This window comes from Convolutriloba macropyga, chromosome 1 (assembly GCF_964194025.1).
Source record: "Convolutriloba macropyga chromosome 1, txConMacr16.3, whole genome shotgun sequence".
NCBI lineage: Eukaryota > Metazoa > Xenacoelomorpha > Acoela > Convolutidae > Convolutriloba > Convolutriloba macropyga.
Genome location: NC_134468.1, coordinates 68,409,854 through 68,479,756, shown reverse-complemented (window position 1 = coordinate 68,479,756; position 69,903 = coordinate 68,409,854). Strand labels below are relative to the sequence as shown.

The following is a 69,903-nucleotide window of genomic DNA, read 5'->3' as shown; positions in this document are numbered from 1 at the left end:
CCTGCAATTCATCCCTGCCTTCCCATATCAACGCCATCGTCACCCTCTGTGTGCGTCCCGTGCGGTTGCAGGCCGGCTGGAGTAACCTCCCCCCCTTGCCTGGGCCCATCCCAATGGCCAGGCGTCTTTATGTCCTGTAGAGAACTCTGACCCTGTACATATGCTGTGTTCAGGGAGAGCCGCCGCCGGTGCCCCTCATCAAAGACAAGTACGGCAGCGAGAGACGGAAGGCCAAGGTGCGTTTCGAATCACCTCCGGTTGGGCAAAGAGTGGAAGAGCAAGGGAGACAGGACGGGAGGGGAGGGGCGCAAAAATTAAGGGGCCCAGAGGACAGAGGGGAAGAGGGAATGGGGCAGGGGAACGGGGAACACACAAAAAAAAGGATGGCGAAGATGTGGTGGATGGGCATGGGAATGAGACTGCGACACGGGGAGTGTTGAGGAGACGTGGAGTTAACCTAGAGAGCAACAGCGATGGCCTGTCCGTTTTGAAGGAAGCGGATTGAAATTGAATCTGTGGAGCGCTCGCGTCTGAACACCTCGGCATGGTGAATCGCCGCTCTGTTGCTGCCTTCTCTCCCGTCCCCCAGTCTGGGCCCCCGCCCACTGCCACCGTCACCCAAGTGTTTCTACCGGCTTACCCTGCGCACCTCCCGGCCCTGCCTCACAGGTGCTCAACTTCAGCATTGCCTACGGGAAGACCGCTCACGGGCTGGCGAAGGACTTTGGGACCAACGTCACAGAGGCGGAGGCGACTGTCAGGCGGTGGTATGCAGACCGAGCGGAGGTGCGACACGTGGCCAAAACACTTTGAGCTCCGGGGCGGGCAGAGAAGGGACACAGGAAGGAATTCCCCCACGGGGAAAGGAGGGCGGGCAAGACACAAGGCTAAACCCCCAGGGAGGACGGAAGTTGCGGGGTCGGTGCCACAGGAGAGGGAACCAAGTAGAGTCTAACATTGAGATTGGCGAACAGTGGTAAGATATGTAGAGCTAAGATAGAGAGAGAACCGGCGAGAAGCGGACGGACGGCAGGATGAGCGGGGCGACGGGAGCTGAAGGGATGGAGAGGGAGCGATCAGACACGGCGGTTGAGGGAATGCCAAGAGGGAGATGGTTGGGCATCGGAAAGGGGAAGCGAGTGACAGGGAGCGCTGCGACAGAGAGAGGTGAAAGCGTTGATGGTTGCAGCTGGGCCTGAGCCTCGCCTCCAGACTGCAACTTGACCATACGACGGCCTGGACCGCCCATGCATCACGGATGCCCTCCCGAATACAGGTGGAAAGGTGGCAGGAGAAGCAGAGGGAGTTTGCTAGGCAACACGGGTACGTCACCACGCTGCTGGGGCGGCGCCGCAAGCTGCCTGGCATCAACGCTAAGAACCAGGGGCTGAAGGGGAGGGCAGAGCGGGCGGCCATCAACACGCCTATCCAGGGTTCGGCGGCCGATGTTGCCACAGCCGCGATGATATCCATCGACAGGTGCCAGAGGCTCAAGGAGCTCGGGTACACTCTCCTGTTACAGGTAAATGCAGTCACATCTTGAACCCTCCTGTCGGCTTTCCAGTCTGCCGGTCCACCCTCATCCACCGTTCCTTCCCAGCTCAGTCCATTCACCTGCGTGCTCCTGCTGTCTTTGCAGTCCCTGGTCCCACCCATAGCACCCTCCCCCTGATCCTCATCAGCACTGCAAAACGACGCTGTGTGGGGGTGCACGTACTGCAATGGCAGCAGGCCGGCCCTCCCGGATCCCCTTTCGCCCAGCACCTCATGTGCCATGCCTTGATTTGGTCAGGTCCACGACGAGGTGATGCTCGAAGGGCCGGAGGAGCACAAGGACGAGGCCCAGGCGCTGGTTGTGGAGTGCATGGAGAAACCGTTCGATGGCGAAAACCCGCTCCGGGTCCAGTTGCTGGTGGACTCTAAGGTTGCGCCGACGTGGTACGAGGCTAAGTGATGCCTCCTCCTCATCAGGTGAGACGCCACGGCTGCACTTTGCTCCTCAGCGGAGGGGGCGTTGCGCTTCGAGTGGGAGGGGCCGAGGTGCGGCGAGGGGAGGGGAGCAGAATCGGTGGGGAGGAGGGATGGAAGGCAGGAGGCAGGGCAGCCTGAGACAAAAGGGACGAGAAAGGGAGGGAGGGAGAGACGGGTGGCGAGGGAGAGACGGGAGACTGCGTTGATGGCCGAGGCGGAAGGGCCGGCGGTGAGGCTGAGGGAGATCAGGATCACCCAGTCACCGTTGCATGCAGCGGCTGAATCCCAACCCCAATCACTTGCCCGTTATGGTCCTGCAGGTTCACGGTCATGACCAACAGCACTTGCGCTCCGGCCGTCATGGATCGACCCTCCGCAATGCCTACCCAATCACCCCAGCACCCACCCACCATGTATGTTTGTCGACAAGCCCCTGATGCACCTCAGCCTAGTTGCCAGGTTCCGTGGTGGAACAAGCGGGGATTCAAGGCCTTGGCGGGAGCCTGGCAGGGTACACTTCATGGCGGAGGGCTACGCGGACGGTCACATGTGGTCATCAGTGGGGGAGCGTGCAGCGCTACCTGGACTGGGGTGGGGCGCCTCAATGCTGACCCACGACGCCCTCCCTCCGTTCCTCTGTGGTAGGGTCCGCTGGCTGGACGACGCTCGCGGGTATTGTTCGTCCATACCTACAGTGTCGGGTACCGAATCACTCTGATCGTGCATAGATGGCGGGTATCGTATAGTATATAGATAGCACTTGAACATAGCGCTAAGAATGGTGCGGGTGTGTGCCCATCTGTGACCCAGTCATGGCCTCCACTGCTGGCCCCGGCTCGGTAGGTGGGCTGTGGCCGCCTGCCAGGTGCATGCGGCGATTGGCTCACAAGTCGTCACAAGGCAGAGTTTATCGGTGTGTAGCATAGTATGCGGGCCCACAGATGTAAATTATGACAATAGTTTTAAGTCAAGGCTCAACAGATACTAGTTGTAAAAGAACCGATTAGAAAAAAATTTCACGTGCATCATAATACTATTGGGGATTGTGAGCGGGGGTGAAGTGAGGTATGGGGGGGCTTATGTGGGCGGGGGGGGTGGTTATGTTGGGTTTGGGGCTTAACCTCTAAGAATCGCCCTTGAAACCATAAGTATAAGTCTCCAAAACAGTTTCGCATACTTGGCAACTAGTGAGCTGAAAAGCTCTAAGAGTCTTTAATGCCCACTGGGTGCTACCTGTTTATCTCGTTTTTGAGGACGAAAACTCAAATGGGTCAGACGAAAAATTACATTAAAAAGACCTACTTCATTTGAGAGCAATTAAAAAGGCAGGTAGAAAGCAACTTTTTCTCAATGTTCACAATCATATCCAAAGTGTTGTCAATGGCCAATGAGTTTTAGCTGCCTAAGTTGCCAAAACTTTCTATGCCATCTTAAATTCATCTTGAAATTTGGTGGAGTAGTTTTCGCTGCCATTTTTGTTGCTTGAAGAAAAAATGGGAGCATCTGCTCATAAGTTTGAATTCAAGTTAAGAGCTGTGGGACTGATATATTTTTGGGATAAATATTGGGTATGTTGGCATTACTAAAATTTTTACAGAAACCGAAGATGTATGCAGCATATATGCTATTATACTTCATATGGAGATGGCTTGTAAAGTTATCATTGTTGGGGTCAAAATTTTGGTTGCCCCTAATAATAGTGAGCAGTTCCCCCTATACCATGTTTCTTTGACGTACTGTTGATTTATCATCAGCTTTAAATGGAGAATAGAGTTTAAATGCATATGGAAAATTTCAACGCTTAACATGACTTGTCTAGTTTAAAAAGATAGCCCATATTCCTCAGAAATCCAAACCGAAATTAATCAACCTTTCCTATTTTCACTCTTTTTGTGTTTCCTTTTTCCTTTTCCAGGATACATCCATTATTAGCTCCCATTTTGGGCACCGGACAAGAACAGGAAAAAGAAGGCGGGCAACGAAGAGAGAGAGAGAGAGAGAGAGAGAGAGAGAGAGAGTGTGTGTGAGTTGTGTGTGTGTGTGTGTGTGTGTGTGTGTGGGGGGTGGGGGGGGGGGGGGGTGGGTGGGATGAGAAGAGGGCTGCGACGAAGGATATACAAAAGTTGGCAAGTTTAAGAGTTGCATTTCATTAATTCCCTTTTACTAATCCCCCTTGAAAGATGTCATTGGATACTGGCCTCAGAAATTGGTTAAAAAAAAAGAAAATTGTTGGGCGTGAGAAAAGTAGATATTAGAAATTAAACCAGTTATGAGAGCTGCTTCTGATTAAAATGCGTTCAATTTCTCATTTTAAAAATCAGTGTCAACCAAAATTTCTAATTGATTAAACTTAGTTTCGGTAACACATGAAGTTTGGTTGCAATTAGGAAAATTCTTAACCGAATAAATGAAACTTTGACCTCAGGTTTCGTTCACAGATTATATCAATTTTGATGGAATTCGGCAGTAGTAACTATTTTTATTTTACATTCTAAGGATTAGTCACAATTCAGAGAAGAGTTGTTTCCTGAAAACTCAGGGACCCCCGAGCAAATTCATTGAGGCTCACTAAGCAATTTAATCCGTAGTTTTAGCTGTATTGGATTTTGAATTCAAAACGCTTGAATATATTATTTCATTTGCGAATGAGCTTAGAAGCATAGCTAAACTACGCAAACTTCGTTATTTCAAGAAAATAAAAGAAACATTAAGATCTAACTTTTCACTTCTACAAACCATGCAAACAAGTTTCTTATCATTCAAAATATTTTAATTTCACGATTATTATAGAGAAATTGGAAAAAAAGAATCGGAATAGAAAATCAAACTTGGGGGAAAAACAGGCTCTTTTACACACTGACCTTGGGAAATAGGCAAAACCTTTGTGGGTAAAAGTCAGAACTTCCCTATTTTGTGATGTCGCAACTAAATGGGAAGTTTGTTGTACAATTTTACAATTAAAAAATTTAATTTCGTAGTTTAGTGGAACCGCTAAAATTTTGTTTTCTTTCTTTATTTTGATTCCAAGAAAAATGTTTTACATATCTATGGATTGTGTATGAGAAGTAGCTTAAATGATCATTGACGGGCTACGTGACCTCACTCAATTTGTTATCTTGAATCGTCTCTACAATATTTTTCAAATAGTACCAGATGCTTAAATACTTTGTCAAAACCCTCTCTTCCCGCTCTCTCTACTTCTCTCCTTTCATCCGTTTTTGCATGAACTCGTCCGCTACTTTTACTGTCTGCTTCTTGCTGTTTTGCCGAGTTTTATCGTGCGTTCTGATATGTTCGACTGACATGTTCGACTAATATGGGTTGTTTACTTGGGATATCTTAATTTCTTCTGAACAAATTGTTAGCTTTTTGAAAGATTGGAAAATTTTTAGCTCAATAAATTGAAGACTATGTGAAAAGCGACAAAAGCATTGGATCCTTTTCATTAACGCTGTTTCAATGCTAAATGCTCAACGCAAAACATGAATGCGCGGACGCTTGATTTTGGACAAAGGCAAAAAAAAGTTTTCCACATGCTTCTCTTTCCAAATTTGGTGCGTTTATGGTGATACCAATTGTACACTTAAAATCCTGTCTTGTCTAGAGTTATCGTTGGTTCATGATCAATTAGTTCATCAGTTTACTGACTCGATATTTCGCACAATTGCAGTGATCTCTTATATATTCAGATTAAGTTTTCTATTTCTCTCTCTCTCCCCCCTCTCTTGTCTCCTTCTTCTTCTTCTTCTTCTTCTTCTTCTTCTTCTTCTTCTTCTTCTTCTTCTTCTTCTTCTTCTTCTTCTTCTCTCTCTTTCTCTCCCTCTCTCTCTCTCTCTCTCTCTCTCTCTCTCTCTCTCTCTCTCTCGCTAGCTTTTGCCCATTTCTTCGCAGTCGCTTGCTACTTTGACGGCACGTTGTTTTGTTTTTTCTGTGTTTGATGTTATAAGTTATGTTTAAACACGCGTGTTTTGTAAAAAAAACTGTAGCGTCTTAAACACTTAGATATTTTTGCTTGCTACGTTAAAAACTAAGCCAAAGCGAAAATCGGTTATCTATAACTTCCACATCTTTAACAAGCTGCTCATTCGATAAAATGTTTGTTAGAGTGGTCAATTCACTCTTTCTCTCTCTCTCTCTCTCTCACACACACACACACTATTTAGACTTGGTGCTTTTAATTCTTTGCTTTGTTTCACGTGTTTGTTATCATGTTGTGATCAAGTTGATTTTATGGACAATATGATTCAGTGTAAAAAAAATTTCAGACGATCAGATATTGCTATCTCGTATAACATTTTCTGCGTCTGGTGATTACATAAAAGCCTGGATGTGAACACGCGACTGATTGATGAGCGTACGAAAAGATTTTCGCTCAAGACCAGATATTTTTCCCGTTCATGTTCAGACTTTTGTACGTTGGTATTTGCTTGCATGCAATTTTAGAGGGTTGCAGATTTTGTAATTTTGAACCCACTACGAACAATCTGGCGTCCATATTCGCTCTGAACACTTCAGGTTTCCCCTTTATATAAAATATTTGTCCTCAAATTTTGCCCTGTCATGAACAAGCAATTTTTGAAGCGATACCTGAAAACTAATCTAAATTTGCGATCTTTCAAGAATTTTTCACAAGGATTTTTCTGTAGCCCAAGAAGCGAAATAGCTCAAGACAGGTTACCAAGTAGCACAAAATTTTGTATATGTTTAAAACAGATGGAAACTCAATTATTCATATTCTACGGAGATACTAGAACTATTTTTAAACTTCTCTTTGAAAGTAGTTATTGACCAGAATAGATAAGATGTCTTGATAATTTCTTCCAGATTAAAAATGAATTTTAATGCGGACAGAGAATATGAAAACCGAACTTGTGCATGAAAATGGGAAAATAAACTGAGGATAGAACATAGCAGTTAAATTGAATTGTCACTACCAGTTACTATTATCCTTCTCAAGTTTCGTCTCAGGGGTGATATTGCGACCGCAAGACCCAATTTTGGAAAAGCGCAGTTAGCATAATTCATTCCGTCAAGCTTCACTATATCTACACAGACCATGCTGCCGGGTTTAGACTGTTCTAATATTTTTTCCGTTGATCTATGTACGTTACCTTTCATTTCAGATTTTTTATTTACAATTAAATTTGTAAATTACATCAGGAATTAAAGTATTGCGGTACCATTGCATGTGAGGATCAAAATTAATGAAAATAACAAAATAAGTAAATAAGGACTAATGAAAATGGTGGGGGGGGGGGGGGGGGGGGGGGTGTTGAATTTTGGTCTAAAAGAAGAATAACAGAATAACATGACCAAATTTTTTTAATTTTAAAAATTACTATTTCTTAAGCACATTTAGTTTTGTGATGCAAAGCATTCACAACCATTTTCGGCTGACTGCCCAAACAATTTTTTATTGAACTGAATTCTATAAAAAGTGGTATTAATGGAGTTTTCAACATCAACTAACTTTTCTGCTTTCGTTCACGGCTCCAGACAAACTTGACTAATGTATTTATTGTTTTCCTTTCCGGCAGATTAATTTAATCTCTGAATTAACAAATGAAATAATAATGTTAAAGCTAAAAACACCGCGCTTTTGCATGTAATTTGTAGCTAGCTGTTAAGAGAACAAAAATGATAGAAAAAATTTAAAACGAGTTATTGAAGCGTTAAAAACACCTTGAATTGTATTATTAATAGTCGCCACGAATTTACATTACTAGTTGAAAGCAAAAAAGAATACACTGACAGCTTCTTGCAGATATGGAAGAATGTCACTCAGCTTCTGAATTCTCAAAAATTTTGACCAAACTTAATAAAAACTGAAGCTTTTTTCCGGATTTTTTGTTTGCAATAAAGGGGGGACCTCTTTTCTTTTCACGGCCGCTTCGACTTCACGTCAATAATCACAGCAGTATCATGACAACTAATATTAATAGATCACAGAATTATTATTACTATTATATAGCATCGTTCAAAATTTCGAAGACGTCCAAAATTTCAAAAATTATGCATCTTTAGAAAATAACCATGGTGCCAAGTAAAAGCGCGTGAAGTGCAGATCTGATATCAAAAATGGCCTCCGAGGTCTTGAGGCAAATTCCACAATAGGAGAACAAAAAACATAAATGGGAATATAGTCGGTTAAAAACGCAACAAAAGTGGACAAAAGATTAAGCTCGTATTTCAGAATAAACTTTGGCGCCAAAAAAATGAGAATTCTCAAATTAGAGTTTCCGAGAATGTTTATGAATACTGAAGCTTTTCTTCTTTGTAAAATGCAACAAAATTATAGCTAACTAGCAGCTCAAAATTCCTCTATAATTTGGTTCTCCCAATCTACATTACTTCAAAAAATTCATTCGAAAATTAGTTATTGGTTTTGATGCTAATTATAGGGAGGAATTTCCCGCAACTACCTACAACATGTCTGATAATGGCGCGAATATCTCACTATAAACATCTTGTAACACAAATGTTGCTCAAATCGAGCGCACAAGTCTCTACAAACGATAAATAATTATGAACGCAATTCAGGTTATTACAAAACTTAAATGCTCAATCAACAAGGAGGCTCGGCAATGTGCGATCGCACATAAGGTCCCGACCGCGCTCATCCACAATTTTGGCATAAAATTGTCTACCAAATGAGGAACAGGTAGAAAAACCCAAAAATTCAAGAATTTTTCAAAAAAAAATTGGTGTTTGAACGAAAATATAGCCTCCAAAGAAAATAACTCAGTGGAGTAAGAAATGAAGCATTGCATTGATGAGATAGGTCAATATTAAAAAAGCGAGTCAACGGGAACATCAAAATCAAAAAACAACAACAAACAATTGTTATATCAAAAACTTTATGTCCGTTTTAAAAAACAAAACTTAATAACAAAGTCAAAATAGCGTCGGATAGAAATTAAATTCAATAAAATGACTTCTAATTCATCAGAAAAGACGTGGGACGAGTCCATAATAAGACTTGGCAACAATTAGACAATAAAGAACAAAAACAGTAAAGTTGGAAAGTTCGCTTATTTAAAAAAACACAATTAATATCAAAGTAATGAACTGTTGGGAGGGAATTAGAAGCGAATTGTCTATGCTTCTACAGAAGGGAATTAAGAACTGTTGGTATTCATACATTAGTCCTTATTCAAAACTTGCCAGAAAACACTTTCATACAAAACTTGCCAGAAAACACATTCGAAGCCGTAAAGCCATCCTTTGGCCCTCAAATTATGTTGGACTGTGCCTTCTTCGAACACCGATAAGGTATTATACGACCTCTCATTAATGAAACTAGGTACCAAGAAAGCAAAAAAGAAAAAAACGGCAAATTTAATTAATACTTGTTTTTTTCGAAAAAAATTATTTCCGAAGACATGAAAGCCATTTATTACAAAATGAAATAATCAATTAGGTTCCTTTTTTCAAATGAAGCCGTTGATACATATAGTTATCCAGAAATTATTCTACGTCTACAAAAAACCTCAAATACGACAAAAATGAAAAATTCATTTACTTTTTTTTGGGAAAAACCAGTGTCGAAGCCAGTAAATTCAAAACGAATTCTTTTTAAAAAATTAGATTTTGTGACAACAATCGCTTTTGACACTTTCCCTTGGCAATAGCGATGTCATATTTGGTCTGTAATTAACAAGACTAGATAAAAAACAGAAAATAAAAGGAACAAAATTGCGAAGTTAAATTTGTTTTTTTTTTGTTGTGGAAAACAATTGCTTTCAAAGTCATGAAAGCCATCAGCCATCTTCAAGTATCAGAATATCAGCTTATCTCTTACTCTTTGAAAAGCAAATGAAACCAGGTCATTGTTCAGGAAGTTTCATACGAATAAAAGACAAATAAAAACGACAGTTGAATACAAAATTAAAAAAAAGTCATTTAAATTCTTCGTGAAAGCAGTGTCGAAGACGTAAAAAACCACAATCTATATCTTTAAGGATTTAAGTTTTAATATTATCAATATTATTGAATGCCAATAATGTGATATATGAACTGTCTATAACGTGATAATGTGACAAATCTAGAAAACATGAAAATTGGGCAGATACATAAAAATAAAAAAAAAGTGAAAACTAGTAGTATAAAAGCCAGTAAACCATAACTTAAGGAGTAAACCGCAATAAAGATTGAATTTCAAGTCAGTAGAAATGAAAAGCATTCTTCCACTGCTGACACTAACGATTGTTTTCAAAGTTGTGAAAGCCATCAGCTACCTACTATTAACAGAATATCGGCCCATCTATTTTTCAATGAAAAGCCACTGAAACCAAGTCACTGTAAAGGAAAAATTATACGACTAAAAAGACAAAGTAAAAACGACAGTCAAAGACAAAATTATAAAACTCAAATAAATTCTTCATGAAAGTATTGTCGAAGCCGTTAAAACCAGAGTCTCCATCCTTAAGAATTTTAATATTAATAATTGTGCCTCATTTTGAACGCCAAAAATGTGATGTATGAACTGTCAATAAAGTGATAATGTGACAAATCTAGAAAACATGAAAATTGGGCAGATACATAAAAATAAAAAAAAAGTGAAATCTAGTAGTATAAAAGCCAGTAAACCATAACTTAAGGAGTAAACCGCAATAAAGATTGAATTTCAAGTCAGTAGAAATGAAAAGCATTCTTCCACTGCTGACACTAACGATTGTTTTCAAAGTTGTGAAAGCCATCAGCTACCTACTACTAACAGAATATCGGCCCATCTATTTTTCAATGAAAAGCCACTGAAACCAAGTCACTGTAAAGGAAAAATCATACGACTAAAAAGACAAAGTAAAAACGACAGTCAAAGACAAAATTATAAAACTCAAATAAATTCTTCATGAAAGTATTGTCGAAGCCGTTAAAACCAGAGTCTCTATCCTTAAGAATTTTAATATTAATAATTGTGCCTCATTTTGAACGCCAAAAATGTGATGTATGAACTGTCAATAAAGTGATAATGTGACAAAACTGAGAAACGTGAAAAAAAGAAAAATACTTGAAAATAAAAAAAGTGAAATCTAGTAGTATCGAAGCCAGATAACCATAACTTAAGGTGTAAAACCGCAATAAAAATTGAATTTGAATTAGTAGGAAGAACAAGCATTCTTTCATTGCTGACAGTAAGCTACAAGTTTAACAAATTAAGAGATAAATGGAGGCAAACTCAATCAGCCATTCTTTATTTAAAAATCAAATATTTTAAAATGTCAAAATGACCATAGGCTTTCGGGTAACAAAGCAGATACAATGATTTGGAGGCAATTAGGAAGCGAATTGGATCTATCACAAGTGGGCTTTGATTTTAAATGTTCTGTTATTTAATTTTTTTAAAAACCTACTATCAGAAACCAACTAAAATATCCCATAGGTTTACAATCACCAATTCTTCCATAGAAGGAATTAAGAACTGCTGGTATTCGATTTTCTATGCGGTTACAAAAAGAACAACAAATAGACAACAAAAAAAATCAATTAAAACTTGGCAGAAAACGCTTTCGAAACCGTAATATCATAATCTGGCCATCAAAATATGTTGGATTGCACTTTCTGCGAGTACCAATAATGTATTATGTAACCTCTCATTATTGAAGCTAGGTAACAAGTAGAAAAAAATGATAAAAAATGCAAATTAAAGTAACACTTTAATTTTCTTCAAAAAAAATATTTCCGAAGACATGATCGCCATTAGTTACAGAATGAAAAAATTATAGAAATTCGTTTATTCTTCCAAAGCTAGCCCATGAGAATGGAAATTATCCAGAATATGTCTTAATTCTGCAAAAAGAACGTCAAACATGACAAGAATCAAAAGTTAATTTACTTTTTTTCCGGGTCGAAGCCAGTAAAGTCAACGAATTCTTTAAAAACATTAGATTGTGTGACACCATTTCCTAAGGCAGCTTTCCTTCGACAACATTAATGTCATATTTGGCTTGTAATTAACAAGGCTAGATAACAAACAGGCAATAAATTGAGCAAAATTGCGAAGTCACAAAGTTTTTTTTTAATTTATAAAACAATTGTTTTCAGAGTCATGAAAGCCATCAGCTATCTAATTATATCAGAATATCGGATCATTTATAACTCCATTAAAAACCATTGAAACCGGGTCATTGTACTGGAATTTTCAGACGACTAAAACGACGAAGTAAAAAGGACAGTTAAAGACAAAATTTAAAAAAAAATTCAAATAAATTCTTCGAGAAAGTAGTGTCGAAGCCGGTAAAATCTATATCTTCAAGGAATTTAATATTATCAATTGTGTCGTAATTTGAAAGCCAATAATGCGATATACGAACTGTTGTGATAATGTGACAAAACTAGGAAACGTGAAAAATGGGCAAATACCTAAAAATAAATTTTATAAAAAATGTGAAATCTAGTAATATCAAAGCCAGAAAAACATAATTTAAAGGGTACAACTGCAATAAATATTAAATTTGATTTCAATAGAAAGAAGAGGCATTCTTTCCCTGCTGACAATAAGCTAAAAAATGACCAAATTAAGAGAAAAATAGAGGCAAAATTTAATAGGTCATTTTTTATTCAAAAATCAAATACTCTTAAAAGTCAAAAGAACAACTATGAGCTTTTAAGTAATCAACTAAATACAACAATGTGGAGCTAATAACGAATCCAATTGGACCTCTAATTAGTGAGCGTTGCTTTGAAATGTTCTGTTATTTAATTAATGTAGAAAAAAGATTGAATTTTTATTAATAAAAAAGACCTACTGATTACAATCCGGATTATTTTTGGATTGTAACAGTCCAACGTTGGTGTGAAATTAGCTCTGCTAATGCTGTTTGTCGATTAAGAACACATTTTTTGAATATTATAGATATAGTTATTTTGTTAGTTAAAAAATCAAAAGAAATGCTGAGTTTTTGATAATCAACGAATAAAGATAGCAACAAAACGGCAAAGTTTTATTTATTGAGCACTCTCAACGGAAATCGAAGTAGAAAGAACCTCCTTCTGAGTCCACAAAAATTGTGTTAGTGGTGTTTGGGTGTGCAATTCCTGCAAATTTAACCAAAGTAAACAAAAGAAAATTATTTCGTGCTGTTTTTATTGAAAAAGTCGGAATTATGTGAAATTTTTAGCCAGAATTTTTGACAAAAAAGTAAATAAAAATAGCCGACGATTTCTTTGTTTTTAAAAATAAAATCAACAACATTTTGTTGAAAAATTTTTGAAGAAAATTTAGAAAAATTGGCGAAATTTTACCAGTCTCAAATCTCTACGATGAATATATCGATCGGTCAAAATTGTCTGAACAAAAAAAAACCCATTTGAGTATATTGTTCCCCCCCCCTCAAGAGGGGTCGTAACAAAAATTTGGTATGTACAAGCGCAGAAGCTTAAACAACCGCCGATTACATTTGCCGAAAAATATTCGCTCGAAAAACAATATAAGCAGTTCCAGAAAAGTTTTCATAAGTTTTTGTTATCCTGAGTTTTGGATTCAAAAATTCAATTGAAATCCAAAAAATGATTTAAAAAAGATTTCTGGTCACTCGTTTCATCTAAACCATTGGTCAAGAAAGAATTAATTCTGCTCGACACAGACGGGAATACATTATACACTGATCCAAATAAATCTTTAGTCCAGGTAAAGAATCTCCGAGAGCGAGTCGCTTGAGAAGCCTAGTAAAAAAAACTGGCCGGCTCCCAACAAAATTGAAAACTGAACTTTTTTGATGTTTAATACGCGTTTAATTGTGATCGGAGCATCAAAAACTAATGCCAACTCAGCGCTTTTGCAGTTGGCACCCCTATCTAAGTTCAGTTTCAGTTCAACTTAATCACGCTTGTTGCGCCTGCTATACACTTTTCAAAAGAATCCAAAACAATCAAAAAACCTTAGAAGCGAAAACTTGAGGCTAGCTCCCCTTTATTATTGCATGCACGTTAATTATCTCATAAACTAACATCGACGGATTTGGATTTTCTTCTACGCGTTGGACAAAGAATACTCTCCACATCAATAATAAGGATCAATGAAGATCAGAAAAATATTTACTGATTTTTGAAAGCATCAAATGGAAAATTTTTTTGTTTCTGTAGACGCAGTTTTAACATCTCAGTCTGCACGGAAAAGAGCAACAGCCAGTTACACACTTCAAAATAGAATCTATCAGTCGCACTGATCAGGAAGAATATTCAGCGCATACTTTGTTTGAACCCGAGCCAAATTTCCACTATCGACCTTTGATAAACGTCGCCGAACAAGGAGACAACGAGGGGCCACAGACGCAAAACCATTTGCTTGTCTAGCGTCGATTCGGGACAGTTTGGCTTTCATCGCCCTGTAGGTTTCGAGACGTGGAAAATTTGATGTAAAGTTAACAAAGACGTCTGGCAAAAGAAAACCTGCGCACCACTAGCAGACGATCAAAATAGATGGATATGATTGACTACTTTTAAAAATGGCGTTATTGTTAAAACATCTAACTCCATTAAGTTGCAGGCCGTTGCGAGGTGTTATGGATACATTGCCTAGACGAGATGGACAAACAAGAGTCGTTGCGGCAAAACCGATTTATGTTACGTATGTTTGCATTTTTCTCCGGCCCCGCACGTGTTTTTGGTCAATTTTTTACTCGGGTTTTAAGCAACGTGGTCCACTTGCTCTTCATTGGATTTAAGGAATTCAAAATTACACAACGTTCAAGAAAAAAAGATAGATTTCAACGAAAAGCAACTAACACATTAGATCAAATTGACTGGAATATCGTTCTGCGCGATTTATATTTTCATTATTAAAACCACAAATAAACAAAGCTGCTTTAGACTCTGCATGAGAGCAATCATTCGCCCAAAACTCTGGAACTCATGGGTGAAGAAAGTTATTTGAAAATCTGAGCCAAAATTCGGTAATACGAAACACTGTTTTAAAAATAAAGGCTTCAGAGTAATGTAAATTTTTTCACGACTAATCTAAATATTTAGAACCACTAAATTGCTAACTTAAACTGTTTGGCTCTAAAGATTTGGAGGGTACTGAGGGATTAAGAGAGGGTATTCTTGTCAATTCGGCAGCTTCGGTGATTTGAAGTCAGAGGCTCGTGAACCTCTAGGAGAACTGCTTACCGACTCAATTCCCTCTACCCTTTACTTGTTTATCGAGTTTTCGAAGACGAAAACTCAACAAAAATATCAGACAAAAAGACGGTAGTACGAAAAACAAAACAAGGCCATCAAGACTAATACACTCATTAACATAAGTAAACGTTAAAGTAGCCAAAATACATGGTAAACTGCATGCTTCTCAAGAGCATTTTCGTTCCTACTTCAATATCCGTTTTCCTCGCTATTTATATGCTTCGACTGAGAATCGGTAGAAATTTAATTACTCTTTTAGAAACACTGCAACAGTATTTCAAGATAAAATGGAGATGTAAGTTTGTCAGTTTTCGTTAAAAAGCAGTAATTTTAGTCCCACATGTTGATCAAAAGGCTGTCAAAATCACAATGTAAATAGTAGCTCAAAATGTTGGAAACATGATCAAGTCGAGCAGCTTTAAAGAGGGAGTCAACTCACTCTCTTTACGTTTCACTTATCTGGATTTTCCTATTTATCGGAATAGCAGAAAAATATTTCTACAGTGACATACGTTTGTTAATATTGTTAAAGGGTTGCAATTGTCAAAGTCAAAGGTGTTGCAATAGTGAAGAAGTTTTCAGCCACTGTAAAACAAACCTTTTTCGGCAACAACACAGATGTTGGAGTCCGATTCATGTGACCATTTCTTTCAATTTCTTGAGTGGGAGAAAACTGATTTATATTACAGATTATATTTTGTAAGCGATGTACATTAGAAGATACAATGTTCTATTAAGAATAAAGTCATTCCAAATATTTTTAACTTAATGTTAAATAAGCATCAACTATGGTTAGCAAAGATTCAGCAGTCCGATCTTGCCACTCAACATCACGCCTGAATTCGAATACGCAGAAATTACGTAATTACGGAAGTTTTGTTTGAATGGCCCTTCCTACTTTGTGGTTTTGTCTGGCTAGATCCAACAATTGTGGTGCAAGCAAGCTACATCTGTCACTTAATAAATTAGCATCATCGTCATCATCAAATCAGTCACTTCGCAAGGTCCACTTTGCTTTAAATCTCGGGTCATACTGACAGACAGACAATTTTCAGACTGACTGACAGACAATTTTCAAACCTTGTCCATAAATTTTACTCCCGCTAATATCGCGCTCGGCTGTTGTTTTTATTGCCTCCTCCTGTGTTTTGCCTCAAAGTATACACACATTCATGTGACCTAAGATTTTCAGCGCAGAGCAATGTGCAATGTAACAAACAAGTGACCTTTTAAAAACAAGCTCCGTCTATGGCAGTCAGCTAGCTAATGAACAATAATAAGTAAGAAAAGGTGAACATTCAAAAATAGCACTAATTTCATTTATAGCTCAAATATATCGAAATAATGACAAAAAGAGTAGTAGTATCTATCGATATAGCTTGCAGGTATATGTTTTAAACAGCTAACGTATCACATCTAACTTTCTCTAAACATCTTGGCTTAAAAATTAGAAGCGATAGGAGCACTTTCGGAGGGACAAATACAATCCCGTTACAAACTATGGAATACAGCAAACATGTAATGTCATATGGTCCTGTGAATCCCCACACCCCCCCCCCCCCCCCATTTCCCCGGTTAAACATTCTTAAGAACCCATTAAATTACATTTCAACGCAGTGTTTCATTGGTAAATAAGGGACAATTTCACATGGAGGCCAATTTCTGCAGCATTAATTTACATAATTATAAAGCTTGTTCGCACCATAACATATTTGAACTTTCACTGCAGCTTAGTAAAAGCCATTAAAACATCTTCCGTTCAAGCACATGAATAAAAATTTGCAGACTTTACTACTTAATAGGATCTCCAAGCCTTTTTGTGCATCTCATAACTTTTGTGAAATTTAGATAAAAGCGTTAAAATCGCAAAACCTTACCTAATTACATTAGCTAACTTATTTTCGGCTATATCATTTGGCAGCTTGGGAGAACCTATTACGTCATATACATTATTTGATTTTTGATGAGTTGCTAAATGTGTATACCAGATGACTAACTTTTGAGGTCTAAGTTCAAAGTTTTCAAAGTTAAGTTAAGTCTATGTTTATGACATTGATATGCCACCAGTGAGTGGAAGCGTAGTTTTTCCCATAAGGAAGATGTCCACCTCCCTAGCAGCTTGACGACCTTCGTTAATTGCCCAAACTACTAAGCTTTGGCCTCGCCGACAGTCACCGGCCGCGAACACCCGACTGACCGACGTCTTGTACTTCTTGGGACCTTCGCCGCCACATTTAATATTGCCCCTATTGTCCAGGTTCAGTTTCAATTCACTGGCTATTGTTTTCTCTGGACCCAAGAATCCCATGGCTAACAGAACCATATCTGCTTTAAAATGAGATTCGCTCCCAGGAATCTCGGCCATATTGAACCGACCAGTGCTGGGATCTTTAGTCCATTTGACTTTAACGGTATCGACCCCAGTTAGATTGTTGTTCTCATCAGTGGTGAACTTCTTGCTCAAAATGCAATACTGTCTAGGGTCGGATTTGAATTTGGCTTTGACTTCTGAATGTCCATAATCTGTCCTGAAGATTTTGGGCCACTGAGGCCAGGGATTGTCATCCGCTCGTGTTTCGGGTGACTCAGGCAGGATTTCGAAGTTGGTAATTGATTTGGCTCCCTGACGGAGAGAGGTTCCGATGCAATCATTGCCAGTGTCACCTCCTCCGATTATGATGACGTCTTTCTCCTTGGCCAGAAGCTTCAATGTGTCTTCTTTGCCAGCACCTAATCAGACACATTTTAACGATAATCGAACCAAAATTTGTCACGAGTAGCTCAAATTTTCTGACACAAACAAACTTAACACAAAAAATAACCGAGTAACATCAAAGCGAATTGCTGGTGTGAAGTACCGCCCTTCACACCAGAAGTATAAGTCTCCAAAACAGTTTCTGTGAATCGCATACTTTGAGACTAGTGAGCTGAAAGGCTTCAAAAGAGAACTTAATGCCTGCTGGGTGCTACCTGTTTATCCCGTTTTTGAGGACGAAAAGTCAAATGGGTCAGACGAAAAATCGGTCAAACAAAAAATCGCATTAAAAAGACCAACAGAAGTAATATAATTCCTACAAACTTTGAGATCAATTAAACATAGCCAGCAAATTGCCAGAAAATACCCACCGTTGACGCGCTTCAAGCATATCAGGATTGAAAAAAAAGACAAAAAAGGAAAATTGACAGAATTTTTTCCGAAGTTTTGAAAAGTGTTCTAATTCGATGTGCAGATAGTTATATTTCAAAACTATACTCAATTCAGGCCCTAAACTGAAAACTATTAAGCTTAAAACTAATGTCAGCTGGCAATATTTCTAATGGACTTTGATAACCTGATGAACTGAATTAATGACCGGGCTTTATCGGTTTATCCCGTTTCTTTTGATTTTGCTCTTTGACATTGTCCGTAATAACTACATTGCGTAGTTCAATGCAAGAAAAGAATTTAGAATCCATTCAGTTGAAACCATGAGTGAGGTACGGCACGAATCAAACGTGAAAATGGTGACTTATGCAAAACGAAAAACGTGATCAAAAGGCAAAACGAATTTTAAAAAAATAGAAGTCCTGACACAATTCGAAGAACTTTAATTCAAAGAATTCTCATTGACCTAACAGAAATTAACAATTCAAGGAATTGTCATTGACTTATCAGGAAAACAAGACCTAGAATGGACCTAGAAAGAGTCAATAAATCAAAAAAATAAAAAAATTAATGTCAAAAAGCAGCATGTGAACAAAAAACCACTACTGACAAAGCGAACTTTTGTTCAAACACCATTTTCTCACTCTAGTAAAAATTAGAGCAAAAAAGTTTTACACCGCAAATCCACTTCCTGATTCGGCGTGAAGATCATATCAACTTGACTTCAAAAAATATGAAAATGTGCGATCTTTAAAAAACATAGCCAGAAGAACTCCGGAAACCACTCGAAGAAAACAACAAAACTGTAACCCTCGGTAGCTTAAGACACCTTAAGTAATAGTTAAGCAAAACAGAAGACGAAAAATCGCTAAAATTCTCCTTGAAGTGAGCAAAATAGATAAAAAACCTCCAAATTAGCATAAAACACGCATTAACTACAAAACCTTCATCCCTCTATGAGAAGAAACCACAAATTAATAAACTATCATGATCGAACCAAAAAATTTGAAAAAAAAATTGGTTTTAAAAAGCCATATGCGAAAAAAAAATCGCTCGCTTAGAAAATGTTTTTCACACCTCACTTTCTCTCTCTCGCCAAAACAGCAGAATGAACAAAACATAGCCGGCAGATTGCCGGAATACCTGCGAAAGAATAGACCTGCGTGCCATATAATAGAGATAGAAACAGATACAGACCTAAATTGAAAAATCGACGACACTCAAAAAACTAGGCTAAAAAACATTCAGCGATAAACCAATAAAACTTAATAAAATTCATTCCACAGAAGCCTCTTATTAGTGACCTTTACTGCACATAGGAGTTCCTTTGACCTTAAACAAATTCAAATTAAACTTACAGTTTTAAAGTTAAGGTCATTTTATTGAGTGAGGTAAGTCACGTATGATCAAAATCTAATCACGCAAATAACCTAAAAACTTTCGCTAAAACGAGTGAGAAATGACGTCACGCGCGCCAATGCCGTTAGTGAGAGGAAGAAGTCATTCAGAAAATGACTTCAGCTTTGCTGTGTGAACAAATGTAAAACGAAAGAGCGTCAGACGACGAAACAAAAAACATAGCAGGCCAAGTCCTGACGTACAATTCAAAGAATTTTCATTGACTAAACAGAAAAACTAGACCAAGAATGAACTATGAGTGAATTGAGAAAACCATTTTTTAAAAAATCAGATCAAAAGAAAAAAAACAGAAAATCAATGTCAAAATGCCGCATGTGAACAAAAAAAACCACTAGCGAGAAATGAAAATTCAATTCAAACAAAAAAAATAGGCTTAGACTGAGCTATGAATGGATTAGGAAAACCATTTAGAAAAAAAATCCGATCCAAAAAATCGAAAAAAACAGTAAAAATCAGAGTGAAATTGCCGCATGTGAACAGAAAACCACTACCGAGAAACCGAATTTTTGTTCAAACACGATTTTCGCACTCTACTTTAAAATTAGAGCGAAAAACATTCACGCCGCAAAACCACTCGCTTTTCCGCTCCATTTCCTGTTTCGGCGTGACCAAAATCACTACTCCAATTTGACTTCAAAAATCATGAAAATGTGTGAACAGATCTTTAAAAAAAGACAGCGCCCCAATACAATTCAAATTCTTTGAATTGTAAAAACCAAGAGCACCGCAATATAGCTACGCTCAGCTTACAGCTATAAAAACAATCCTTTCTCGCTCTAGTCTCCAATTTTTCAACTCACCAACAACTCACGCTTTTTTCCCGTGTTTCATTTCGTGCTTCAAAATTCAATCCAATAGAATTGATTAAGAGACTTTTCCAATACTCCTCTTCGAGTCGTAAAAAAGCCAGCGCCCCAATACAATTCAAAGTCTTTAAATTGTAAAAAAAAGAGGAGAGACTGAGGCTGTTGAGAGGCTGACGGCGGCTATTAATTACTCAAATATTACCTTGATGCTTTTGCCACGTTTCCAAGAAGCTCATTGCGAAGTGTATGCCTTGAGCGTTGCTGCCAGGTATATTGAGTCCTCTGGGCCAAGTAGCTCCGACTGTCAATAATACTGCATCGTAGTCATCAGTCAGACTTTTTGCAGGAACATCTTTGCCAATTTCAGTGTTAGTTATAAACGTGATTCCCTCGTCTTTCATGAGGTCAATCCTTCTATCCAGAATCTTTTTGTCTAACTTCATGTTCGGGATTCCGTATCTGAGAAGACCACCTATCTTGTCGTTTCTCTCAAATACGAACACCCAGTGACCAGCACTGTTAAGTTGAGCAGCCGCTGCCAGACCCGCTGGTCCGCTACCAACAATCGCAACCCTTTTCCCACTTCTATGCGGTACTTGCTGGGGTTTTACGTATCCCTTCTCGAAAGCTGTTTCAATGATTGTGTTCTCGATATTTTTGATATTAACAGGCGGACTGTTAATTCCGAGAACACATGCACCTTCGCACGGCGCTGGGCAAACACGACCGGTGAATTCTGGAAAATTGTTGGTCTGATTCAATTGGTGGTACGCCTCCTCCCAGTTGCCCTGATAAACAAGATTGTTCCAGGTCGGAATTATATTACCTAGAGGACAACCGCTCTCAGACTGACAAAAGGGCACACCGCAATCCATACATCTAGCCGCCTGGTACTGAATTGTGTCCTTAACGTACTTGTGGTCTTGGATCTCGCCAAAATCTTTCATCCGCTCTTTCACATCTCTGTAATTCTTCTCTGATCGCTTGTACAACATAAAACCTTTAGTCTTGTTGAGAGTTTTGATCAACTTAGGGTTCTGAATAATGTCTTCAATATCCAGTGATGTCTTTGCGTCTTTTTTAGGAGAGGACTTGACGTCGCCTTTCTCGAGATCCAGTATCGTCTCTGCCGATTCGCTCTCTTTTTCAGCCGCCTCTTGCTGTTTCTTCAGCTCCATATCCCGAAGTGCTCGTTTGTACTCCTTTGGGAAGACTTTATGGAAATCTTTACAGGACTCGGGCCACGTAGTCAAGATTTCCGAAGCCACTTCAGAGCCAGTCCTTTCTTTGAAGTCCTTCAGTAATCCATGAACAAAGTCTAAGTCTTCATTCAGATTGAGCGCCTCCAGATCAACTGTTTCAAGGTTGCATAATGTCGTGAAAACTCGAGCTGTATCATAGACATAGGCGATACCTCCAGACATGCCCGCAGCGAAATTTCGACCAGGTCTTCCCAGAACTAAGGCAACGCCTCCAGTCATGTACTCACAGCCATGGTCACCACAGCCTTCGCACACTGCAATTGCACCCGAATTCCTGACACAAAACCGTTCACAAGCTTGACCTCTAAAGAAAGCTCGTCCACTGGTAGCTCCATAGAGACAAACGTTTCCGACAATAATTGAGTCATCAGACAGGAAGCTACTTGATTTTGGGGGGTAAATGACAATTTCTCCGCCAGACAAACCTTTTCCTACGTAGTCATTTGAGTCTCCTTCTAACTCGATACTGACTCCTTTTGCCAAAAAGGATCCAAACGCTTGACCACCAGAACCCTTTAGTTTGATGTCAATTGAGAAGTGCTCAGGCAAACCTGCCTCGCCATACTTCTTAGATATGAAGTAGCTTAGTGAAGCCCCAAACGCACGGTCAACATTTCGGATTGGATACTGTACTTCCATATGGTTCTGGTGACCTTCGATAACCGGGAGAACTTGTTGGTACACTTTGTAGTCCAGACGAGTTTCCAGACTAAACTCCTGCTTTATTCTTCCACCGATCATCTCGGTCGGGTCATCGGACGCTTTCATCAGAATGTTGTGATAATCGAGAGTTCTGGCTTTGTCTGTTAACGGCTGTTTGATTCCCAGAAATTTAGTTTGACCAATCAGGTCGTCGAATTTTTTCACTCCAAGCGTGCTCATTATTTGTCGCACTTCTTCCGCGAGCAAGAAGAGATAATTTAACAAATGTTCTGGTTCACCAGCAAACTTCTTTCGCAGCTCAGGATCTTGAGTAGCAATTCCCACCGGGCATGTGTTCAAATGGCATTTTCGCATCATAATACAACCTATAGTAATCAAAGGTGCAGTCGAAAATCCGAATTCGTCCGCACCAAGGATTCCCGCAATAACAACATCCAAGCCAGACCGAATCTGCCCATCGGCTTGAACTCTGACACGTGATCGTAATCCATTCCTAACCAGCACCTGATGTGCTTCTGACAACCCCATTTCCCACGGTAGTCCTGCATGTTTGATTCCGGTCCAGCTACTTGCACCAGTTCCACCGTCATGTCCTGAGATGGTGATCAAGTCCGCTTTTCCCTTGGCAACTCCGGCTGCAACTATTCCAACACCCAGCTCTGAGACTAGTTTCACACTCACTCTCGCTTTCGGGTTCGCGCACTTCAAATCATAAATCAACTGGGCCAAGTCTTCAATTGAGTAAATGTCGTGATGAGGCGGTGGGCTGATTAACCCCACGTATGGAATGGCGTGCCTTGCTTCAGCTATGTCCTCCGTGACTTTGTAATATGGAAGTTCTCCTCCCTCGCCTGGCTTCGCACCTTGGGCCATTTTAATCTGCAGATCATCTGCGTGACTTAAATAAGCAGAAGTTACACCAAACCTAGCCGACGCAACTTGCTTGATGGCTGACCGAGTAGATTTGAAGGAATCTGCGTCATCCATAAATCGCACTTGAATTTCACCTCCTTCACCTGAATTAGATTTACCGCCTACTCGGTTCATTGCAATAGCCAAAGTTTTGTGTGCCTCGTCTGAAATACTACCCAAACTCATGGCGCCAGTCGCAAAACGCTTCACAATATTTGCTGCGGGTTCCACATCTTCTAGCATAATCTGGCCGTGAATCGGTTGCACCAGACAAAACTGACCTCTAATGGTACAATATCTGTTCATTTCTTGCGTGATCTCGCTGTACTTTTTATAGGCTGCTCTCGAATTCAGTTTTGCGGCTTCCTGTAACGCGGCAACAGCTTCCGGCTCATTCAGATGCTTTTCGCCTCCTTTGCGCCAATGGTAAACACCGGGATTGTTGGCAATGTTGTTCACAATTCCAAATTGTCCGAACTGTTTGAATGCTAAGGAATGTCTGTCATACGCTTCAGCGGCCAAGTCTTTGAAACTGCAACCTCCCAGCCGAGCGGGCGATCCTCGGAAACATTTTTTGACAACTTCTTTTGCAAGTCCCAGTGGTTCAAAAATTTGTGCACCTTTGTAGCTGTACAGAGTACTGATTCCCATCTTAGCCATAACTTTGTTCACGCCAATGGCACATGCATATTTAAAGTTTTTGACGATATCTTTTTCGGTCAAGTTAGGGTCTATCGAGGTTCGAATTCTGTTCAGGGTTTCAAACACTACATAGGGACAAATCGCATCAGCACCATAGCCAAGCAAAACGCAAAAGTGATGCATTTCTCTCGCTTCTCCAGTTTTCACAATCAAACCAACTTTCGACCTTAGTTTCTGTTGCACTAAATATTGATGTATAGCCCCCAACGCCAGCAATGAACTAATAGGAATTTTCGACGCATTTACACCTTCGTCGCTTAGCACAATAAATGTAGTTCCATTCTTCACTAGTTTTTCAGCCTCACTGCAAATTCGATCTAAGTGCTTTCGCAACTCATAGTCGTTGGCATCGACAACGATACTGATGGTTTCAGATCTGAAATCGTTCTTTGTCAAGGATTTGATAGCTTCTACTTCGGCCGAGGTCAAGATAGGCTGGTCCAAAATTATACGCTTACTGTATTCGTCAGAAGGTTCTAGTAGGTTTCGGGCAGGTCCAATCGGGCATCGCATTGACATGACGACCCTCTCTCGGAATGGATCAATTGGCGGATTGGTTACTTGAGCAAACTGCTGCTTGAAGTATTCGAAAATTGGGGGGTTAAATTTGGACAGACAAGCCAATGGAGCATCATTACCCATGGATCCCAAAGCCTCCTTTTTATTGACAACCATAGGCGCCAGAAGCAAGTTGATGACTTCAGTCGAGTACCCAAAATTGATTAGCCTCCTGTCGTTTTCCAACAACTGGACCACAACATCGGTAGTCATAGAACTATCTGCATGGCCATTCATCATCGCGTAGCCATTCGTCATTGGAGCTTCGATGTGACCATTTACTTCAGGAGGCAGTGGAATGTCTTTGATGTTGATTTCATGCCGACACCATTCCTTATATGGAAACCGATTGCTCACTTCCTCTTTGATCTCAGCCACCAGTGAGTTATCGTCGAAGAACTTCTTTCGAATTGTGTCAACTAACAGCATTCGACCGGGTTTCAACCGACCCTTCTTCACCACTTTTTCTGGAGGAACATCCACAACTCCAGTTTCGCTAGACATGTACAGCATGCCATCTGTTGTGTGCGTGTATCGCGAGGGCCTCAAACCGTTTCTGTCTAAAATGGCTCCAATGTATTGACCGTCCGAGAATGCCAGTAGGGCCGGTCCATCCCACGGCTCCATGACATATGCGTTGAACCTTAATATTCACAGTGTTAAATTCTCACAGCCAAAAATTGACATTTTTGCGTTAGCACCTTCAAACTAAAAGCCAACTATTTCTTCTATTGAAAAATATATTTCCAAGCAAATCCAATGGTCATTCAACACAATTAAAACATAATTTATGATGCTGAGCGATAAAAACCTAGTATATCCAACGCGGATAAATTGTTGATGCCCATGAGAATTGGGCTCAAAAATCGAGCTTCACCTGTAGAAGTTCTTGCGGTTTTCCTTCATGTTTGTGTCCTCTTCCCACGCCTCCGGAACCATCATGAGAATAGACTCAGGCAGCGTCCTGTCACTGGTGTTGTGAATGAACTCCAACACGTTGTCAAAACTACCGGAATCACTCATGTCAGCTTCAACAACCGGATACAGTTTCTGGAGCGACATCCCGTATTTCTTACTGAACATCACACCCTCTCTAGCCCGCATTGCGTTCACGTTCCCCCTCAAAGTGTTGATCTCACCATTATGACACAGCATTCTTTGAGGATGAGCTCGCTCCCAGCATGGAAAAGTATTGGTGGAGAACCTGCTATGTACTAGGGCAATTTTAGCTTTCAAATTGGGGTTTTCTAGGTCTGGGAAGTATTGGAACAGTTGGTAAGACGTGAATAGACCCTTGTATGTAATTGTGGTCGTTGACAGACTGCAGATGTAGAATCGGAGGTTGTGTGGTCCTGGTACTTGGTGAGAAGCCTGCTTCCGTAACAGGTAGATGTTCTTCTCAAAGTCATCAGATGGATCTTGAGCAGTTATGAACACCTAAAGAGAGAGAGAGAGAGAGAGAGAGCAACATTATGCTTTCACTTGCAGTCGGACAGCTATATCTATCTCGTGTTCTAAAAGACGCAAATGTGCCTCCAATCCAATCCTATCGATCGTCACAATCCAATCCTATTAAGTCCTGCTGCATCAGCTGCTCTGAACTATCTAAAAATGTGTTTGTCCTATTGCAGTTGGAAAAAATTTACGCTAATTTACAGCAAAAACTAACCGAATAATGTCGGATGAATTGACCTCGAACGACAGATGTGAGCAATAAATTGATTAGAGGGGGCGTTTCTTAGAAATACTTTATGGGTGCAAAAAAACAAGCCCAATGGGTTTCGCACCCACATCTCCAGGTTGGCAGCCTTAACCACTCAGCTACTAAGACTTTGATTTCGTTTCACTCACAATACCTTCAAGCAACGAACTTTATTTCAGAACGAGCGCAACTTAATCACTCAAAGATGAAGAACTTAAGTGTGAAGAAGTCAAAGAATATTCTAGAACACAGTGAAAAAAAGCGTCAAGCAACAATTATGCATTAAAAAGGCACAAACGTTACAATAATTGCTTCCAACATCGTTCGAGGGCAATTAATAAACATACTCAAAAAAGCTGTGAAAAATTGCTTCAAGTTATCTTTTAAGAATGAACATCAGAAAACTTATTTTGCCAGAACACGTTCAAATTTTTCGACATGCGTGAGACGTAAGTTGGGACATTCTGTGCCGCGCAGACTAGTATTTGTCTTCTTCTTTCAGAGAGTATCAAATGAGAACACTCTGGTAACCTGGATTATGTATGGCTCTGTGGATTTAGCACTGTTGCCCAGACACGAATTATTGGTGGGCATAAGTCTAATATGCAGAATGTTCAAATCACATTCGGCCACGAGTGATTTAAAATGCTCCATGCACTGGTCTCGTGATCTCTGCAACCTGTCCAGGAAGATGATCCCAGTGGCATACCTGCCAGTCTCGGGAAGATCGATGTTGTGCTCCTTCCTGAAACAGAGTGTTTAATTCCTGTACACAGCCTTGCAAGATACTGGATTTTTGGATTTGTCAAATGTGCACATCAGAATAAGAAACTTGAACAGTATTTGGAGTACTAAAGCTTCTGTTATTGTTCTCAATCATTTTACAATTATACCATAGTATTTATTGTCTTGCAAATCGGAAGTCGTACAAAAACATCAAAATTGACTCAACGAATCAGAAAAACAATAGGTGGCCTACTCATTGATAACAAATAGCAGTGAATACAATACTGAGAAAAAGAGGAATAAGAAAAAAAATATGTTATGGGGGACATATCAACTGTAGAGAATAAAAAACAAAACGGCTCGTGCGAGTCCGTGCGTAGCACATCTTGTTCCAATATACCTCTCAAGGTTATAAAAACAACTTTTGAATTCTGTCAGGCACCGTTGGGAGTATCCAAAAGCAACTTAAATGCATTGGAGAAAATTACTTGTTCTGTTTGAACCAAAAAATACCGTCTTTTTTCGGCAGAAAAAAAATGAAAACTCTTCAACAAATTCTAAAAAGATAATTGTAGTACAATTTGAACCACAAGGACACAGAAAAATCATAAACACAAAGAGCACATTACACAAAAAAACATCTACCAACAGATACAAAGCCCAACTCCAAAAAAAAACATTGCTTTTAAAATTGATTTTGGAAACTGGTCAATACTCAAGGTTGGTGACTGTTCATTTAGGTCTAAAAACAGAAGTCAACTTTACAATGCAATTGTATCGGTAACTGTAATTTTCACACTATTTTGAAATCTAACTTGTTGAAGTTTGGTGTGAATTTCTTTTCAATTCCGATTTTTCATGAGCGTAATAGGACAAACATTTTTCAAAACCTCGTAAGTGTGTCATCAACGACACTTAAAAAACTCAGTTTTGGTTTAGTACTAATTTTATTAACCAATTTATAGCAAATAATAAGTACTTTTTCTCATTTTTTCATGATTTCTCATTTTTGCACTCTGTCTCTACTTATGTCCAACCTTTAAACGAACTAATTATCTCAGAGTAAGTTTCGCTTTCTCTCTCATTTTTTTGACATCTGATATTTACTCAAGGTTCCTCGCCGTTCATAAATTTCTTGATTGCGTCTTTCTGGAAAATCAAACGCGGACTTCATGAGGCCCTTCTATCAGTAATCGTAAAATTGCTAGTAAAACCTGAGTAAACTTTTTGAAGTGTTTCGAAATAATTTGTCATTTTAAATGTTTCATGAGCACAATGGGAAAATTAGTTTTTGAAAAATTTGTAGATACCAGCACGATTTGAAAACAGTTTTGCTATTGGACACATTTAAAGCCACAATTTGGAGCAAGTATTAGGTAATTTTTCCTGTTTTTGAAATCTGATCTCTCAATGATGGCCACCGCTTATTCTCGCAGATGTAATAACAGCTAGCAGAACTCGCGTATGTGTTAACAGCTAGATTTAATAAACACAGTTTTGTTTTGATATTTTTTTTCAATCTTTTGCAAATTGTTCTAAGTTAAGGAGTTTTGCTACCATTTTAATAATTCAGGCGGCTTTGCACTCTGCGTCTAGTTGTGTCTGACATGTAGAGGAACATTGAAATCTATTTTTAAAGGCTCTTATTTAGTAGCGTTGGGGAACCTTGGTCATACGTGAAATATGCGTTTCGCTCTTTTGTGTAAGTTTTTTAAAGAATTAGGAGAATTTAAACAGATACCGACTAACGTCGGAAAAATTGCTCTCGAATTACAGGCGAGGCAAATTAATTCAGGGACTGTAGCGGAGATAAATTTTTCTTCATGGCTGCAAAAATTAACACACAAACAATGGATTCAAACCTCGACCTACTGAATCCGATTCCGTAATCTCGACAGTGGCAATAAGCACTCGGCTACCAAGGCCGTGACATCATCCCTCTAACCATCTGTTTTTGAAAAACAAACTTACTTCGGAGTAAGAGGAATTGAATTCACTCAAAAATCAAGAAGTATGTGAAAAAAATCACTTGAAAAGTCAAACACTATTCCAGAATAAAAGCGCAAAAAACGGTTGAGCAAAAAATTTGCATTAAAACAGACACACATACTTACAACAACTGCTTCTCATTCGAAAGCAATTAAAACTCTTTATGAACTGAAAAAACTCTCCTTTCAAAAGAATTTTTCGTTTCTCATATGAGTAGTTTCATAATCAAAAAACAATAAATTTTTCTAATTTTTTCATGATTTCTCATTTTTGCACTCTGTCTCTACTTATGCCCGACCTTTAAACGATCTATTTATCTCAGACTAAGTTTCGCTTTCTATCTCATTTTTTTTCTTTTTGGCATCTAATCTTTACTCAAGGTTCCTCGCCGTTCATAAATTTCTTGATTGCGTTTTTCTAGAAAATCAAACGTGGACTTTATGAGGCCCTTCTATCTGTAATCGTAAAATTTCTAGTAAAAACTGAAGTGAGATTTTTATAGTTTCTCGACATAATTTGTCATTTTAAATGTTTCATGAGCACAATGGGACAATTAGTTTTTGAAAAATTTGTAGATACCAGCACGATTTGAAAACAGTTTTGCTATTGGACACATTTAAAGCCACAATTTGGAGCAAGTATTAGGTAATTTTTCCTGTTTTTGAAATCTGCTCTCTCAATGATGGCCACCACTTATTCTCGCAGATGTAATAACAGCTAGCAGAACTCGCGTATGTGTTAACAGCTAGATTTAATAAACACAATTTTGATTTGAATATATTTTTTTTAAATCTTTTGCAAATTGTTCTAAGTTAAGGAGTTTTGCTACCATTTTAATAATTCAAGCGGCTTTGCACTCTGCGTCTAGTTGTGTCTGACATGTAGAGGAACATTGAAATCTATTTTTAAAGGCTCTTATTTAGTAGCCTTGGGGAACCTTGGTCATACGTGAAATATGCGTTTCGCTCTTTTGTGTAAGTTTTTTAAAGAATTAGGAGAATTTAAACAGATACCGACTAACGTCGGAAAAATTGCTCTCGAATTACAGGCGAGGTAAATTAATTCAGGGACTGTAGCGGAGATAAATTTTTCTTCATGGCTTCAAAAATTAACACACAAACAATGGATTCAAACCTCGACCTACTGAATCCGATTCCGTAATCTCGACAGGGGCAATAAGCACTCGGCTACCAAGGCCGTGACATCATCCCTCTAACCATCATTTTTTGAAAAACAAACTTACTTCGGAGTAAGAGGAATTGAAATCACTCAAAAATCAAGAAGTATGTGAAAAAAATCACTTGAAAAGTCAAACACTATTCCAGAATAAAAGCGCACAAAACGGTTGAGCAAAACATTTGCATTAAAACAGACACACATACTTACAATAACTGCTTCTCATTCGAAAGCAATTAAAAATCTTTATGAACTGAAAAAATTCTTCTTTCAAAAGAATTTTTCGTTTTTCATATGAGTAGTTTCATAATCAAAAAACAATAAATTTTTCTAATTTTTTCATGATTTCTCATTTTTGCACTCTGTCTCTACTTATGCCCGACCTTTAAACGATCTAATTATCTCAGACTAAGTTTCGCTTTCTCTCTCATTTTTTTCTTTTTGGCATCTGATCTTTACTCAAGGTTCCTCGCCGTTCATAAAATACTTGATTGCGTTTTTCTAGAAAATCAAACGAGGACTTTATGAGGCCCTTCTATCTGTAATCGTAAAATTTCTAGTAAAACCTGAAGTGAACTTTTTATTGTTTTTCGAAATAATTTGTCATTTTAAATGTTTCATGAGCACAATGGGACAATTAGTTTTTGAAAAATTTGTAGATACCAGCACGATTTGAAAACAGTTTTGCTATTGGACACATTTAAAGCCACAATTTGGAGCAAGTATTAGGTAATTTTTCCTGTTTTTGAAATCTGCTCTCTCAATGATGGCCACCACTTATTCTCGCAGATGTAATAACAGCTAGCAGAACTCGCGTATGTGTTAACAGCTAGATTTAATAAACACAATTTTGTTTTGAATATATTTTTTTCAATCTTTTGCAAATTGTTCTAAGTTAAGGAGTTTTGCTACCATTTTAATAATTCAAGCGGCTTTGCACTCTGCGTCTAGTTGTGTCTGACATGTAGAGGAACATTGAAATCTATTTTTAAAGGCTCTTATTTAGTAGCGTTGGGGAACCTTGGTCATACGTGAAATATGCGTTTCGCTCTTTTGTGTAAGTTTTTTAAAGAATTAGGAGAATTTAAACAGATACCGACTAACGTCGGAAAAATTGCTCTCGAATTACAGGCGAGGCAAATTAATTCAGGGACTGTAGCGCAGATAAATTTTTCTTCATGGGTGCAAAAATTAACACAAACAATGGATTCAAACCTCGACCAACTGAATCCGATTCCGTAATCTCGACAGGGGCAATAAGCAATCGGCTACTATGGCTGTGACATCATCTCTCTAACCATCGGTTTTACTTTGAAAAACAAACTTACTTCGGAGTAAGAGGAATTGAAATCACTCAAAAATCAAGAAGTATGTGAAAAAAATCACTTGAAAAGTCAAATACTATTCCAGCATAAAAGCACAAAAACGGTTGATAAAATAATTTGCATAAAAGCAGACACACATACTTACAACAACTGCTTCTCATTCGAAAGCAATTAAAAGTCTTTATGTGAACTGAAAAAATTCTTCTTTCAAAAGAAATTTTCGTATTTCATATGAGATGTTTCATAATCAATAAACAATTTCTTTTTTCTAATTACAGAAGCGACCTACGACTTGAAGATATCTGTTCGAAGAGCAGTCTTAAAAAACAGAGAAATGAAAAACAATATTCCCATTTTCAAAAAATAATAAACATCTTTTAATTTTCCAGCTCCCAATCCATAAATTCTCTAAATCTAATGTTCATCTGTATTTCCTTATAACAGAGGAGATTAGTTCAAACTATACGCTCTGACATTGTAAAAAATCAACAAACAAAAGCTTTCCTTTTTTTCAAATCAAAGGTGGTTGATTTGATGTTTAATGCTTGAAACCAGATTTTTACGTCTCCAAGGTTCTGAAAATACTCAAATAGCTAGTTCCAATAAAATGATAAGAATTTTATTAAAAAGAACTCTAGAACTCAGGAAAAAAATCCATTTTCTGCTGTCAGTTCTATACTTTTGAAGTTGAATTTTGTTATTTTGAGAGCTCTAAAAGTCTTCATTTACCAAAAAAAAAATTTTTGATGCAGAGAAAGAACTGTTCATTGTTCTTAACCAGCAAAAAACAGAGTATTATAGAAAGGTTTCTTATATATAATTTTAAAAAAAAGAATTCATTTTTCAAAAAAAAATTGGTCAGATAGTTTAAATGGCTAATTTTTAGGCTTGAAAAAAAAGCTGTAAAATCTAAACCTAATTAAATTCAGATTTATCCGTTTTTTTCGTTAATTCTACTCCATTTTTCCTTGAAATTTTCCTCTTCGAGTTCCCCTTTATCAAATTTATGATCATTCATTTTTGGAATTGTCAAATGCGCACATCAGAATAAGAAACTGGACCAGTATTGGGAGTACTAAAGCTTCCGTTATTGTTCTCAACCATTTTACAATTATAACATGGTATTTATTGTCTTGCAAATCGAAAATCGTACAAAAACAACAAAATTGACTCCACGCATCAGAAAAGCAACAGGTGGCCTACGCATTGATAACAAATAGCAGTGAATACAACACTGAGAAAAAGAGGAATAAGAAAAAAAAATGTTATGGGAGACATATCAACTGTAAAGAAAAGGGCTCGTGCGAGTGTGCGTAGCACAGCTTGTTCCAACATACCTCTCAGTGTTATAAACAAAACTTTTAAATTCTGTCAGGCACCGTTGGGATTATCCAAAAGGAACATAAATGCATTGGAGAAAATTACTTGTTCTGTTTGAACCAATAAAAATACCGCCTTTTTTCTGCAGACAAAAATGACAATTTGAACCACAAGGACACAGAAAAATCAAACACAAAAAATAAATAACACAAAAAGACATCTATCAACAAATACAAAGCCCAACACCAAAAAAAAACATTTTTAAAATTGTTTTTAGAAACTGGTCAATACTCAAGGTTGGTGACTGTTCATTTAAAAACAGAAGTCAACTTTACAAGGCAATGGTATCGGTAACTGAAATTTTCACACTATTTTGAAATCTAACTTTTTGAAATTTGGTGTGAATTTCGATTTTTCATGAGCAAAATAGTACAATTATTTTTTAAATCTCGTAAGTGTGTCATCAACGACACCTGAAAAACTCAGTTTTGGTTTTGTACTAATTTTTTAACCCAATTTATAGCAAATAATATATAATTTTTCTATTTTTCTCATGATTTCTTATTTTTGCACTCTGTCTCTACTTATGTCCAATCTTTAAAGGAACTAATTATCTCCGACTAAGTTTCGCTTTCTCTCTCATTTTTTCTTTTTGGCATCTGATCTTTGCTCAAGGTTCCTCGCCGTCATACATTTCTTGATTGCGTTTTTCTGGAAAATCAGACGTGGACTTCATGAAGCACTTCTATCTGTAATCGAAAATTTCTAGTAAAACCAGAAGTGAAATTTTGAAGTTTTTCGAAATAATTTGTTATTTTAAATGTTTCATGAGCACAATGGGACAATTAGTTTTTGAAAAATTTGTAGATACCAGCACGATTTGAGAACAGTTTTGCTTTTGGACACATTTAAAGCCACTATTGGCAGCAAACATTAGGTAAATTTTCCTGTTTTTTTTGAAATCTGATCTTCTCTCAATGTTAGCCACCGTTTCTTCTCGCAGATGTGTTAACAGCTAGCAGATCTCGCAGATGTGTTAACAGCTAGATTTAATAAACACAATTTTGTTTTGAATATATTTTTTTTCAATCTTTTGCAAATTGTTCTAAGTTAAGGAGTTTTGCTACCATTTTAATAATTCAGGCGGCTTTGCACTCTGCGTCTAGTTGTGTCTGACATGTAGAGGAACATTGAAATCTATTTTTAAAGGCTCTTATTTAGTAGCGTTGGGGAACCTTGGTCATACGTGAAATATGCGTTTCGCTCTTTTGTGTTAGTTTTTTAAAGAATTAGGAGAATTTAAACAGATACCGACTAACGTCGGAAAAATTGCTCTCGAATTACAGGCGAGGCAAATTAATTCAGGGACTGTAGCGCAGATAAATTTTTCTTCATGGGTGCAAAAATTAACACACAAAAGTCTCGACAGGGGCAACAACTACTCGGCCATCAGCGGCATGTCATCATCTCTCTAACCTTCGGTTTTCTTTGAAAAACAAACTTAATTGGGAGTTAGAGCAATTAAAATCACTCAAAAGTCAAGAAGTATGTGAAGAAATCACTTGAGAAGTCAAATACTATTCCAGAATAAAAGCGCAAAAAACGGTTCAGCGATAATTTGCATAAAAACAGACACATAATTACAACTGCTTCTCATTCGGAAGCAATTAATAATTTTTATGTTAACTGAAAAAAATCTTCTTTCAAAAAAAATTTTCATTTTTCATATGAGTAGTTTCACAATCAATAAACAATTTCGTTTTCCTAATTACAGAACCGACCTAGGACTTGAAGATATCTGTTCGAGGAGCAGTCTTAAAAAACAGAGAAATGAAAAACAATATTCACATTTTCAAAAAGTAATAAACATCTTTTAATTTTCCAGCTCGAAACCCATAAACTCTCTAAACCCAATGTTCAGCTGTATCTCCTTATACCAGAGGAGATAAGTTCAAACTATGTGCTCTGACATTATGAAAAATCAAATAAAAGCTTTCCTTTTTTTCAAAGCAAATGTGGTTGATTTGATGTTCATTACACGAAACCAGTTTTTTACGTCTCCAAGGTTTTGAAAATACTCAAATGGCTAGTTCCAATAAAATGATAAGAATTTTTTAAAAAAAAGAACTCTAGAACTCAGAAGAGAATCCATTTTCTGCTGTCAGTTCTAAATTTTCAAAGTTGATTTTTGTTATTTTGAAAGCTCTAAATTGCCTGAAGTCTTCATTTTACCAAAAAGAAATTTTGATGCAGAGGAAAAACGATTCCATACAATGGTTCTTAACCAGCAAAAAAAAAGAGTATTATAGAAAGGTTTCTTAGATATAATTTTGAAAAAAATGGGATTCATTTTGGAAAAATTTTTGGTCATATAGTTTAAATGGCTAATTTTTAGGCTTGAAACAAAAATGCTGAAAAATCTATTCAACCTAATTAAATTCATATTTATCAGTTTTTTCGTTAATTCTCAATTTTTCCTTGAAATTTTTCCCTTCGAGTTTCCCTTTATCAAATTTATAATTATTTCTTTATGTAAATCAAAACTAAATCTCAAGGGCTACAAAATGGTGTCTTTCTTTTTTCTCTACGAAGCATAAACGAAAAGTGGCAATTTGACAGAAAAAAGCCAGCCTCGCATATATATTCCCCCAGTTTTAAAATGTTGGAACAACAAGATTCTTTTACGGAAAATAACTCTCGCACTTAAGACCCTCCCTTGTTTTACACATGATCCAACAACCACCCAGATCGTTTATCGGAATTCTGCTCGTGACAAAAATCTCCTCTTTACGATCTCTTTCCGGGTCGGCAATTCCGTCCTATTGAGAAATTAAATTTTTTAGAAAAGTAATTACTCCGCTTTAACGTAAGTTAACTGTTTGAATTCAAAATCTTCAAAATTGAATCTTACACAACATACTTTATACAGATATTTAACTTTTCGACGGACTCAGCAGTAAGAAAAGCAGGTGGCCTACAAAAATGGAAGCATTTGAAAAATAAAAATAGAGCTTCACTTTGTTCATGTTATGACGGCCGTTATTTGAATGCCCTTTTAAAGTCAAAGAACCATGTAATTGATATTGTTCAGCACTCCAACCTCGCGTCTAACATAAAAGATACAATACAAGCTCGCAAAAATATTATTCAATGAGACAAAAGACTGATGCATCTGCTTTATTCAAGCCTATCAAAAATAAAATACAAACATACAATTTGCAAAATTTGCAGCCAGTTACATGAAACTGCCTATCAAAGAAAAGCCATTCCGTCTAGAGCGAAGAGAACTGCTTAAAAAGGTAGCTGATCTTATTCAGCTGGCCAATAACAAATTACAATAAACATTGTCGTCTTCGATAGCAGAGCTTTAATCTTTTTCGGACTAATAGAGTAAAAAATGATGCTGTAGAACTACAATTATTAGATTTGCTCTTATTTTGCTACGATCAAACGGTCTCTCAAGTTCAAAAAACACAAACTAGTAAGAAAAAGAACCAAGAGGGGCTAGATTTAATTGTGGTTAGGTTAAGCTAAGGAAGCTAGCCTCACTTCGTACGAGGGGAGGCCGGATGTGGAATCGGCGGGCGGGGAGTCTAGACTTTTCACATAGCCGACAGATTACCGGAAAATAGCCGCCGTTGACGCGCTTGATGCACATCGGGATTGGAACAGAAAATGAAAAAACATAGCTGGAAGATTGCGAGAAAATAGCCACAATAGCTTTATAGATCTGTAGTCTCAAAAAGAAATTAAAAAAGACAGACCAAAAAAGAAAGTTACTCTTTTCATTAAGGGCTGAGATGTTAAATTCTGATTAAAAATCTGTATAACTATTAGCTGCTCTTATATAACCTTCAATTAGAGTGACAAGCGCTCAATTGACCTCATCTCTTTGAATTAAGGCAAAAAAATCAATTTCAGAGAGAGGAAGTCATTTTTGATAGTGAGGTAAGTCACGTGCGACCAAAAACTTTTTCACGTGAATGAACAAAAAAACTCATTTCAGTTAAAATTGCATGCACGAATTGACAAAATGCAGATTTGCTGTGACTGTGAAGTCATATGGTCGTAACAAAAATTTTGACGAAAAAAAACATAGCCGGAAGAATTCCTGAAATGACTCGAAGTCATATTCTCCGAAAGAACTGGCTTTTCAAATAGCAAATATCTCTTTGCAGACCGCTTCAATGCAGAGAAAAGGACAGTCTTAAGTCAAATAAAAAAGGAAAACTTGCAAGCAAAAACTAACGAGAAAAATTAGGAAAATTCAATCAATTTTCCATGTAGTACAGATACTCATACAAATGAAAACCGTTGTTTCATGCAATGAAAGCAATTAACCAAACCACAAAATACCACCCAAAATTTTAATGAGCTCACGAACATATTTTTCAAGAAAAAATTGAGAGAAATGTGTAAAAATTCTCAATTTTTTCTCATATTGCATAGAAAGAGACAACAGGAATGAGGCTTTAAATCAAATACCAATAAATTCAAAACGTTAAAAAGACCAAAAAATTGCCAATGATAAAATCAGCAGAATAGAAGAAAAAACCTTTATATTAATCAACAAAAAGACAGAAACAGAATAAAATTCGAGTGAAGAAAATCTTTCAAAATCAAAACTAATACCACAATAGTATTCCTAGAAGGCTATTTTCAGTCTATGTTTAAACGGCATTTAAAGTAAATTCTCAGTGCCAGTCAAATGAAATCAATTGCAAACAAAACGGAAATCTAAGAAAAAGGCTGAAATCAATATTTTCAACGACTCATAAAAGAAAAGCTGATTACAACTACAAGTCTCATTAAAATGAGAAACTGATACATGCTAGAATGAAGAGAATAAGGACACAAAAAACACATAAAACAAAAAGACTACTTCCTGATTTTTGAGATAAAAAAATCTAATTGAAAAGGAAATAGAAAAACAATTACAGCTCCTTAATTCAAAAAATTATATAGCTATCCTCCCGTATAGATTAAACTGTAGAAACATAGTTCAAAGAGTGGAAACAAAATACTTGGCAATAAAATTGTTAATTTTTTTTCAAAATTGCATTTAGGAAAATTTTGCGGAATTTCAAATACAGAACGCCACAAAATCATTCAACTATTACAAAATCAGGATCCCTGACAGTGCAAAAAGAATCAATCCAAAATCGGGCAAGCATTTGTACATATCCAAAAAAACAAAAGTACCTCACATAACAAAGGCATTCTATTCATGAATTATCAAAAGTAAATCGCCATATACACTGATTTTTGAAAAATCAGACAAAAAAATCCGCCTTAAGCTCCAAAAACGCAATATTTTTTTTAAAAATCCAATAATGAATTAAAAAATTGGAAATATGTTCTCATTTAGAACTTAAAACGCATTATTAGAATCTCAAAAACGCTATGGTATCAATTTCAGAGTTTGACATACTAGTACAGCTCCTGCTAAAATTATTTCTACAAAAAAACTTAATTATATGCGGAAAAACTGAGCTAATTGAAAGAAAAAACGGCAAAATGGTTATCAATATGCGGAATTCTGTCAAAAAAACACTTTCGAAAAGTCATTCGCTGATCAAAGCACATAAAAAAACTTCTCTCGCACAGAAAAAAAAACAAATGACAATTTTCGCTTTTAGCTCAAAACACCGTCTGAGCGAATAGTACTTCCGGTTAAAAAACAATATTCATCTTCGAGTCGTAAAAACCAAGATGAGGCCAATATTAGCCTCAGCTATCGCTTCGCGGCTATTGAAAAAAAGATAAATTGGCCGAATTCTTTTCTGCTCTTTTCAGTGTAAAATGTTCTAATTTGGCGTGCATTTTCAGTGGGACTCTAAAACTAATTAATTCAGCCTCTAAACTGAAAGCTAATAAACTCAATACCAATGTCAGCTAGCAAACACTCTAATGAACTTTGATAACATATTCCTCAATGACTTAATGACAGGGCTTCAGTGGTTTATCCCACCTCTTTTGATTTTGATCTTTTGACTTTGATTTTGCTCTTTGCACCCTGATTGTAATCACTATCTTGCGTAATTAATTGAGTGAATGGATTTAAAAACAAATCAGTTGAAACAGTGAGTGAATTAATTCAGAACTCAAACCTGAAAATTGGGACTTATGTAAAACATAAAACGTGATCAAGAGGTAAAGCTAATTAAAAAAACATTGCAGGACAAGACCTTACGTAAAATTCAAGGAATTTTGATCGACTAAACAAAAGACTAGACATAGAACGGTCTATGAGTGAAATCCAAAAAATTTTTTTTAAAAAAAATCAGATGAAAAAACAAACAGAAAACCGCATGTGAACAAAAAAACCACTAACGAAAACGAAATTTGGTTCAAACAAAAAACTAGGCTTAGAATGAACTATGAATGGACTTGGAAAACCACTCAGAGAAAAATCCGATCAAAAAACATTAAAAACCAAAGTAAAATTGCTGTATGTGAACAAAAATTTACTTGCGAGAAACCAAAATCTTTTTCAAACACCGTTTTCTCACTACTTTAAAATTGGAGTGAAAAAAATGTACGCCGCAAAACCACTTTTTCGCTCAAAGTCCTGTTTCGGCGTGACCAAAATGACTACTCCAATTTGACTTCATAAATCATGAAAATGTGTGAACAGATCTTAAATAAAAAAGACAGCGCCCCAATAAAAATCAAATTAATCGAAGTGTAAAAAACAGGAGCGCTATAACAATTGGCTGAGAAGCTGAGGCGGCTATTAAACAAAACTGACTAGGGTGAATAACTCAAATGACTAGCGAGCGGTTGCCTTCGTCAGTAGCTAGTTAAGTTTTAGGGAAGCCAGCTTAAGCTTATTTGAAGGCGCGTGGGGTGAGTGTGACAGGGCTGGGGGAGTACAAGGGGGAGAGATCAAGGTTTGAGAACATTAATCAGCCATCTTCCTATCTCAATAAACAGCTCAACTCCGAAAAATAAAATAAATTGAAATAAAAATGTTTGAAATATTGTAAAAATAGTCACTGAATTATAAAGAGTTGTCGCCAAAAACAATTCAATTAGCAACAAAATGAATCCAAAATCACCGATGGTGCACTAAAGAACTTTCTATGGTAAATAAACTCAAAGTTAAAACAACAAACTTAGAAAACTTTGAAAAAAACCGCAAAAAAACGGACTAGCATGTGTACAATTTTATAAAACATAAACACCTCACGTCAAAAAGTAGCATTCAATTCAGGAACTAACAAAAAGACCTTTTTACATTTTTTCTAATTGGATTTTAAAAAACAGCGCTCAAAGAACCAAAAAACGAAGAAATTAATGAAAGCCAAAAATTGACAAAAAAAAATTAAGAAATACGGGCCAATATTGCAATTTAAACACATTAAAAGCTCTCTAGAAACATTGTGGTATCAATTTCAGATGGTTGCATATTCATACTGCATCGATCAAAATTTACCTCCACAAAATACCAGGTTACAGTAAAAAAAAATGGGCCAAATGGACGAAAACACGTCCAAAAACTTATCTATATAAGCTAATCTCTCAAAAACTCTTTTCAAAGTCAAAAGGTTATTCACTGAACGAAGCGCATAAACGAAAACTTCTCTCGCTCGGGAAAAGTTAGTTCACAAGACAATTTTACTGACTTTCACTATTAGGTCAAAACGCCGCCTGAGCGAATAGTACATAGCCGGTTAGAATACCTGAAACGATTCGAATCGTCGTGCATTATAATCTCTAACCTAACCTTACCGAAATCAGAACATAAAGAGAAGAGAAAAAAACAAAAGTAGCCCAACAAACCACATTATTGAACATGCCGACAATTTTTAGGTGCGGGGGGAGCTAGGTGGGGTGGCTGGGTAGATAGGTTGAGGAGGTGGGTAGTGCTGGGGTAGTGGCGGGGGGGGGGGGGGGGGTAGGTGTGGGGGGGGGGGGAGTAGGGGTAGGTGTGGGGGAAAAGTTGGGGCGGGGGTAGGTAGGTGGTGGGGAGGGGGGATAGGTAGATGGGTGGGTGGGTAGATAGGTTGGGGAAATGGGTAATGTTGGGGTAGTTGGGGGTAGCTAGGTGAAGGGAGGGGTAGGGGTAGGTGGGGGTAAGTTGGGGGGTGCGGGGGCGGTGGGGCGTAGATAGGTGGTGGGGGGTTGTACGGTGTAGTTTAGATAATTAGGGGTGACTTATATAGGAACAAAAAATCTCAAAATGACCTCTTCACCTTGAACATTACCAGCAGTTCCTAATTACTCTACATTACAAACGAAGCTACCGCTAAAGTCCAATATTCGAAAACAGAAGTCAACAATCAAAAACGGAGGTAAATGCTCGAACAGAAAGAAGTCAGAATTCAAGTCATGAACAGACTTGCTTTCTGTTAAAAAACCTGTAGAATCTCAATACTCCTCTTCGAGTCGTAAAAACCTTAAGAAAACCAATACTCGTACAAAAAAAAAGACAGCGCCCCATTACAATTCAAATTCTTTGAATTGTAAAAAGGAGAGCGCCTAAATAATAGCCATTGAGAGGCTGACGGCGGCTATAAAAAACAGAAACTATGCACGACCTCAACATTTACGTGAGCTGTACAGTTAAAAATCCGATTCGCCTAAGAAGCTCTAAGCAATTCACAAGCGACATAATGCCCATTTCTCCGGACCTGCAACAAAGTCAAGAACTCAAATCGGTCAGACACAACGATCAAAACAACCGGACTCAAATAATTGTTACAGACTTTGCTTTGAGCCAGTTACAGAAGCAGTAAATACAACAAGCAGTAACATAAGACGAACAAGATTGAACGCTCTCAAACGACTGCCGCGCGGTTGGCCGTCAGTAACAAGCGGTGTGCATGGTTAGGGTTGGAAAGAGGTGTAGGGGTGGAGTGGGGCGTGCTATGAAGCGGGTAGAGTAAGGGATCTAAACTGTGAGAAACAACCCCTCACATTATGATGTGAGAACTCATAATAAGCTCTAAGAAAACACCTCAGCGACTTATTGCAAACACTTCCGACTTTCAAGTAATATAACCTTATAATTATTAGCTGGCATGACTGCTTCGAATAACAAACATACCCGGCAGATTGCCGGAAAATAGCCGCCGTTGATTCCAATAAGCATGATTGGGATTGAACGAATAGAATATATTGAAAAAAAAAAAGATTTTTGTACAAAAATATTTTTTAAGTCCGATTTATTTTGATGGCATTTCGTAGTTGAACATACTTCTGTTTCTTAGAGAGAGGCTACAGGGGCTACTATCAACACCAATAAGCATTAGAGGTGGTAACTAAGACTTATAGGAACGACGTTGAAATAGCGGGCATCTAAAATTGGGCTTTATGGGTTTATCCCGTTTCTATTTCTGACTTCAATTTTTTATACCGACTCTGTTCATTTTGAATTGCTTTGCTTAGCAACTGATGTTCAAATTCACTTTTAGCAGAATGAGAGAAGAGAGAAACTAGCCTAGAGAAGTCAAAATGATTTCACGCAAAATGTCGAAAAAGCGGCAAAATGGTAAAGCGAAAAAAAGTTTGACGAAGTAAAAAAACATAGCAGGACAAGTCCTGACGTACAATTCAAAGAATTTTCATTGACTAAAAAAACTAGACCTAAAACGGACTATGAATGGATTGGAAAAACCATTTAGAAAAAAATCTGATCCAAAAAATCGAAAAAAGAGTAAAAACCAAAGTGAAATTGCCGCATGTGAACAAAAAACCACTAGCGAGAAAGCGAATTTTTGTTCAAACATCATTTTCTCACTCTACTTTAAATTTCGAGCGAAAAAATTTCACGCCGCAAAACCACTCGCTTTTTCGCTCCATTTCCTGTTTCGGCGTGACCAAAATCACCACTCCAATTTGACTTCAAAAATCATGAAAATGTGTGAACAGATCTTAAAGATAGCGCCCCAATACAATTCAAATTCTTTGAATTGTAAAAAAAAAATACGAGCGCAATAATAGCCGGCTGAGAAGATGAGGGCGGCTATTAATTAGTATTTAAATTCTTAATTTAGATTTTAAAAGTGAGTGCAGAAGGCAATTTTATTTAGTCAGGTAGGTTACATATTCTAAAAAATTATTATAGGTTTATTATTATAGGTTTAGGCACCATTTAAATACTAAAAAGAGCTTCAATATAAAAATTAGTCACAGGCCTATTCTATGCACATAGATAAAGCAAAAAAATATTTCACTCACGCAAATGTTGCACCTTAACTTCTTGAAGCTCAATGGCCGAACTTAAATGGTCGAACCTAAAATTGGAAAAGAAGACGAACTGAAAACATACTCGATAGATTTACAAAGTAGGAACAGCTGCAAAACAGTCTTTTAGAGGCTCAGGATTCGACACAAGATACACAATTGAGTTTATGGAGTCGCTAAAATTATTCTAAAAAATCAAAATCTTCCTTAAAATACATAATTTTGTTGCATAAATATAGTGCTTATTACATTTCAGTCGCGATGCTTCATTAGTAATAGCCTTTTTACATAGGAATCGTCTGTATAGTAACCTTATAGAAAATGTTTATAGTAGACTCACGTCACCTTAAAGTGCTGAAAGTCAGCAAAAAAGGTAGAAAGTCAGCAAGTAAGGTGTCATTTTTGATTTTAGAAAACTGATCACGCAGTTCAGTTACTCAAATGACCGAAGCACACTTCCGGGGTGAAAAATTGCTTTTAAAAATTATGCAGACGGAACGAAAAACCAAGATCACCACATTATAGCTACCGTTCCGTTTAAAGCTTTGCAGATATAAAAACATAACCGACTAACGTCGGGCGAATTGCTCTCAAACGATCAGCGAGCGGTTGACTTCGTCAGTAGCAAGCCACGGTATAGTGAGGCTAGCTTTAGCTTGATTCGACTATGCAACTTTTAGTTTTCTAGCCTTGTTAGTAAATAAATAAAAACTGATATTTTAAAAATTTAAAAAAGCTTCCAGATTTCGCCGTGAAAATGTAACTTATTATCAAAACCTAACGGAGATTTTCTGTTAGGCTGAAAAACCTTAATAATGACAATGTCAAAATTGAAAGAAAATGCAAAATTTGTAAAAAAAAAATGCTAAAATTCGCGATGTTAAAATGCTGAAACCATTCCACTACCACTAGTAACTATGCAGCAACCTACTATAAAACCCTAGAGGAGATTCTTTGACACTTAGGGCTGAAAAACTCAAAAAATGGCAAAAATTTTCAAAAAGCTTGAAAAAAATTGTGAAAATTAGTATAAAATTGCGTGTTTTTAGCGATCGGTTGTTCGAGCGTAGCAACGGGGGGGGGGGGGGGGGGGGGTCGGCTGATGGGGAGGGGGGTGGTGAGGCCAACAGTGGGGGGGACAACATCGCAGTGGGGGGGGCAGGGGCAATAGTGGGGGGGGGTCAACAGTTGGGGTGTCTTCGACCTCTAAGAACCGCCCTTCACACCATAAGTATAGGTCTCCAAAACAGTTTGAGCTGAAACAGAGCTGAAAGGCTTTAAGAGCACTTAATGCCCGCTGGGCGCTACCTGTTTATCCCGATGTTGAGGACGAAAAGTCAAAAGCGTCAGACAAAAATTCGGTCAAGCGAAAAATTGCATTGAAAAAAAAGACCGACAGGACTAATATAATTGCTACAAACTTCGTTTGAGAGCAATTAAAAAGCAGGACAAGTCTCTGAACTACGATTCAAAGTGTTTCAGTAAATTAACCAAAAAATAGACATCTAAACGACCAGGAATGGAATTTAACAACTAATGAAAAAAAACAGTCCATAAATAAAGAAAAATATTGATAACCAATTCCAATCGCTGCTGAAAAGCTTTTTCTCAAAAACAGAACATTTGTTCAAACACCGTTTCCTCACTCCACTGCACTTTGAAAAAAATGACGAAAAAACTATCAGACGATAGGTCGGTAATACGAAAAAGACCGACCGGAGTAACATAATTGCTACAAACTTTTCTGAATTTATAAACTAGATAGCATCTGATTGGGCCTCAAAATTCGAATCATAGTCGTGCAATAGCTTGTTTGGAGAAATCCTACGAATCTAAAAACCTGCAAAATATCTGCCAAATGAGATATTTGAAACCGATCCTTAAAATTCCCGTAGCACGATAAGCGTTCAATTACCAGCCTGTAACCGATTTGGCGCAAAACTTTAAAAAAGTTGCCGAAAGGGTGCCTTTAAAAGGTAAAATTTTGTGGTCCTTACATGAAAATATTTTATGGATCAAAACACTATTAGATCGACACTATGGGGTTCACTCAAAGTCCATGAAAAGTACTATCAAAGTCCTCCTGTTTTCTACAACAGGTAATTGTTCCCACATTTTTAACACAAAAATGGGGGAATTCCTATGCTAGCCCCACTTTTTTGTTCAGGCAAATTTTGACTTTTTGAAAGCAGCCCAGGCTAGAATATTTGGTATCAAATTGAAGCTCTCTGCGTCTAAAATTTCACTACAAAGAGAAATTTTAGGAATTTTGTTTTTGGAAATTAACCATTATCTTTCTACCCACAATTCAGGCAATTGTTTCAGGCAAGTATCTTATCGTTTTGTCAATGTCTCCACAAACATATTTGTGTCATTCATTAAAGCAAACATAGCCGGCAGATTGCCGGAAAATAGCCGCTTGTGGCCTATCATGATATGAAACAACTAAAGAAATAAGATTGACAGATCGACCACCAGCTTTTTAATAGACCACTCGACTTTTTTTGGTTAGATTCGGACTGTCATTTTTATGAGAAAGACTGGCTCTACAAGGAAAAAACTCTAATGGAGCTTTTGCAAAATTAATATTCGATATTAAAAATCAAGACTCTATTACTCAGGAATTATGGCATATAAGTTTGGCACTACTTAGATGCACACTATTGACCTTCAATTAGTAAATGTTCATAAAACTTAAAGTTCTATAAGTGAGTTCAGAAGTCTTTTTTGAGTAAGGTTGTCACGCAATTGACCTAAAAGCAGAAATGACGTCACGAACACAAATTTTAACTGCAAAGCAGTAGAAGACATCGAAGTCATTGAAAAAGTAAATTCCAAGAAGTCAGGGTCAGACGAAACAAAAACCTGTTAGACGATAAAAAAAAATAGGAGCGCAATAATACCCGCATGGAATTACTGACGCGGCTATTAATAACGAAAATGAGTTGTTAGGAGCAGATCCACGTACTCCTTCAGCTATTATTGAGTTGCAATTTCATGTAATTTAGATCGTTTTTGGGTGTAGTCTTTTTGAAGAACTCTTCATAATTTTTGATGATTATGAGTTGAGTTTTAGAAGTCAAATTTGAGGGGGCACATGAGGACACAGCATCACGCTGAAGCAGCACGGGTAACAAAAAAACATTAAGCTTCAGGGCGCGAACGGCTATTTCTGAAAAACATCTTCTATGATGTGAAGAGGAAAGCTGAGCTTTCTTATTTAAATCACACACTTTTTAGAGCTACTTTGTTTTAAATTAGTCTTGTAGGCATTTTTATGCTTTATAGCAGCGTGATCAAAACAAGCGTTCAGTGCTAAAACAAACGTTTCTGAAATATTATTCTCGATATATTGATTTGATTTATATTATGCTTTCAAGTGCGATTTTGGGGGAACATTCTGTGCCACGCACAGAACAAGCGATCCTTCTTGTTTATCATTGTGCATCTAATATTTATTTCACAATTATTTATGCAGTATTTTCAATAGTTAAATTATGGGAAGTTATTTTCGGGAGCTACACGCCACAAAACAGGCAATCACTAAGATTAATTTGCCACATGAAAAGATATACAGCCATAAAATTAGCTACTCAATTAAAATACAACATGAAGAGCGCGTAGTTCAAGGCAGACTCAGTACAGTCAATGAAGTAGTGCCTTCAAAACACCTTTTCTTCCACAAAGCCATTCATTTCACTCTTTCAACTTCATAAGCAGGAGCAGCAATAGATGAGGAAAAAGAGGAGATTTACGATAGCAATTAGGCTTAGCAGTCCATGTGAACAAACAGACACAATAAGACCTGATTAGTACGACACATACCACGCTCAATTAGCAGACGACAAACATACTTCTACTCAAAGATGTACGCAGAACAGTTCTTATATATAAACAGCAGAACCTTTCCTTCGAGCATATTACCAGGAAATTTTTCTTTTGTTACCCGTTTAACACTAAAGCAACCAATGCCTCAAATTCATTTGGTGATTCCAACACCATCGTTTAACTCAGTTTCCATGTACAATACTGCAATATCAACCAACCGTTGAAACACTATCACGCAACCTGACCCTATAACCCTAGTTTCACTATATTTCGTGAAAAATGAAAAACAAATTGTTTCAAAAAATCTTAGAGTATATATAAATCTGCCAATTATTTTATGTTGCTAAAAGAGCCACCAGTCCTTTATAGGCACTAATGGAGCGTCTGCTGTGACTAAAATGGGCAGCCTCCTCCTCCCTTTGCGATAAGCCTCGCCTGTTTTTGTTCACACCACAATCTTATCCTACCAACCAGCCATGTAACCCAGGGTATACGCATCCCAATTTAACCAGGCGTCCTTCAAACAATACAGATTTAAGGGAAAACGTTAGCCTTTGGAGGGAAACTGATTCCTTCAACTGTGTGGTCTATGCACAGACTTCAAGCCAATTCAACCCTTGCATTCGACAAGTTTTTGGCGGCTAAAATGGCCAAACAATTACCACGAATTAGGAATCTTCGTCTGGATTCAATTGAAATTTCAAAGGTTACTTGAGATTGTTTTTGCTATCTGTAATTTCTCGTGCAATCATTATGTTAGGACTACGGGGAATTGCGGCAAAACATGCCTAAGCAGCTTTTACCAAGTTGTATGAGGGGGAAATGATAGGAAAAAAAGGCTCCAACGGGGAAGAAAAAAGGAGAGTCAGAAATTCCCGCTGTTCAGTTCACCCAACGCATCAAACCAACCGTACAAACATACCAATGAATGAAACAACCTTCCTATTTTGTTGTTCATGGTTCCATAGATTACAGCATTTTTATTCAAGCTCAATTAATTTCAATTTCCATAAAATCGAAAATATCACACCTCAAAACCTAAGTTTTCCCATAAACTTTGTCGCTTAAAGATTTGATAGTTCACGCATAATTATTATTTCGAAACACCAGGGTAGAAAAGTCGTTTTTATGTTAATTTAAAAAATTATAATGTAAAAATCAGATTAAACTAATTAAGGGGAAAAATGACACATTCAAAATGTTCCATTCAAACATGATCAAAATTAGCATTGTATAGACATTACTCCTCTAAAAAATCTTCGGCTAAAATCTCAGTCGGCTGTGTTTCTCTCATTCGCAATTCTTCTTTAATTCACCAACGGAGAGTAAAGAATGATTTCACATTTCACCTCAGCGAAACACGTGAACAAACAAATATTTTGTCTGTGTCAAAAACGGAACAATAAAAGGCATCACATGACGAGAACAGAAAGGAAATCACAATGGGATTTTACCATATATAGATTGCTTCATTCTAATTCAACTAAGTTGTTCATTTAGTCTAATCTTACTACAATGACGCAAGCACCTATTTTGTAGCCTGCCCTTACGTTCATTGATTAACCAAAAACGGCATAGTGAGCGAAAAAAAAACAATTTTCGAATTAAATCTTCGGAACAATAGAATCAATATTTGCCTGTCAAAAAATGCTGTAACGCAAAACCTTCCAATCATAGTCATGCCTGTGAATTCCGACCAAATAATCTAAAACGTAGCTGGCAGATTGCCAAAAAATGGCCGCAATGGCTTTGTAGATGTGCAATCTCAAAAAGATGGCAAGAGAAAGACCGAAAAATGATTTTATTAGATGCTGAGATGTTATATTTTGATTAAGAATCTGTTTAAGTTAATGCTGCTTCTAGTAGCTGCTCTCAAATAAACTTCAATTAGAGTGATACGCACTCTTGACCTTATCTCTTTTCTCTTATCTCATACTCACTTGACCTTATCTCTTCAATTAACAAAAAAAGTCAGTTTCAGAGTCAGGAAATCATTTTTGAGCGCGAGGTAAGTCACCCGTGACCAAAACTTAATCACGCGAATGAACAAAAAACTCTTGACGAAATAAAAAAAACAGCAGGACAAGTCCTGACGTACAACTCAAAGAATTTTAATTAACTAAACAAAAACTTGACCTAGAACGGACTATGAGTGAATTGGGAAAACCGTTTATAAAAAATCAGATGAAAAAATTTAAAAAAAATCAAAATCAATGTCAAAATTCCACATCTGAACCAAATCAACTAGCTAGAATGAAACATTTGGTTCAAATGAAAAATTAAGCCTTGAATGAACTCCGAATGCATTGAGAAAACCAATTGGAAAAAAAATCCGATCCAAAAAATTGAAAAAAAAATCCGATCCACAAAATTGAAATTTTGTTCAAACACCGTTTTCTCGCACTAAGTTAAAATTAGAGTGAAAAAATTTCACACCGCAAAACCACGCGCTTTTTCGCTCCACTTCCTGTTTCGGCGTGACCAAAATCACCATTCCAATTTGACTTCAAAAAGCATGAAAATTTAATTCAAATTCTTTGAATTTTAAAAAACCAAGAGAAGGCCAATAAGAGCCCCAGCTATCGCTGTGCGGTTATTAAATAAAACAAACAACCGAAAAACGTCGCCAAATTGCTCTCAAACTACTTGCTTTGCTTGCAGCAAGGTGAAATTTATCCTGGTCTCTTAAGAGAGAAGTGTACGGCAGAAAAGTGTGGGGTTTAGTATGTGCCAAAATTGTCCTTTACTCTAGCAAATTATGTCTCCCCTGTATTTGCTGTGAAACGTACAATTAGACTGCCGTAAGCTCTTAAAGAACTCCTTAGCAACTTTTGCCATTTCATGAGGAACAACGGAATCACTACCATGAATGATCGGTTCAATAGACAAAAATAAGACAGAGACTCGTAACACCTTAAAAGTTCGTACACGTGCTACTATTTTTACATTTTTTAAAAAAGATCGTTTTGAGAACAATTCGCGGAAAATGTTCTCTCACTCAAATTTTGAAAGATATCGAAACACCAGCACTGAAACATCAAGGGGTAGATCAGAAAAGCAGGAGGGACTTATGTGGGATCAAAAACTCTCGAAGTGACCTTTTCACATTGAATATTATCAGCAGTTCCAAATTACTATATATTACAAGGTAAGCTACTGTTAAAAGGGTCTAAGTCCAATGCTTGAAAACAGAAGTCAACGTTCTAAAACAGAAGTCAACGCTCGGAAACATACGTCAAAAGTTCAAGTCATGAACAAACTTGCGTCAGCTTAAAAAAACATAGCTGGTAGAATACCGGAAACGACTCGAAGAGTTGTGCAAAATAGTTACACTCCTAGCCTTACCTAATAGGAAATATCAAAGAAAAGAAATAACGAGGAAAAATTGGCCCAATGAAACTGTAGACAAGGTTTAAACGAGGCCACAGCTTTTAGTTTAGGGGTCTGGGTAGGCTGGGGTAGGTGGAGGGTGTAGTTCCTCTAGGAGGGCGCGGTAGGGGTAGGTCGGGTTAGGTGGGGGTGGAGTCCGTAGTTGGAATAGGAAGAGAGTGTTATGGGAAAATTTCTCATTCACCTTTTAACCTTGAGAACTACCAGCAGTTCTTAATTTCTATGTATTAGTACCTATGCTACTGTTAAAGTCCGACGTTCGCAAACAAGAGTCAACGTTCTAAAACAGAATTCAATGTTCAAAAACAGTCAGCTAAAAAAATCTTTAGAGTCTCAATACTCCTCTTCGAGTCGTAAAAACCTGTAGACTCTAAATACTCGCAAAAAGACTTTACAAAAAGACGTTTACAATAATTGCTTCAGTTGAGTGCAATTAATAAGTATCAAACGAAGCATGCAATTGATGAAACAAAAAATTAAAATTCAGAACCAGTGCAAACAGTAATACGGTTTGAGTTTTTATTTGCTCAATGGCTTTTAGAGCTTCACAAATTTACCTCACAAACTTCAAATTTAATAGCTAAAGGAAAACCAGAGTTCTCAAAGCTTTTCTAGTTTACGGGTAACCTGTAATTCAACAACGACGATTGATGATCTGCTCTCAAAGGATACCAGCATCAGAGCCTAGATTATACTCTGGCTCAACTAAACAATACAGTGTTAGGAGGTTTAAAGCTCCTCTAGTAAAAGAGCCACTCTTAACTTTCTGTGATAAATAATCGCGACATAGCACCGCGCAAATGGGTTCAGCTTAAAAATCTGTATGAGAAATACATCGCGAAATAATCAAGAAGGCAATAGCCTTCTTCAAAAAAAGAATACAAAAAGTAGACAAAAAAAGGGTAAAATTCATTTTTTTAAAAAAATTGTTTTCAATTTATCATCAAAAGCTACCCAGTCCAGCAAGAAACGAGCATCTTGGAGACGGCCTTCCTTTCTGCTTGGATGTGAGCACTTTCAAAAAAAGTGGACTGTTCATTGGACTGTTGAAGTTGCATGCAATTTTCCAAGACATTGAAAGCATTCGACAAAAAAAGGCTCGTTTTATAAACAAACAGAAAAATTTGCAAACAATCTTTCTGTCACCAACATTATTCAATACACTTTCATCAACTGAACACAAATCTTATCGGTGGTCTCAAAGTTTATTCATGGTTTGGATTGGCTACCCTCACCTGACTGTTATATGCAAAAAATTTCCCATACCATAGTCCTTTGTTTTCCGTTTTCAAAATTTTAATCGAAAGGAGCCGAAAAAAAAACGTGGCAGAAGCTACTCAAACAAGACAAGACCAACCTCGAAAACTTTTATACCCAAAATTTGAAAACTTGTTCCTGTATCGAAAAAACCAGTTTGGGATCTACATGCATTGACTGTCCAAAGTGGTAGAAAAGTGGACACTGGGGAGCAACAAAAACCAAATTGCTCTACCACTAGCTGACGGAGGATTCATCCACCAAAAAACAAACAGCTGAGAGTAAACTCACCGTTAAAGTTGTATAACTCACCGTCTTTAAAAAAGATTTACACTCCGGGAAAAACCGTGCCAAGAAAGCAATAAATTGTTTGCACTGGCGGCTAAATAGAAACCTTGAAAAGTACCTTTCAATTTTGGAGTACTTCCAATTGCATCATGTCTATGCAAAAGTAAAAGTGACCGCTGAAAACAAACCCGATTTCCCAATTTTTGATAACTTTTATTGAAGAAAGCAATAATTTATTCAATTTTGAAGTCAACATTATTTAAAATAATAATTATTACACATTTATTTGACATACACGATTAATAAGTTGAGATAAAATGACTAGTTACATAATCGGCTCACAAGCTGTCTCTAGTTATATAATCGGCTTCTCATTTTGTTTTGGAAGTAAAAAGCCAGCAATAAATTTGCAACAGCTGAACAGAGCAGCGACCCCCTTTGACAGAAAACACTACAAATGCTACCAAAAAGAACACACTGACGTCGTATGCTAAACTGCATTCAAACAACTGGCTTTGTTAAGAGCTAGCTTAAACTTTAAGGTCAGTTAAACTAATTGTGTGAGTAAAGAAGAAAGTTGGGTGCGCTACAATAAACATTTACATCATACACCGTGAAACTGTGCTTTCTATATAGACCGATAGGATGCCCCAAATTTGTTTGAGAACAATTGAAAACGATGAAACATTTGAAAATCGCACAAGTGAACTTCAATGCTAAACCTTGCCCTTGAATGTCGGAAAGTTAATCGAACACCAGTTTATTATTCAAATATGAAAAAGTAAGTAGCACGATAAAAAAAAATCAAATAACAAACTTTTCTCTTCTCAATTCCTGTTTCCGCTGGGTCGAAACAATAACACTCAAAACTGCGTGGTTAAAGTATTGTGTGCTCGGTATCAATACTCTTTTTTAGACCGCAGGATGTTAGGCAGGACCGCAGTTGAATTAAAATATAGCGCTCTATAAAGAAGTATGTGGAGTCATCAGAATAGTTTGGCTGCTATTAAGGAACATAACCGACTAACGTATCAAGCTTAGGTAAGTTAGCATAGCTTGTCTGTCAATATACATCTAAGGAAAAAAGATACTACAACTTATTGCCCTCGGGCTTTACCATATTATCCCATTTGCAGGGAAGGTCGATCACACGAAAGTTTGTATAAGAAGACAATAAGGTCCCGTATATTTTGTAAGCAGCTAATAAACGCTTTCAAGCAAACAGAATTGTTCAAAAGCTATAATGAATAACAAAATTGCGCACAAAAAATTGCAAGAGCTTTCAAATTTACGGAAGCCTAAGGAACTAACATTAGCATGTATTTGTAGAAATGGTGAGGTATGGAGATAAGAATTCCAGCGCCGTCTCCAGTCGTATTATCACAACCAACTCCACCACGATGCTCCATTCTTTCTAAGATGGTTCTACCGCTTTCGACAATGCTTCTAAGGGGCTCGCCATTGATATTGACCGCAAATCCCACGCCACACGCATCTTTCTCTTCTTTCGGACAATACATTCCGAGTGTTTCTCCATCTTCGCAAGCCTGCTCGCCCTCCTCAGTGGGAAACAGATGGTTGAAACACCACGTGCAGGCCATATTCCACTAGCGTCACAATAAATTCCAAGCAGTGCGCGCTCAAAATTAAACTGAAAAATTTACCTTGATTTAAAACACGCTATTAAAAAGGAACCAATCAGAATTGAGCAAAATTGCGCATTGGGATACAAGAAATGCTTGAAATAGAGAAGAGCCTATGAAAACCGTACAAACATTTGATAATTCTTCGCCCATATTTGCTAATAGAATAGCAGATCTTCAACGCGATATTCAAAATAAAATCGAAGGATAATTGGTTTCAACTGCTGGCCAAAATACCTCAAAAAAATCCAAAAAACCAATCACATCATTTACTATTAGTTTGCAGAACTCTGTTTTTCGAATAAAAACAACACTTAAGACGCTTCAGATGAGCAGGGATTTCTCCGTAATAATTGATACGCTCCATTTGCGTATAAATTGTAATAGACGTAAAAGTTTATCAGATGAAATTCTACGGTTTAACTATCTCAATTAGAGGAATTTGGTAACCAGAGGTGGATTCAAGATCACGTACACAGCTGTCTTGCCAATATAAGATTAAAACACGCGTTCTTTTTGGATTTACATCTTGATTGAGTGTCTGAAAGAATCCCTCCAGGGTAGAGCATCACATTACGTCAGCTTCGACGCTCGCAAAACATTGTCCAGGTAGAAGACATTATTTTCAAATCTTACTATGAATCTCTTTGTTTTAATTTTATACATAAAATAAAATGATACATACGAAACATATATTAATAAAATGAGAAAAGAAGGTATGACGGAAGAGCGAGCCCTCACTATGAAACATCACAGCAGCGTATTTAAATTTATCGCATTGTACTTTAAACTTACAGCCCTATGGTATACTCTTGGAGCCGCATCAGAAGGTTAAAAAATCACCATATTAATTAGGTGTCTAGCCTCCCCTCCCGCAGTTGGAGCCACCTTTGAGCAGGCGACTCGACATTTCGTCAACTCAGCATCTGACGTCTGCCGATGACTGTATAAGCCACCTCGCGTGATGCTTACTTAATTCGAATAAACTAGACTTTCAAACGTCTTTTGAATATTCTGTGGAATTAATCGAATAGAGCAAGTATTAAGTAAAACTAACATCCAAGATTGTTTCATATGAAGCATCAGAAATTGAAAACATCCCAAAATTTTTTATATGAACAATGGCGTAGGACGAATTTTTTTTTCTTTCTCCAAACATGTAAATTAACAATATAACCGAAAGGTTAAAGTTTACATGCCTTCAGAATAATCAGGGATTTAACTGTATACACTTAGTTACTCAAATTTTAGTTCAAAGTTTTTGTAAGGTGGTGCTTCTCTACGTTCTTTCCCCAATTACGCAAATTTTCAAATCGCTGCCAAATGATCCCTCATCACAATCGGAGTCTTCCATGCATCCGAACTGTCGCTTGATTGCAGCTCCTCGACGTCTTACGCAAATCTTCTTGGGGTTGCAAGACTTCCCGGGCTTACGATCTTCATCTGTCATACAACCTGTCTTCCCTGTTGCATCTATAGAGGTCAGAAGGACAATGGCAATGCATATAATTGCAACTGCGAATTTTGAAACCATTTTCAATTCTTGATTTGAAGAAACGACAACGTCACCGTGTTAATTTTAACTCACGTGAATAGCACGTGCTATTGTATTAGCAGCGACCTACATCCTCACAGGCGAAAAAACAGTTTCGAAGGAGAGAAAGCTTAATTTGATCTAAATGAGGGAAATGAATTGTTTTCGTAGCTAATGGAACTTGCCCCCTATCGCCTCCATTAAAACAATGTCCTGTCACTGTCCTTCATTTACAATCTCCTGCTTCTGATATCATTGGATAGAAACGAATACGACGTTGTTGTTGATCTACCTAGAGTCACCGAAGATAAAACTCGACAGCATACAAGAGGAGAACTGACGATCGGAACGAATCGACTCTACAAAACCGATGAAAACTTCTTCCATCGTACAAAATTATTATACAATATTATTATCAGAGTGTACACCAGCTACGGAAAATATCTCAATAAAGACACCATCTCCAAAATCTACTGGGACTACTTTCTGAGAAAATATGACAAGAGGGACAAATGCACTTGGCGAATTGTTTGCAAATGTGACCACTGCAATAACTGGAAAAAACTAGACTAAACTAAAACTACCTTTGGACTGAACTCATGTGGGTCTAACAAACCCTTGGATTTATTTATGTTTAAATCCTAAAGCCTTTACTACTACTACTACGTCTACTTCATGTGTTACAATCGTTAGCGATTGGCTACGTACAGATGTTCCTTACAGAAAAAGTTTCATTGACAAATCTCCACATGATCTCCAGAATTCGATTTTTTAGTCTGGCGTAGTGACGAAAATCAGAGTGCTTCGCTAGCCGATTTACCATTCTTAGCCATTCACAACCAGTGATTGGCAATCCTTTGATATAGCCCTTAAGAAAACTCAGATCTGGACTAAAAATGACTAGCCAAATGAGTGGTCTTCCACTATTGTCAACGAGACGTTGGATAAAATAGTCACACAAGAAAAGGTTACAGCAAAAACCCCTGAAAACGAACATCTCAAAAATATTAAAACTCATCAAAAACGAGCTTAAACCGATTTTTTTTGCTCAGTACAGAGAAAATATCACTCAGACGTTTACGATGAGACTGGAAAAAATGTGGGACATTCAAATCATTTTCACGAGAAAATTAAGAACTTGCTTGCCCTCCCTGAAATCATCTTTTCAAAAAAATCTGAAATCGCAGGTGGTATATAAAGTACCATGTAATGGATGCAGTTCCTTGTAATTTGGCCAAACCAGTCGACAGGTTACAACTAGAATTCCGGAACATCAAAAGAACGTTTCCTCTGTGGGACAACACCTCGTTTAATGCTGTTATGGTAGCCGCCCGTGCGCAATACCCTACGTTCTTTGGCAAATTGAGCGTGGTACTTGGTTAAAATGCGAAGTTAGAAGTTAAATTGTTAAGTAGATTAAGGTGAAGAAAATTGGTTTGAATAGATTAGGATTTGATAGACTAGTTAGCTGTGATGGTAAGCTTGGTGTTCAATGAATGAATTCAATCCTCGCTTTGGTCGGTAACCAATATCGGTTCTATCATCGTGGTAAATTAACCAAGTCAACAAAGATATATCAGTTTCGTTGAATTCGCTCGAAGCCCGCGCTTTGTCTAATCACAGGTCCATTTTCTTTTCTGAATCCTATCAAACTTGTGTCAGCCATAATTCAGGTAATAAATCAAGTTTTAAACTAATTCTTTAGCCTTGAAACCAATGGTTTTAGTGCATCTTTTTTATATTAAAACGCGCCAAAGTTTTGTTAAAAGTGCGCCAACGTTTTGTTCAAAGGTCCAGAAAGCCACTTCTACCTGTGTGGAAGTCTCCTCCAAACCTCAGCTGGTGTAAAGGACTTAATGAATCGGATACAATCCGATTAGACTTGGAAAATCCACTTAGAAGAAAGAATGAAAAAAACTAACTGAGTCTTCTATTCCCTGAGAAGAAATGTAGCCTTTAAATTTAATATGCGCATCAAACTGGGACTTTATAAATCGATGATTCTGCCAGTTCTAATGTACGGATCCTCGTGCTGTAAATTAAACCGAGGAGATATGCGAAACTTGGAACGGTTTCAACGAAAGGTTGTGTCCTGGATAACAAATGGCAATACACTGATTTACATCGAAAAACTACGTTTGTCAGATCTATTACCCTTGCCAATGTACTATCAGCTCAATGATCTTCTACTACTATCAAGTTTCCAACAAACTCAACCAACAAATACTAAACAGCCGGTGCTGCCTGGAAACAGATCAATGAGAAGAGACGACTGTTTGACTTAATAAAAAAAACGACTCGAAAAATCTTGCGGCGAATTCTTCTTTCGCACCCAAAGGACAGCCAACAGACATCATCACAGCATTGATTTCGGAAATCAACACAGCCTAAAACACAGAATTTTAAAGCAAATGTGGAATGATATCGTGATGCGGTACAAACCAGAAAACGTCTGCGCGTGGCAGATCTGTTGTGACTGTCAACACTGCAGAGTGACATGGACTAATTTTCTATAACTGTTTTGATCGGGAGAAATCCCTTCTGTAAAGAATATCCCCAACAACAACAACAACAACAACAACAACAATATACGTGTGACAGTGCCCCCCTCTTAACAAGAATAGAGTGCACCACTCACTCAAAATCAAACAATTTTTTCCTTCACAGTTCAATTTATATGAACGTCTTGCTTTACAAAAAGTATGTAGATTCATGTGGACAGTTTAATCAACAGTTTTGTTTGTTCATAACTTTTCTGCCTCGTCAAGTCCAAATATGTTGTACGCTTCCCGTGCCGCATCATTTGTCAGAATTTGATACGCACGGTTGATGGTCTTGAAGAATTTTTCGTCTCCACCAGCATCAGGGTGCGTCAACATGCTCATTTTGTGGTAGTGTTCCTTGATCTGATCTTTTGAAGCAGAACATTTTACCAACAAAACCTCCTATAGCGTTGCAGGCCAGTTCCTAATGTTTTTGTTCCAAATTTCGGATAAACATTCCTCCGTGGCCTTTGTTTTGGCTTTTTCGTTTCTAAGAATACTCTTTTGTCGATCAATGAGATAATCTTTTTTTCGGCATTCGTTGGCCAAATACTGATAAAAGTGTTCCAGGTGCTCAAACTCTGACCTCAATTGGTCATTCAATTTCTTCATATTTTCGATGGCTTTGTTTTTCTTAGCAGCTTTGACTTTCAAATCAGCCAACTCTTGCTTCAATACCTCAATGGATTGCTCCTTTTCAGCATTTCGCTGCTGCTGCCTTTAAAGTATCTCGTAACGCCTCATATTCGGCGCTCCATTTGACCAAAGCCTCTTTTGATGCCTCTTTGGTCTTGTTGCAACAGTTATCTAGTTCTTGTCGAATCTTGACGAGGTCTTTCTGAAGTGTTAGTACTCTTCATCTTCTCTAACTTTAAGCACTGGTTTTGCAGTTCCACTTCAGTCTGCATAGCACGCGACCGAAATTTGGTTGGTGCCAGATGTTCTAGCGTATATACTTTCCGAGTCCGCGACAGATAAGACTCCACTCGATACACTCCCGGAGAAATCTCGGAAATAAATTTCTACAATTCTTGCATGTAGTACTAATATTCATCAATCTGTGGAATCTCGTTACCCGCTATATCGGATAAAAAATCTTTTTTACTTCTAAAGTTTCTCGATATTTTCAATCTTGAACTCAAGATTTTTCCTTTTTTCTTTTCTTTTTTTGGTCTCGAATTCGAGACGTTCCCGTTTTTGTTTGGTCTTGAACTCAAAACAATTATTTTTCGGTCTCGAGCTCAAGACATTTTTTCGGTCTCAAAATCGAGCAGTTGCCCTTTCTTCTTTTTTTGGTCTTGAACTCAAGACAACTTTTTGTTCTCAAACTCGAGACGTTCCTTCCTTTTTTGGTCTTGAACTCAAAATAACTTAATTTTCTTTTTCCTTCTTTTTTTAAAACAACTCTTTTTAAAACTGACTCTTTTAAGGACTCTTTTTCTTCAATCATTTTTTTTGTTCTCGGCGTTTATTTAATAATTTGAGTAATTGATTATACAAATGTGTTACCGTTATGGGGTCAAGATTCCGCGATAGTTGTTGCAAAGACGCTCCATTAATAGCCAATCCTAAATAGATGAACAATTTAGGGAAATTTTTCACAATATTAAAAATGAGGTATACTGTTAAGACCGACACAGCAATGTCTTTCGCTTCTAACCAAATCTATAAGCTTTCGGTTCCCTAAATTCCAAAAAATTGTTATTTCATTTGTTAGAAAAATTGTTATTGGAACTGGTCGTCCCAGTGAATAAAATTTTCATGACAGTGTTTTCCATCGGAATCTCGAATGCTTCCCGAGTGATAATTCCTTTATCAATATGGCGAATTGTTCGAGCAATTTGACTCTGTTTTACGTCTGATATGGAGAAAAGGCTGCGATGCAGGTTTTCATCACTTACATTTAAGTTATTATTCATCGACCACTGATATATCTCACGATTGAAATTCTTCAGCGTTTCTCTAATCTTCTGTTTTGACAGCCGTCTTCTGATTTGACAACATTTGAGTACAGTGGGTTGCATGCAGCGGTTGTATAATTATGATAAAGAATTTTGTATTAGGGTGCAAAAGAGGAAGCTAAGTTATTGTTGCTACCATCTTGGCACATTTATGAACATATAACACAGATCCTGCTCTTTCGGCGTGAGTTCCTTTCTCGAAGAAGGTTGTTCGATCGTTGTCCAATGTTGTTTGAATTTCCAGTCGTTGAATGTCGCATTGGAGCGTTCTAATTTTCACAGAAAAAAATTCTCTCTATTTGAGAATTTCGAAATTAAAGGTGTCAACAACGCTTGAAAGAAACATTTCCATGGTTATTTTAAGATTAACTGTTTTCAGCTCTGATCTTTCCTCGGATTAAAAAACACCTGGAATTCCGGCTGTTTTCACATGCTGTCATGCTGTCCACACAAATTAATTGCTTTTTCCTTTAAGTTTTGTAATGCAAAATCTTCAAATTTGTTTTTGTGTAAAATTTTCCCTCTGATAAAATTGGTCTTGCTGTTACCAAAAATTTTTGCAGGGTCCTCCTTAATAAAGGTTTTATCGTCTGATTGTCTGCTCACCTTTATTTTCCAAAAGGCTTACTAAATTGTCTTCAAAATATGTGGTTTTGATGAGAACGGTTTTCGAGAAACTTAGGCGATCCTTAAAATTTGTTAGGTTTCTTTGTAGCAGCTTCCACCAAGTTGTTCCGATGTAAAATTATGCATTGGTTACCACATTTCCAATAAATTTTTCTCCTTTAGGTGAAACCCACCCTACAGGCTCTGCATACATAGCGCCTTCGCGTCCATTTTTTGCCATGAAGCTTTGACTGTGCACTTTGACATTAGTGGATTCGCTGGCCTGTCGTAAAATTGTTGCAGTTACCGACCTGTTGTTTTTAAATGTCCTATATCCAAAACCTGGTATGGCAAAACTTTTTTTCTGCCAAATGTTCCTACAAACTCCCTCATTTAAGGGGTGTATTGATTTTAGTAGTTTTGAATTTTCTGTGAAAAAAACGACATCGTCATATACGTTGCTTTTTTAAAGTGCCGACGCTGTATATGCCGCTTCATATATGAAAAATTTTAGTTTTATCTCAGGCTGAATGTCAGCATATATCAAGTTACCTTCTTTTTTTGTTTTCGATACTCGAATCTTGTTATCACCGTTTGTACTGTAATCTAGGGAATAGATAATTGTTGATACGATACTGTCAAAATCATAAACGTTTAATTTGATACAATGTGATGGAGAAAGAAAAATGGCTAGAAATGCCAGAGACAAACTTAGTGATACTCCATCACACGATGCTCCGGTCAAACTCGCCTTTTTTGGATTCTATTTTTTCTTTCTGGATTTTGCTGAAATAAAAAAATCATCAGTTTCCTGACTGCTAATATCACAATACTCTATGTCTTTGGCTAAAACTCGATGTCTAATACTCCTGTAACAATTCAACTGTGGTTTTAGCTAACAACACATGCTGCTAAAGTACTCTTCATCTTGCTCAGTAAAGTAATTCTTTAATTTCTCAGGCACCGATTTTAATCGGCTGCTAGACCCTGTAGCCATTTGTGGTGCCTTGTGATCCCTATTAGTCTTTTCTTCAGTACTTTTTGGTTTATTATTAGATTCCTGTGGTTTTTGTCTGGTTTTTGAGTTTTTGTTTTTGATGTTTTGTCCCAGTGTACTCTGTTGTTTTTCAATGTCCTATCTCCAAAACCTGGTATAGCAAAACTTTTGTTCTGCCAAATGTTCCTTCAAACTCCCTCATTTAAGGGGTGTATTGATTTTAGTAGTCTTGAATTTTCTGTGAAAAAAACGACATCGTCAGATACGTTGCTTTTTTAAAGTGCTGACGCTGTATATGCCGGTTCATATATGAAAAATTTTAGTTTCATCTCAGGCTGAATGTCAGCATATAACAAATTACCTTCTTCTTTTGTTTTTGATACTCGAATCTTGTTATCACCGTTTGTACTGTAATCTAGGGAATAGATAATTGTTGATACGATACTGTCAAAATCATAACCGTTTAATTTGATACAATGTGATGGAGAAACAAAAGTGGCTAGAAATGCCAGAGACAAACATAGTGATACTCCATCACACGATGCTCCGGTCAAACTCGCCTTTTTTTGGATTCTGTTTTTTCTTTCTGGATTTTGCTGAAACAAAAAAATCATCAGTTTCCTGGCTGCTAATATCGCAATACTCTATGTCTTTCGCTAAAACACGATGGCTAATACTCCTGTAGCAATCCAACTGTGGTTTTAGCTAACAACACATGCTGCTAAAATACTCTTCATCTTGCTCAGTAAAGTAATTCTTTAATTTCTCAGGCACCGATTTTAATCGGCTGCTAGACCTTGTAGCCATTTGTGGTGCCTTATGATCCCTATTAGTACTTTCTTCAGTACTTTTTTGTTTTATTATTAGATTCCTGTGGTTTTTGTCTGGTTTTTGAGTTTTTGTTTTTGATGTTTTGTCCCAGTGTACTCTGTTGTTTTTTTTCTGATTCTTTAGCTTCATTTTCAGAAGTGTGATTTGTAACATTTAGTAAATTGTTAGCATCCTTAGCTTCGGATTGATTTTCTGTTTTCAGATTGCTTTCACTGTCTGTAGATGATTCTATTTCAATTTTATCGTCATCGTCTGAGCTGTTCAAATTGGTATTCTTCTGCTCCTTAACTGTGGTTTTTCGTTTCGCTTGAAGCTCAGGCGCAAATTGCTTTTCTTGGGTTTTATATTTTTTTCAGTCGGTCATAACGGACCTTATTAGCTTTCCTCAGATTTACATCTTCTACCTTGAAGTTGAAATCGTTTAAAATTTCCACTATTAAGTACGATCCTCCATAGAAAGAAGTAAATTTTCTTGTTTCTCCTTTTTTAAGCTTTGGGTTGCAAACTAACACTTCTTCGCCAAATTTATAGCTCGGACTATACATACTGCGATCATAATAGGTCTTCTGGAGTTCTTGTTCGACATCCATATATTCTCGCATCAACTGATACGTCTGCGGTAATTTCTGTTTCATTGTGAAAACATAGTCACTTGGTGTTGCATATATTGCGGACTGTGGTGTGTTATAGATGCAGTCTATAGGTAGCAACAGTGGAAAACCCAGTACCCCATACACTGGGTTGTATTTTGTTACACTATGGGTTAATGATCGATAGGCCATCAGTAGTAATATAGTGAGCGACAGTCCCCCGGGGGGGGGGGGGGTGAGGTCCCCAATTATTAACATAGGGTATAGCGTTGTTCCAGGAGATAGGGGCATCTCACATATATTAAGATAGTGTATAGGGTGCATGTATTAAGATTTGGAATAGAATCTACATGTTTTAAGATTAGTTATAGCGGCTGACATGTATTAAGATTAATTATGGTCGCCACCATGCATTAAGATTAGGAATAGCCGCGGAAACGTATCAAGATTAGGAATAATCGCCGCCCCGTATTAAGATTAAGAATAGCCGCAGTCACGTATTAAGATTAAAAATTACCGCCGCCACGTATTAAGATTAGGAATAGCCAACGCAACGTATTAAGATTAGGTAGGTTGGTAATAGTATATAGCGACAATATGTGTCGGTATTTTAGAAGGGCATTCTGACTGGTCGAGAGGTTTAGTGTATTAAACATTCAAGATGAACTTTTATTGAAAGGAGGGGTAAAATTAAGTGTTGTTTGTGTTTGTTTTTTTAGTAACAGATGTTTTCAGAGAAATGTTTACACACATTCCGATCACTCTCACTGTTTTGAACACTCTCGGTGGGGGGTCAAATACTACCTCAGCATGTTGATTTTGATTTAGAGAAACATGTATGGTTTTTCTATGGGGGGGGTCCAAGGTGTTACCGCTGAGTTATGAAATTGTAAACACTTTTTCGGTCAATTGAAAAAGTTGTTCCCCTAATTGTTTGAATAAATTAAGTACCAATTGTCTTTTGCGAGCTCAATAATCGGAAAAAGTTCAGATAGAAGAGATATTTTTGATCTACCGTCCTCTGGGTTATGGGCCCACCGCGCTCCCGCTGCGCCATTTTGCTGAATACATGCATATATGCATTATCATTTGTACATTGTTTGAAAAAGATGTTAAACAAAAGGAAAAAATTGAATTAAAAAGTACGTAACAACAGACAGTATAAATTGTGAGCATCAAAATACAAAATTACTCTAATATTTACAATAAATTGTTTAAATTAAAACCAACATTAAAGTACACTTAGTCGATTGTTTAATAAAATTCAATAAAAAAATTTAAAAAACTCACGAAAAACAGTAAAGAGAAACATATACTATCGACTTTATTAACTTCAGCTTATAAAATATCAAAATGAATAATTCTACATATAGTTACTTATAAAGTTTAACACGTGCACATCATGAATATTGTTCAAGTTGATTTGGAAAAACTTAAATAGTTGAACAGCCGCAAAAATTGCGTAGAATCCACAAAAATTTTGCTTCTTCTGAGGTGGTCGATGTATAATTTTTTCGTACTTTCTACATAAAATTTTGTAATGTGTTATTGATCGAGCCAGAAAATCCGCATAATAGTAATTTCTGTTGAGTCGAGCAAACAATATCCAATGCTCACCAACTTTTTTGCTCGAAGCAGTGTTAAAGATTGCAAAGCAGAATTTAGGTTAATTTGGAATGAAATCTGCTGGAAACGATCCAATGTATTTGAATTTTAGCTCTGGAATGCGCTCAATAATTTGTTGAAGAGATTGATTATCCATGACAATTAATTTTCCGCAGCAATTCGCAAGCTCCTTTGGAAGAGGGATTTGATTTGTCACCTTACAATCAAATTGAAATTTCATCCAATGAAGTACTGGGATAAATTTATTGAATATGGGAGGATTCAATTAGTTCCAAAACCGGAATTTTGTCAAAAATCTCCGAGCAAGAATTTGTAAGGTGTCCATAACGGAAAATACTATCATTTGTTGACCTCGTATTCATTTTAGTTTGGAAAAAATGTCCCTCCTAGTTCGAGGACGTCGACTGACTTTTGGCGAGCGTTTTCAAATAATACGTCTTTTTCCAGGTTTCAACCTCCTATTTGTTTAGGTAAAGTTTTCTTTCCAACACCTGTGGCTGCAGATTTGAACTCTTTCCTTCCAGCTAATACATTTTCTATTTCTGGCGCGGCTAATTCAAACAAGTCAGCACCAACGTTTTTAGCTGCTGGTACAACATATCGTCTGAAAGAAGGAATTGCAGTCCTCCCAATTGTTTGTGCTAAAGCTTCAAATCCTCTCGCCATTTGTCTTGAATAACCACGAAAATACGGTAAACCACTGTCTGCATCCGTTTTTTGTAAACTTTAATTTAAAAATGATTTTCTGAAGCCTTTCTTAACATCAATACGGCTCTAGTTACACCTACCGAAATGAAGGGAACATTTTCACCGTATGAGTCCAGGAGCTCAAGTTTAATGCCGTGGAAAAAATTTTTCGGAAATTTTTTAAATTGTAGGTTTGGGAAGTTTTGATAATTAATATATTGTCCAGTAGATATCACGTCTCCTTTTTTAGTTTTAGAAATGAACCGAATACATCTCGAAAGCGCGGTTTTTGTATCACCTAAAATACTGTATTCAACAATGTCACTGTATATCATCAGAATATGAAATTGAACAATATCGAAGGGAAATTTAGTAAAATGCGGTCCAGCACCACTCATAAAAACTCCCATTCCGTAAGCAGCTTCCTCAGACCCAAATACGTGACAGAGATCAGTACTGAAGATAACTAGTAACGGGTTTTTTTAGGTAGAATTAGGGATATTCTCTGTGTAATTCTGTTGACTTTTATTTGATTGGAGTTTTCTCATACTTTTCTCTTTACTGAATTTTTTTGTTCATTTTGTTCACAATATCAGATTTGGATGAATATAGTACTGCATCAATTGTATATTAATCAGAAGGTTTTGTATCTGAAGTTGCAGAATCTAGATAGAAAAAAATTTTATCCGTAATATTCTGGTACAAAGATGGATATGAGAGTTCGGTTATTGCCCCCTCCCATTCTTTTTCAAAATTAATCTGTTCTAGAAGGAAATTGGTAGAAGAACTCAATGTATTATTTGGATAACAATCAAAAGAGGCGTTCGAAACCAGCTCTACCGTCAAAGAGTTCATCACTAATGATACACTTTGAGAGCTCTTGTTCATAAAATTTTCGTAGTATTTCCTAACACTGCTCTCCCTTGAGGTTGTATGTTGGAGATTTGTAAGTAGCAATTTTAACAACTTCCAAGATTTCACGCGTGAACGGCGACTTTTATTCTTTTCTAGAAGGAATATCGTATATACCGAGGTTTTTTGTATTGACTGATCGGATTTTTGTAAAAAAAGAATTGATAAAAAGTCTCTTTTTTTACATCTTCTGAAGCTTTGTCTGTAGATCTATTTACTCTACTATTCATTGTATTTAAGAAAGAGCTGATTTTTACAAGGTACTTATACCCATTTTTTTCCATGAAGCCATAAATAATGTTTTTCAAAGATCTGATTGCTCTCTCAGCTACGGCAGCCTTTGTTTCTTTTCTCATTGAATAAAATTGAATTGTCTTTTGTCCACAAAATTTCCAAAATTCACCACCAAACTCTGTTCCTTGATCGACCCACACTTTTTGTGAGGCATTGTTTTTTCGTAGCATTTTTTTGAAAGCTGGTACAGCATCTTTAGAATACTTTGATTTCATTGGTTGAACACTGACAAAACGAGAAAATGCATCAACGCAGACTAATAAATACTTTACTCCGTTATTAAATTTTGACAATTAAGCCATAAAAACTAAATCAGGACACCAGATTTCATTCATCCGCTTTGCAAATGCGGGTAATTGTCTAAAATATCGAGCTGCTTGACGTTATTTTGTATGCTTTGAAATACCAATCTTTTAGTTGTGAACCTAATCCCAACTGTTGACTCAGAGTTTTTATTTAATTCAAATCTCTAAGAGATTTGAACAAGACAATATGAGTATTTTTGTAACTCTATATCTCTTTCTAATCTAGTCTGATGAAATATATAGTGTTTACTATATTGTGCTAATTCCTTTATGTCTTCCAGCTAATGCAATTTTAACAAAATATTTGGAGCTGTAAATCTCGTCACAAGAGTCGTAAAAAATTAACACATACTTTGGTCCGTTATTCTGGAGGTTTCGAACAAACTCAAAGTCAACACCTTCTATAAACTCATATTTTTAACGTCTTTGGACATCAAACCATAAAGAGATTGATAATATGGATAGAAGTAGTACAAATTGTCGAACTCTGGTTGAAAAGTTCCAATTGTTAACCATTCATGTATAAGATGAGATCTCGCAGACCCGCTTGGACCAACCAATGAAATAAGATTTTGTTCTGTTGTGGAAATTATCTTGTTCATAAATTAGGTGAAGGTAAAAAATTACCAACTGTACTCGAAAGAATTGCAATCCAAAGTGTTGTTTCTTTACACGTTGTAGCCAATGCTATTGCTACTATGCAACAGACCCGAATTACAAGTACAAAAAAATGGGACAGAAAAACGACTAGAGACCTATTACAAGTCTGTCCAAAACATTTCCATGATTGTCGTTCTTAATTATTGTCATCAAAGACAAAATTACCCAAATTTAATCCCTTATCTGTAAGCTTAGTCATTTAAACGCTATCATTGAGGTGATAGAAAAAATGTTTCAACTGGACTGCCATGTAAATAAATAAAAAATGAGATAAGCTTCTAAACATAAAAAAGAAACAAACAACAGCGATAGCCAAAACACTGTCTCTTTATAGGAATTAATAAAAGAAAGCATAAAAAGGGAAAATAAATTAAAAATTAATTCAATTTTCTCAATTTTTTCATTTTTGATGCAACTTTTTTATGTTTTGTAAAAGAATAAAATGATTTTTGAAATTAATTGAAAGGTAATACGATACAGCGCAATTAAAGTACATAAAAAATTTTACAAATATTAAATTTTGTCAAAAAAATTAGGAACCCAAGTTCCATCAGCATAAGCTTTCTTCTCCGCACAGTGCATTGTTTTCTGGTGTCGGTAGCGGCAGTCACTACTTTCATAGATAGTATCTTCGTTGGAAGTCAACTTAGAGGCTTTTAGACAACCAAAATTGTCCAAGTTTTCTACATCCTTACATAAGTAATCGGATTCAATTTTACAATTTTCCAATCCTTTCGCAAAGTATTCGGTTGTAGGAGAACATTATTGATGAATTATGCTTGGAAGATCTGAGTAGTCAACTTTTCCTTTACTCCAGTAGATTCCATGTAATTTTTTGTTTTCCACGTTGCTTGAAATGATTGCTTGTAGTCATTCGGTGGGAGGAATGTGTATCCCAACCCAATTCCGTCCTTGAAAATTCCCAGCTCATTAACAACTGTTCCCTCCAAGCACTCAATATCAAACACAACGGGAGTTATCTTCTTTTTAGCTGCGATAAATTAAAAATGATTATTTATCTAGTATTTTAAAAACTTGAGGGTGACAGACTTTGATGTAGAGACAAAAGAATATTCCAGTTATATGACCTAGAAGACAGGAGCTGGGGAGCTTGCGGCAGCATGTAACAATAACCTGGTCTCCGTCTGTTGTTGTTTTTACAGCTAAGAAAAAAACCAAGAGAGAGCTTCAATATCCAATTATTCCTCCGTGAGAAAACTTTTGATCAATTTCGTTTAAATCAATATTTCGGTCTCAAATTTTAAAAGCTGCAAGAAAACAGTTTTTACGTTTTTGGTTCGTAGGGAACAGTGCTTCCGAAACATTTGAAAATGTTGAACAGAGTAACGATATTCATTGACTCTGAGTTGTTTCGTCCGAAATAATGCAAGTCTTTTTGTAAATTTCTATACAGTCAAGAAGGGTTGGTAGTTGATCTACTAGATTTTTATACTCTTCTTTTTTCAAACCACCCTTTTGTACGAAAAATCCACTGATATCCGTTCCATCAATGTTGAGAAATGGAAAGTTCTTGTTTGTCAGAACGATATGTTAGAGTTGTTCTGCGCATATCATTATGAATAACGCACCTAAGTTCAAAAATTTGGGATTCTACGTCTAAATTATCCAAATTGGGAAACTTTTGCGCTTCATGAACTGTTGCTCGTAATGCAACCTGACGTGAAAAACTTTTGACTTGTCTCTAAGACTTAAGAAAACGTTTCTAGAGCATACAATATCCCAAATCATTTTAGGAGTAAAAAATTTCAAAAGAAAAAAATGTTTACTCAGAAGACACATACATATAATTTACGAAATATTTATTATCCAATGTATAAAAACACATTATTAAACTGCGCAGCAGTTATTATTGAAATGTACATTGTTCAAAATTGGTGAAATCTTTAAGATTTTGAACCAGTTCCTTGAATTCTTCCATTTTACAGCTGACATAGCTCACTTGCTTGAACTCATTGCTCTTTTTGCAACAAATCGGATCTGGACATAAACTGAAGTTGGATTGTCCTGAACGTACTGTATAAAGGCAATGTAGAGTCTTCGGTTTTTTCCAATGCTGATCTCTCTTGCTTTGTGACATTGTTGCAGCAAATCCTCCATTTTTGGGTTCTTCTCAAATTGAACTGGATTCTCTCAGCAGATCGTTCTTAGGGAGACAAAACTTCTTGAATTCGTAATCTCCATCTCTCAGTTGTTGGTACTTTTCAAATGTTCCACATTTTTCTTTTTTAAAGACTTGAAAAATTGGTTGAGAGTAATTTTGTCCCTTTCTATATATTTGGGACACAGTAAACCTCCCAAATCTGTTTGGAGGAGAACCAAATCTATAAAAATTGAGACGGAATCAGTACCCAATTTGGGTTGTGAATCTGTAATCATTGGTGGAGGGCTCAATTAAATAGGAGATACTTTTGAGAGAGACGTTTACGTAACTTGAGTAAGCTGCGAGAAGTAAATGATTTGCTTAAAATTTTAAGTCCCTCTACCAAAGAGAATTTTTTTTATGCTAATGACATCATTGTTTTCACACAAATTTCTAAAATGTGAGACAAAAATATGTCTATTTACACTTTTCCTTAAAAGGAATTCTAATCAGAAATTTTTACAAGAGAAAACTTTTGAATCATTATAGAAAAAGGGTCTTTGTGTTTAGCACATCTGTTTTGCATTAGAGGGAAGTAGTGACGAAAATATTTTGAACAACTAAAACATCGAATTTTTTTTATCCGCTGTTTCTTGAATTGATTCATAGTTCAAATGAGATTTTAAATTGAGCATGACAATTTCATTGGTTTCATTATTTGGAATTTGAATTCGTTTATTTTAAATAATATGATTTCCTTATTTGGAATTTGGGTTCATTTATAGTATATAAGTTAATGATCTTATTTGGATTTTGAGTTCCAAAGAAATTGATTTCCTTATTTGAACATACTAAATAATT

The 69,903-nt window shown here is 37.0% G+C and overlaps 3 protein-coding genes across 3 annotated transcripts in view; 1 reads left to right on the top strand and 2 right to left on the bottom strand.

Annotated features, from left to right (window-relative positions):
• LOC142347980 (uncharacterized) overlaps window positions 1-2,861 on the top strand; it is a 3,501-nt gene extending 640 nt beyond the window's left edge. The window contains exons 2-6 of the mRNA XM_075399179.1: window positions 174-236; window positions 670-786; window positions 1,277-1,522; window positions 1,793-1,971; window positions 2,292-2,861. Of these exons, the coding sequence (XP_075255294.1) occupies window positions 174-236; window positions 670-786; window positions 1,277-1,522; window positions 1,793-1,954 (588 nt within the window). The 3' untranslated portion in view covers window positions 1,955-1,971; window positions 2,292-2,861. The remainder of the gene's footprint in view (window positions 1-173; window positions 237-669; window positions 787-1,276; window positions 1,523-1,792; window positions 1,972-2,291) is intronic.
• Window positions 1-7,590, bottom strand: part of LOC142348077 (uncharacterized) — a 26,704-nt gene extending 19,114 nt beyond the window's left edge. The window contains exon 1 of the mRNA XM_075399272.1: window positions 7,442-7,590. The gene's annotated coding sequence lies outside the window, so the exon portion shown is untranslated. The remainder of the gene's footprint in view (window positions 1-7,441) is intronic.
• Window positions 7,591-16,978: 9,388 nt separating this feature from the next.
• On the bottom strand, window positions 16,979-53,438 carry LOC142341863 (uncharacterized). The gene is made up of 5 exons (XM_075393143.1): window positions 53,064-53,438; window positions 26,794-27,007; window positions 25,438-25,997; window positions 20,666-25,203; window positions 16,979-17,823 (listed from the first exon to the last, which is right to left on the bottom strand). Exons 1-5 carry the CDS (start codon window positions 53,351-53,353, stop codon window positions 17,138-17,140), a joined length of 6,288 nt encoding a protein of 2,095 aa, XP_075249258.1. The 5' UTR covers window positions 53,354-53,438; the 3' UTR covers window positions 16,979-17,137.
• Window positions 53,439-69,903: the final 16,465 nt, after the last annotated feature.

Excerpts from the sequence above, each read along its gene's own strand:
- LOC142341863 (XM_075393143.1), bottom strand. The coding sequence starts at position 53,353 with ATGGCCTGCACGTGGTGTTTCAACCATCTGTTTCCCACTGAGGAGGGC. Across the intron at positions 27,008-53,063 it reads TTCTACAAATACATGCTAAT|GAAGGAGCACAACATCGATC; the intron begins GTTAGTTCCTTA and ends ACTCTGTTTCAG. Across the intron at positions 17,824-20,665 it reads AACGTGGCAAAAGCATCAAG|GTGCTGGCAAAGAAGACACA; the intron begins GTAATATTTGAG and ends GTGTCTGATTAG.